We start from the raw sequence: 52122 nt of genomic DNA, 5'->3' as shown, positions 1-52122 counted from the left end.
TGGACAGAACCAAGGTATTGCATGGTCCTCGGACTCAAACCTATGGGGAAACCAACTACTTATAGAAATCGAGTTTTAGACAGAACCAAGGTATTGCATGGTCCTCGGACTCAAACCTATGGGGAAACCAACTACTTATCAAAATCGAGTTTTGGACAGAACCAAGGTATTGCATGGTCCTCAGACTCAAACTTTTGGGGAAACCAACTACTTATCAAAATCGAGTTTTGAACAGAACCAATGTATTGTATGGTCCTCAGACTCAAACTTATGGGGAAACCAACTACTTATCAAAATTAAGTTTTGGACAGAACCAAGGTATTGCATGGTCCTCGGACTCAAACCTATGGGGAAACCAACTACTTATCAAAATCGAGTTTTGGACAGAACCAAGGTATTGCATGGTCCTCGGACTCAAACCTATGGAAAGGCCAGCTACTTAATAAGAGTTCTAAGTTGCTCAATCCTTGGATCAAATACCAGAAGATGTTAAAGTTATGAAAGTTATTAGGAAGATGGTGAAACGCCTTATTACTCAGTGACCTGTTGGGGCAGTTCATTTTTTGGGTCATATGTCCTCGGATGATTACCTCCTACACTGCACCGAGCATTCAGCTGTCATCTCGGCTATGTTGGGGTAAGTGTTGTTTTCTTAGGTTGGCATTATTGTGCCAAACAACTCTATTAAGTTCATAGTAATATCTTTTCCTTAGCAAGGGTTTCGACCCTAAGTGTCATTTGTTCAAGTTGGCATTATTGTGCCGAACAGCTCTCGTAAGTTCATGATAACGTCTTTCTTCTTAATTAGGGTTTCAGCCCTAAGTATCATTTGTTCGATTCAGTATTATTAAGTCGGGTAGTTTCAATAAGCACAAAGCAAGATCTTTTTATTAACTGGGATTTTAGCCCTAAACATCGTTCAGAGTATAGAAATAAAAAAGAAGTCGTAGAGTAGTGCGTCTATTTACGACATAACCATTTTAAAAAGAAGAGATAGAATATACGAAATAAAGCAATGATTACTTTTATTAATATAAAGGAGTATTACAATGTACAAAGAAGGGCTTAAACAAGCCTATATAGAAAATGAGTTACAAAAATAATATAAAACAAAAAAAAAAACAACAAACGAACAGTCAGAAATCTTTTTAAGTTTTGCTCCCAAGTCCTTCCAAATTCTGTCCCATTAGCATCCATATTGAGAGGAGGACCTTCCTTGGTGGGAGAGGAGAAGAAGAGGAAGAAGGAAAAACACTAGGATGGATCTGGTGGTGGAATGAAGAAGAAAGAGAGGCAAAAGGAGGCGCTAGTGAAGGAAGAGAGGAAGAAGCAGGGATACTTTGTCCCTGCGTCAGTCCTGACTCCTAACACGCTGGTGCCATGTTAACTTTGCTCATAAGAGAGCGGCTGGTACTGATAATGGGTGACCCCAGCTCAGTGGCGCCAAAAGTTTGACGCGACGAGTCCCTGCTTTGGATTTTGGCTGAAAGGAGGGTAAGAAGGATTTTGAGTCTCTGCCATCCCTGCCCTGACCGAGCCATTTTGAGTTTCATAAGAACATGGTATTTCTGGGAAGGGTGTGGTTCCTTCATTACTTACTCCTATCTCGAACGTAACACAATTTAAGGTGTAACTAACGGATAAAGTAAACTTTGGAGGATGCTAAGTGTTTCAGATTTCAGAAGGATTAAAAGGGTCTCTGTACAAGAGAAATAACCTCTTGCTTTTCTTCTTATATGAAGGGCAAAACGGAAGGTATTTAATCTATCCAGATTTCTAAGAAAATCTGAAAACAAGAATATACCCGTTCCACTTCCCCACATCGTCAATAACCGTCGAATTCAAATGGTCTCGTAAAGGGAAATCATTAAAGGCGCGTTTTGGATAAGCAAATGGCAGGAACGCATTGTGAATGCATTTAGAGGAATGTCTCGTAGCCCGATATGTTTCCTAGGTAGATAAAGAGATACCAACATTAATGAAGGACCGAGTTAAACGAGTCGTAATAAAGGCTTGGCATTACCAAAACCCTCATCTCCAACCAAGAGGTCGGACAGCAGGATTTTAAGGGGCTATTGTGGAGCCCAATAATTTATGGCCCTGACCCATTTATTCATTGGGGCTCAAGACCCGAGCCGAGGAAGGTTATGGCCCAGGATCGGTAATACAAGTACAAAATAGTCTTGGGACACAGCCGATGACGATTCAGTCCTCGGCATGTCTGAGGTCTCACTGGAAGGAAGGGCAAAAACGGTATAGGAACGGTTTGAAAAAAATCTAAAATATCTAGGTCAATAAAGAAGGATACGTTGGAAAATATAACGATCAGGGAAAGCTGCCCTTACTGCCATTCAATACTCTGCACCTGACAGAGCCATACTTTCCAACTTTTACAACCACCCCCAACCACTCCAGATATGGATTGATGGGACAAGTATCAGTCTTGGAAAAGTCGATTCTACACGTGGACGAAGGATAAGGAACACATGCGAGTATAAAAGGAAAAGTAAGCAATTTAGAGCAGGGGCTGGGAAAAATGGCCAAAAACCAGAGCCTCCCAGCCCGCCTCCAGGAGAAAGACTCTCAGGGCGAACACGATTTAAATCATGTATGAACACCACGAAAAACCCACCGTCTGGTGACTAAGGCCTAACCTTTCAAACCCACGCTCTATAAATGATATTATTTGGGCTTTTTTACGTACGAACCCAACACTATTATGGGTCGTTACAAACTGAGTCCTTACAATTATATATATATATATATATATATATATAAATCCAGGTTAGGGTGGTCCTGTTCACCATTAAAAACACAAAAGACATAACAAAAACATAAAAATCAAGATTTAAAAGCATATATTTTTTTTAAATTATGAACATTCTTCCTCTTCATAAGAACATCTAAAGCCTATCGATCCAAACAAAACTGTCAAGGGGATAGAAAACATTGAGAAAGAAACGTGGGTGTATTTGATTTGGTTTTAATTTTTGGTTGTAGTGGCTGTGAGTTTATGTTCAAAATTTATGGGTTTAATTTTTGGTTTATGTTCAAGATTTCTGAGTTTAGTTTTTGTTTTGTGTTTATGTTCAAAAATTCTGGAAACATAAATAGTAAATACAATCTTATGCAATAGTAGCAATATTGCATAAATAAAAGTCCCAACTATTTCAAGGTCAAAAAATGGAAGATTTTTGGATAAGAATTAGAGAAGAAGTACGTGGCTTGGGGACATATGACCATTTGATACAATAAGGGGCATTTTTCCTTCTCTTTTTTATTTTTTATTTTTTTATTAATATTTTAAATTTTAAATAAACTAGCCACAGACCCACGCGATGCATGAGAATATAAATATTATGTAATGAGGTATAAAATATAAAAAGTAACCATTACTTCAAGTATTGTCTATTTAAAAAAAAAAAAGATTTCTACAATTATTATTTTTTTTTTATCTTTTTATCTCTACAAATATATCTTTTTATTATTTTATTTTATTTTTTTTATGTTTGATTAATATTTTTTTAAGGTGAACCATATTCTTCAAACTTCTATTGTATTGTATTATATTTGCTTAATATATAACTAAACTTTATAAGTTTCAAATTTATTATTCAAATTTCTCACATCTTAAGGAATAAAGAAATTATCATAATAATCAAAATTCATTACAAAATTATATTGATATCTTAACCAAAATTAAAATGAAACTAAAGGAATAAATAATAGGTTTTATAATAATTTATTACTCAAACAATTGGTAGGCATATTCAAATTTATGTTTCCAAAAAAACTAAGTATTAACCCAAACTAAAATTTAACCAAAGCTATAAAAAGGAAAGAGAAGACTTTCTGATGGGATATTAAAAAAAAAAAAAAAAAAACACAATACCAAAACACATATTAAAAAAAAAAACCATCAACCTTAATTAGAGTTATAAGAAAGAATAAAAATTCACCGAGAGAGAGAGTTTTGTATAGGAAAAATATGGATTGAATGAGAAAACGATATCAAATTTATACAAAATAAAATGAGTAGAAAAAGAATCAAAATATAAAAAAGATGAAAAAAGTATAATGGTAAAGTAGTGGGAAGATAAAGAGGCAAAAAGAAAAGAGAAATGTTGGAAAAAGTGTAATAGTAGGTATATGAACTAATAGGGAAAAAAAGAGTTTTTTTTTTTTTTTTTAAAGGGGAAGAAAAGTTTAAATAGAGAAAAGAAAATATAAAAAATAAATGAATGATGTCGCTGCTGAAAAATATAAAGAAAAGTTTAACAGCAGTAAGTCTTTACTCTAGCCAAAACATTCCCCGGCTCCTCAACAACCCACCCCTCCCCCCTCTACGCGCGCTTTCTCTCTTAGCTGCACTCAAACTTGGAACAAAGCAAGTTTGAGGATGAAACACATAACTAACAAATAAAAAATGCAAACAAATTAGGTCACTGTGTGATCATTATGCAATTGCTGCACCATGCACTTCCCTCTTAACCAGCTCCCACTTTTGTAACATCCAAGCTTTATTTGTATATATTCTGCAGACGGGAGGACCTTCTATATGACAGTTCACGAACTTGAACAAGAACGAGTACCAAAGCCCTTAAAATGAGTCTCTTCTCTGAGCTGTGGAATCTCAACCACAACCAAAGACTCCAATACTCATTCATTTCATACAATTTCAGGTAGGTTGGAGTGTTTGAGTTGCATTATGCAGGTTCATTTTCAACTAAAACACAAAGTTTGGTTCCAAAGATCTCAATTGTGCACAATTTTTCAGTTATAATAAAATTTACTTGTATATAAAAGATAGGGTTGAAATAAAGGGCAAATGGCAAGAGAGTTAAAAATAACAATTGTCCAATCAAAAGTCAAAGTAAGGTGTAATGGTAAAAAATGGTCCAGCTAGGCCTCATGATAGATTTAGTGACTTGCAAACACGAATTCAAAATACTCTCCTAACTTACTTTCACCACAAGAAAGCTGATTGCTGGATCTGTCCACTTGGCTGACCTGAATTTGACTCGAGCCATTAAGATAAACAACTTATAAAGCAAGTACTTTTGCATTTTCTTTTTTATTCTGTAGAACAAAAGAAATCCATATACTTTCTGCTGCTCTTTCTTGTAGCCATCTGAACATGCAGTGCATTCCAGATAGGCGCCATATGAGAGCTCTGCAAATCAAAATAACATAAAAATTCTGCAAGTACTGAGAGAATTTGCTCACAAACATGTTAAACAGAAAATTGTTAGGTATCTTGGAATGCACACAAATTATGAGACTTCACCATAGTTTCAATATATACTCAGTGTAACCAACTTGAACTAGCAATATCAGTCTCAAAATTGCATGCACCAACATTACAACACCATCCAATAATACAATTGCATACAAAGAGCATGTATCAGGGAGCTAGATGTCTTTTTTATAGCAACAAAATGAAAGGAATTAAATTTCTGTGACAAAAGTTCCACAGATAAATTATATTTTAGTTACAAAATTTCAGCCGTGGAACTATTTGCAGAATTATGCCCATTTATTAAGCAAGAACAGATCACAATAGCCTAGCAGATGATTATGCATTTTTGAACTCGAGCTACAATGTTCAAACAAATAAAAGATAACTCACATTACCAATAAAAAAGTTATATGGGTTAATTGCAATCTTGGAGCCCAACTAAAGCAAGTAATTTAACAAGGTTATTCTCTTCTCATTTTGAAGAATCCAATGATCCCTTGTATAACTTCAACAGCTCAGAAGCCTCGTCCTCATGAATCATAACAAACTTCTGCAAAAATGTCTTTTCAGGGCACTCAAAATACACATGCATTTTAAAATTCTTCTTCACCAAGCCTTTTGATAGTAAAACTTGCAGAACCAAACCCCTAGGAATCAATCTCTTCTCCAAGCTCAAAGAAAAAAGCATTGAGTGTTTCTTAATGAGGGAAGACTCCATACCCATCTTGTTGACAAGAAAATCCATTACCCTCGTAAGCTTTTCCTCAGACACCGTCATACACCATGGATGGTTTCTAAATGCCATAGAAACCTCATCCTCAGTCCAACCCCATTTCTTGTAAACATTGAGCTTCCTTTCCCATGTCGATTTGCTCATTGACCGCACAGCATGTACTGCCTTGGCAAACTTCATCGTCGAAGGATTAAATCCCATTTCTTTTACTTTCTCCACAGCCACTCTAAACTGAACAGGATTAACCCTGAATGCTCTTGGCTGTTTTTGAAGTATAGAAATGATAAACGACTCGGGCATTCCGCTCTCTCTCAATGTATTAATATTGGGCACCACATAAATTTCAAGATAATTTGTAAACATACCCGAATATCGTTGTAAAGCTTGAAGAGTCTTATCCTCAGACTGAAGCAAGCTTTTAAACAAATCAAAGGAAGGGATAATTTGTTTCTCTAAGCTTCTTCTAAAAAGCTCAGGGAACCCACTAAACATTTTTGCAAGGTCAGGACTTGGAATCCCTTTAGAGGAAAAGAATTCCATTTTGGGCAAAAGGGTTTTCTCAGGATTACATTTGAGCAGTCCTGGGCGTCTTCTAACAAGGTTCGAGATCTGGGTTTGAGAGAACCCATGGTTCTTCAAAAACTTAACCACAGCATCTGCTTTTTCTGGGGTTTCGAAATCAACATATTTGGAAGCTGATAAAGCAGCTTCTGGTGTGAACCCAAATGAGTTTATGAGGTAAGAGACAGCAAATGGTAGCTGACTTGAAATGCTGGAGACATAGTATTTCCAGTATAAAGATGGGTTTTGAAGAAAACCCAGTTTGTGAATTGGTGTTGGAGATCTACTAGTAATGTGTTTCTCACCATTTAGAATGGTTTTGTAGAGACAATTAAACATGGGGATTGAAAAACGCACCTGTTTAGTTGTGTAGAAGCAATGACTTCTGTGCCTGACTGAATTTTTGAACTCCACAGGTGGTAGAAAAACTGACAAAAAAAAAAAAATGGTGCTGGGAAGTGATTTTAACTAAAACCCTCCTGTGGAATTGAAAAGAGGTCAATGTTTTTTTTACTAAGAACACGCAGAACCGACGTCGTTTGTGACCTATGCTATGTAAAGAATTGTTTTCCTATTTATATAATTTGTTATGTTATTTATAATTAATTGATTTTTTAGACTTTTAAAAGTCGGGGAAAAAAAACTATATAGATTTGGCAGTACAATTGAGTCAAGAGCCATGTAGTCCAACAAACGGGATTAAAATTGTGACGTCTAAGGGTGTAAATTTCTTCTCCCTCAAATCTTAAAATATTAAAAAAAAACTAAAGAATGGAATTGAAAAAAAAAAGAAAAAAAAAAAGTAAAACTTTAAAGGACAAAATTGAAGACATACTTAGAGGGTGTAATTAAGTCCCTTTTTTTTTTTTTTAACTTTCAAAGAAATACTCAAATTTTTAGTTTTATATATTAAATTAACACAAAATTTATTTTAAAAAAAACATATGCAATTCGATTTATTCAATGTACACAATTATTCAAAAAAATGTGTATAATTATATACACATTTTTTCAAAAAATATATACAATATAGTACATTAAACTTACTCAAATTTTCAAATAATGTGTATAATGTTATATATTCAATTTACAAAATTTTTTAAAGAATGTGCACAATTCAATATATTCAATATATATAATTTTTCAATTCTATAAGTACTATGTACACAGTATTTAATATAATGTACACAATTACAATTAACAGACACAATTTTTCAAAAATATATACAATTATATAAATTCAATGTACACAATTTTATATATTTAATTCACATTATTTTTCAAAGAATTTACAAAATACTATACATTTTAAGTACTTAAATTTTCAAATAATTTACATCATTTTGTTTTTTCAACGTATAAAATATTTCAAAATATTTCAATATTATAAATTCAATATACATATTTTCTCAAAGAATTGACAAAATTTTGTACATTCAACATACTCAAGTTTCAAAAAATATATATAATGTTGTAAATTCAACGTATACATTTTTTTCAAAAAATGTACACAAGTTTTACTTATCTTACATTCAGTGCATATAACTTTTCAATGAACATTCACAATTTGGTACTTTTATTATACATAATTTTTCAAAAAAAATTACATGAGTTTGTATATTCAATTTATAAAATTTTTTCAATTATATACATTCAAGGTATACAATTTTTCAATGAATGTTACATTCAATGTACATAAGCTTTCAAATAATGTATACAATTTTTTACAATCAATGTACACAATTTTTAAATAATATAAACAATTCTATATATTCAATGTAAACAAATTTGCGAAAAAAATGTACACAATAGAGATATCAATAATTAGTTGGTCATTACATTGTTAAAAATTAAAGTTCAATCATGAGAAGAAATTGAGTATCCAAAATGTCAGCATTTACGATAGCTAAGATCATGCAATACAATCAGAACAATTAGACCAAGTAAACAATCACATAAATTATAATGGGATACCTCTAGCAAGCCAAAAAAAGAAACGAAAAAATAATAGGATTCAAACATTAGCCTAAATTAGTTGCACCCTTGGACATGATTGAGCAATTAAAGGAACAATGGGATTAATTAACACAACAATGGAAACATAAAGCACTTGGATCCATGATTTAAACAATTCTTAACAGCTGTATCCAAGGATCTCTCTCTCAAAACAAATGTCTGAATAGAAGTAAGCACTTCATTAGTTCAGAAAAATCACAGCACTATTTTTGTATATGCTAACTTATTTAGCACAAATTTCTCTCTATTAGCTGCAGTTAGACTTGGGCTAAAGCAAGTTGAGGATGAAGAATTCAGAGCGATTTTTAAGTAACAATAAGGTAATGCAAACAGATTTGGGTTCACTGTGATCATTATGAAATTGTTGCAATATGCACTTCGCTCTTAACCAGCTCCCAATTTTGTAATATCCATGTTTTACATTCTGCAGATAGGGAACTTCCTATTTAACAATTCACAAACTTGAAGAAGTTTTCATTACCCTCAAACATAGCAGTCCTACTGAAATCTTCTGTTAAAACTGAAGCCCTTAGAATGACTCTTCTTCGAGCTCTAGGTTTTCAGCCACAACCAAAGACTCCCATGCTCTTTCATTACTATTTCAAGCAGATTGGCATGCTTGAGTTGCATTATGCTTGTGTTCCAACAAGGGTTTGTACTGTGCGGAGTTTTCCACTCGAAATAAAATTTAGCTGTATAGAAAAGATGGGGTTAATATCTTATAAAAGGGCCAACTGACGACTTGCCTAGCAGCATTGTCCCCGTAAGAGCGTAAGACAGTGTAATTAAAAACTGTCCAATTGAAAGCCAAAGTATGTGATGGCAAAACATGGTCCAGCTAGAACTCTTGAAAGATTGAGTAAAATGCAAATATGAATTTAAAACCCTCTCCTAACTTACTTTCACCTCGAGAAAGCTGGTTGTTGGATTTGTCCACTTGATTGAGATGGTTTTGAATCTAGGCATTAAGATAAACAGTTTACAAAGCAAGTACTTTTGCAAAACTTGTTTTTTTTCTTCTGTATAACTAAAGAAATCCATGCACTTGGTGCTGCTCTTTCTTGTAGCCATCTGAACAAGCAGTGCATTCTAGATAGGCACCTCGTAAGTGCTCTAAAATCAAAAAAATGTAACAGGCCTATAAATCCTGAGAGAATTTGCTCATAAACATTTAATACAGAATGCAGCTAGGTAATTTGGAATGCACACAATATATAAGACTTGAGAATTCACCATAGTTTTATTATAAACTCGGTATAACCAAATTGAACAAACAAAATCTGTCTTGTAGTTGCATGCACCAACATTACAACACCATAAAGTAATACGATTGCATAAAAGGATCATGTTCAAGGAGATAGATACCTTTTTATGGGGAAAAAAAATAAAAGAAACAAAAATTCACTGACAAAAGCTCCACAGATAATTCATATTTTTAGTTACAAAAGTTCAGCAAAAGAATTAGTTGTAGAGTTATTTGTAAAATGACAGAGAGTTGAGGAATGCTAAATTCTCATTAATTGAAATGAATATTACACTAAATGAATCAAGTAAATCATAATTAACAACTAGGCTACTTATATACAATCAGAGAACAGAGCATAGCTCAAGGCACGAAGCAAGCAAAACTAAATTTTAAAACTAATGCCAAATTGACAGCTGTTTGCTACAACTGATTTCTGCTTTCCCGTAACATGTGTGACTCGTGTGAGCTCATTAACCAAAACTCCCCGTTTTAATCTTTTTCTCTCCTTTGTCGTTTTACCTTTGAATCTGCCTTTACCTCTGTCGTTTTCAACTTGTAAACTACAAGCTCTATTGTCTTCAACACTCCCCCTCAAGTCCAGAGTTTTAGGCTCTGAGACTTGAACTAAGGAAGCTACCTTCAATTGCTTAGGAATTTCCTTCAATTGCTTAGGCTGAAAGATGTCTTTTAATCCCAATTTGTCTAACAATCTCACAAAAGATGAAAACCCCAATGTTTTAGTAAAGATGTCTGCAACTTGAGAATTTGTAGCTACATGAATGGTCTTAATCATACCCTCCAAAATTTTATTTCTCACTAAATGGTAGTCAACTTCAATGTGTTTGGTTCTTTCATGAAAGGCAATTTGCTGCACTATATAATTCAGCCTGATTGTCACAAAATAGCATAGTTGGTCTTGAATGTTCAATGCTCAAGTCCTTCAACAACCGCAAAACCCAAGTGATCTCACAAGATATACTTGCCATGGCTCGATATTCAGCCTCAATTGAAGACCTTGAAACAACACCTTGCTTTTTTGATCTCCAAGAAATTAGAGAATCCCCTAAATATATTGCATAACCTATGAGAGATCTCCTTGTGTTTGGGCATCCAGCCCAGTCTACATCACAAAATGATTTGATATGCAACTTTGTGTTACTTAGAAAGAAAATACCTGTACCTGGTGACCCTTTAATGAATTGGAGCACCCTATGAGCTACTTGCAAATGTGGTTCCCTTGGTTGCGATACAAACTGACTTAACCTATGCACTGCATAAGTCAAGTCAGGTCTTGCCAAGGTGAGATATAAAAGTCTCCCAATTAGTCTTCTATATTGACTTGGTTCCTCAAATAACTTGCCTTCATATTTAGATAACCTCAAGTTTTGTTCCATGGGAAACTTCACTGGTTTGCTGCCAAGAAAACTAGTGTCCTTGAGTATTTCTAAGGCATACTTCCTTTCGTTAGGACTGATTCCTTCTTCAGTCCTAGCCAACTCCAAACCCAGAAAATATCTCAATGAACCTAGATCCTTTAAGCCAAACTTATCATCAAGCACTTGCTTCAAATGGTTGACACAAGCAACATTATTCTCTGTTAAGAGTATATCATCTACATAAACCAATAAAACTGTGAATGAAGCTCCTTGTGTATGAGTAAACAAAGAGTAGTCATATTTTTCACAAAATGATTATTATTGTAGACTTGTTTTATTTAAAATTTGAAACCTTAATTCTACCATAGTTGGTTGACTAATTTTTACATCTCTAAGTCAATTAAACACGTTTTGCATGCTACATGTAAACCTTCTTTTCCATAAGGGTTGAAATAATGTGGGTAATATTTTTTTCTATGGAATTTAAAAAGAATAAAATTCACCTTGTCTTGATGTTTTCTAAAAATTAAATTTGGAGATTTTCTTTCAATAATTGTGAAAATTCTAAGCAATAATTCAGAAGGTAATACATGTTACATGTTCATGCTTTGATTGTGTAATTGTATGATTGATTTGGGTTGTAATTTATTAGTTGAATATGGTGGTGTATATCCAAAATGGCCTAACTTTGTTGTTTAGGATATTGAATATAGTGTTGTGTGTGATTTATAGAGTAGTGACGGTTGTAGTAATTAAAAATTGGTTTTTTATTGTCTTTTAAGTTAATAAAAACCTTACATATACTTTTTTTTTTCAAAAAACCTTTACATATTTTTTTAACATGAATCTTTACATATACCTTAATAACTAAACCCTATACATTTCATTTTCTTAGATGCATAAAAAAAGACATTTATTCCATAATAATAGTGGCTAATTAGGTTTTTCATGTACTCATTTATAATTTTTTTTACTATTATAATATTTTACTAGCTGTTGATTTTCTTAATGAAGGCATTAAATGAGAGTTAAATTCTTAGAATCTTTCATTAGATTTTAAAAGTCATGGTGTGTGAAGAATATAAGCATTTATGAACTTTTTTTTTATATTTTATTATTTATAAATAATGTTAAATGAAATAATGTAAAAAAAAAGATTTTGAAAATTTTCATCTTTATTTCTTATATATTTCTATTATTACTGAAGAACATCTTCCTTTTAGTTTTGATAATAAATATGAATTTCTAGATTAGAGTTTGATTAGTTTCAAGTTTAAATTTTGTATGATTTTATTTAATTGTTGGTTATATGATTTAATTAAGTGAATTTAACGATTTATTTATTTGCATTGTAAAGTTTATAATAACATTCGTAAGGTCATCTTTAATTAATTTTTTACTCCTTTAACCGTCAGTCTCTTAGTTTTCCAATTAACGGTTACTAATTAATTTATTTAATTGACATTTGATTTCTTTTATTAATCTCTTTCTCTCCCTCTTTGTTAACATCCTATTGTTTTCCCAAATTTGATGATAATTCTAATGTAAGAAATATGCATATTGTAACGTTTATTTTTATTTTTATTTTATTCCATTTTATTGCCATGAAGTTAGTACATCCATAGCTATTAGTTTATTTTATGATATGTTTGGTTTGATATTATTATTATTATTATAAATTTAGTGTATCTAAAATAGGATGTGTTTTGTATTCTCTTTTTTTATTAATGCATTGTAACGTTTTATGGGAATACTTTATAAGAAAATTGTTTATTCTTTTTTTTTTTTAATTGAGTGTTTCTAAATTGATATTTGTTTTGGTATTTCATTTTTCCATTGATGCATTGTAACATTTCATGGGAAGACTTTATAAGAACAATGTTTATTTATTGAATAAAATATTATATGTTTAGTTATTTTTTTAAATGAGACAAAATATAAATAATTATGATATGGAGGATGTTGCTAAATTTAAATGTTGAATAAAATAAGATGAGAAGAAAATAATAAAAATGCAATGTATAGCAATAAACACCATATTATTTTAGTTATGCTATGTAATAAAATAATATTATATTTTTATATACTATATTTGTAATGTAATAATATAACTGTAAGGACACGATTTGTGACGACCCATAATAATGTTGGATTCGCGCGTAAAAAGGCCCAAACAATATCACTTATAGAGTGTGGGTTTGAAAGGCTAGGTCTTGGTCACAAGACGGTGGCTTTCCGTGGTGTTCATACATAATTTAAATCGTGTTCGCCCTAGGAGTCTTTCTTCTGGAGGCAGGCTGGGAGGCTCTGGTTTTTGGCAATTTTTCCCAACCCCTTTCCCCGGATTGCTTACTTTTCCTTTTATACTGGCCTGTATCCCTTATCCAACGTCCACGTGTGGGGTTCGATTTTTCAGGACTGATACTTGTCCCATCAGCCCATATCCAGAGTGGTTGGGGGTGGTTGTAAAAGCTAGAGAGTATGGCTCTGTCAGGTGCAGAGTATTGAATGGCAGTAAGGGCAGCTTTCCTGGTCGTTATACTTTCCAACGTACCCTTTTCTATTGACTTAGATATTTTAGATTTTTTCCAAGCTGTTCCTATACTGTTTTTGCCCTTCCCTCTAGTGAGACCTCGGATATGCCGAGGACAGAATCATCATCGGCTGTGTCTCAAGACTATTTGGATTTTTATTATCTATTCTCGGCCATAACCTTCCTCAGCTCGAGTCTCGGGCCCCAATGTAAAAATGGGCCAGGGCCACAAATTATTGGACCCCACAATAACATTTAACAACCAATGAGAATAAAAAAGATAACAACATAAAACATAAAACTAAATTGTATCAAGCTGGATTACCTGTCAATTCCAATTTTAGCAAACTGACTGACTTCTAGTAGTCTAAAACTAATTTCTGCGATGCATTTGGTGGAGTTTTCAATACTGCATCAGTATGTTTTGATTGTCAACTTATTACACTAAAATTAAAAATATATATACCAAAAATTGAAAGAAAAAAAAAAATATATATATATATAGAGAGAGAGAGAGAGAGAGAGAGAGGCTTTTGTGTGTGAAAAAATAGAAATTATGCATGGAATAAGAGGGAGAATGACAATTTTATTGTATGAAGATAAGAATAAGAAGAGTAAAAAATAAAGGAAGCTAAAAAGATAGAATAATATTAATATTGAGAGTAGTGGGGATATGAAAAGTTGAAATGGAATGAAAAAGGTTGAAGAAAGTTAAGGTAGAGAGTAGTGAGGATATGAAAAGTTGAAATAGAGTGAGAAAGGTTGAAAAAAGTTAAGGTAGAGAGTAGTAGGGATATGAAAAGTTAAAATGGAATTGAAAATTTAATAATAAATAAGAACAATTAAAAATAAGATAAATTAAATATGATATTTTGATTGTAATATAATAGAGTTTTTAATTCACTTTAAATGTTAAAAAATTGTTTCAAAAAATTGGACAAAAATTGATAATGACATGACTGCTGACGTGGCTCAACGGGAGCATAGTAACATTAAATGCTACGCTTTAGTTTTTAGTAATATATATATATATATATATATACTAGTATTATGCCCGTGCGATGCACGGCTTAATAAAAAATATTTTGATAATATAATTAAATTTAAAAAAAAATAAAATGAAAAAAGAATTAATTCAAAATTTAAGATAAAAAAATAAATTGTACTTGTACACTTAAAAGAAATTTAATTTTTATTTCTTATTTTGATATTTAAATCATTTGTTTTAGTGTTAATTTTATTCAAATGATTATAAGTTATATTAACCCTAAGCCAGCATATGTATCTATATGTAACATTCTAAATTAATAATAAATAAAAATATAATACTCTAACTTAATGTAACATTCTAACTTACTAATAAATAAATATAACACCCTAACTTAAAGTAATGTTAATTGTATTGTGTTTTAGCCTTGAGGAACACATATATATTTTTTTTATCATAAAAAAAAAAACACATATATCAATATTACACATGAAAAAAAAATGAATTCAATAATTGAAACGGTTGAAAACAAAATTAACCCAAAACCTCAATTCATTAATGAAAAAATATCCAGATTTTTGAACTTAAAAAAAAAAAAAAGGAGTTAAGTAAAGATATACTTACATAGAAATTTGCACGAATGTATTCTCTCGTATCCAATTTCATGTTTGATAGAAAATTTTGCTTTTAATTAAAGAATATAGATTGCATGGAACACAGCACCAAACAAAAGCCATAACAAATTAAATCTATTATAAAATATTGATGTCAACAACAAATGATCAAGTAATAAGAAATTAAAAAAATACAAATATATTGCTTGCATATTGACTTCTGAAAAAAAACACTAAAAGTTGTGATCAAATATAAAATTTCAGCCTATTTCTAAAACTTATTGATAAAAATCATATTATATATAATAAAAGGCAACAAATACACAAAATCTATTCAATTTGATGAAAGAAAAAAAAAATTACCTGCAAGGTTGTAGGTAGGGTAGAGAGGAGAAATGAAGAATATAACAAATAATTGTAAAGTATGTAGTGAAACTCAAATAATGAAACACCAAAAACCTGTGTATATAGAGTGAGAATTTTAGGTTGTGAAGAAAATGATATGAACAAAAAGAAATAGTTTAGTGAAACTGAAATACTTTTTTTTTTTACTTTATTATTAGGAAAAAGATGATATAAGATGCAAATTTATCCACCCAAAAAAAAAAATGCAGGAAAAAAAAAAGCATGTTCTGTCTTTCTTTATTTATTTATTTATTTATTTATATTTTTACCTTTTTAAAAGAAACGTAGGAAAAGGGGATTGATTATACTAACTGAAAAGTGAAAACCAAAATAGAAAATATGGGATGGAATGGATTAAAATATTAAGTGCTTACCAAGTTTGGCCTTCTTGATGAAATGCTTCGGATATAGAATCCAGCCCCATGGATGATGCCATGTGATTGTGTTGTGATTCTTCCAAAATGGGCAAAGCTTAGAACCACCAAAAAAGCATCAAGATGAAAGAATCTCCTTTTTTTTTATTTATTTAAATTCTATCCTTAAGTAATTCTATTCTATCGATTTTAGGGTTTGTTGATAACATTTTAGATAGACACAACTCTTATAGTTGTAAATCAAATACTACTTTCTTTCATTACTTAATTTGTCATATTTATCCAAAAAAATATGTATATATCTATTTTTAAAATCTAAAAATTTATTAAAATTTTTGCAATTTGGTGAAATCACATGGCGTAATCACGGCGTTTAAGCCCAACTTTTATTATATATAATATGATATATATATATATATATATAGATATCTTATAGAGGCATTGTCGTAATGCAAAAATTCAAAAGCTTAGGAACGAATTCCATTTACATAGTACAATATGATAATATCTATCTGAAAAAACAAACAACTGATAGATGATAGATCACAAAAAATTCAAAGGTCCTTCCTATATTAAAAAAAAAAATATGAGAAACGTGGAGAACAGCCTCATTGTCCATTTCGACAAAGACATATTTCCTAAAGTTTTGTTTGATAACCATCCCATGTTCCCCCACATGGCTTTCTACATTTATGAAGAAATTGACACTCGATTATTTTTGGTTTATGTTCAAGATTTCTGGGTTTAGTTTTTGGTTTGGGTTTATGGGTTTAAACCAAAAATTAAACCCATAAATTTTGAACATAAACCCACAGTCATTGCAACCAAAAATTAAAACTAAATCAAACACACCATAAATTTCTTTCACAGTCTTTTCTATCTCCTTGACAGTTTTGTTTGGATTGATAGGCTTGAAATTTGAAAATATTCTTATGAAGAGGAAGAATGTTCTTAAGTGAAAGTTTCACCTTTTTAAGAAATATGCATAATGCTTTTAGATCTTGATTTTTATGTTTTTTGTGGTTTTAACGGTGAAAATACAGAAGTGGGTTATAGAAGCCTAATAGAATGAATTCTAGGTGGGCAAAGGGCTAACTTTTAAATCATAGGTAGTCAACTTAAATTTCAATCAAATTACAGGTGGTAAGTGGTAATTTGCCATAAAAGTTAACAACAGCAAACATTATCCTTAAAAGATAGGCGAACTTAGATTGCAGAGAGCCCATGTTTCTTAGAACACACTCTGAAATGATGTATGTTTTTTTTTTTTTTTTTTTTTTTTTTTTGAATTAATAAAATCTTAGTCTTCCTATAAAAAAAAATGTGAGATTTAGTGTGCGTTTGGAATGAATTATTTTTGTTAACTTATTTTACTATTTCAACTAACTTTTACCTTTATATACAGTACTTTCAGCAAAATAAGCGGATCCCAAACGGATACTTATGTAGTAAAACTTGTAGTATCTCTAACATCACTCTTGATAAAAAGTTAGAAAATAAGATAAATATTAACTGTTTTATATTCTCTCTCACTTAAAATATATATATATATATATATATATATATATTTCTCTCAAATATCAATAAAGTTAAGATTTTGTTTTTTTTATGTAGGGCAAGACTTGCATTGGATGCAAGCCACACTCTTTTAGGTAAGCAAATAAAGACAGAATTTAGTAGTGACTATTAGCCTTTGAAGACAGAAAATTGAACTGCTTAGGTGTCTTCTGATGTGAAAAGGATTTTCTTCATTTACTTTTAAAATGGAGAGTATATGATGACACAACATTTAAGTTACAATAGAGTCAGGAAATGGGTGTTGATATATCTTTAAAATTTTAAAATCAGTTACCATTATTTATTTGCCACATCATTTATTATTGAAAACTAAATCTTAACAATAAAATGAAGTCTTGCTACACTACCAGTGACAGTTATTATGCAGTCGTGTTATGACTCATGTTCCAGGCATTTTCACCATGATTCATTGGATTAAGATCCTTCAGAGTTTTAGGGTAACTCTATCTCATAAAGTTCTTAAAATTCCAACCATTTTTACTAAATGAGTGATTTAATAAATCCATAGAAACCTAGTCTTGTTCCATTCTATATATGGTAGAGTTACTATATGAACTTTAGACAATCTTGATCCATTATTCAACCAGTGACAGTTATTATGCAATCGTGTTATGACTCATGTTCTAGGCATTTTCACCATGATTCATTGGATTAAGATCCTTTAGAGTTTTAGGGTAACTCTATCTCATAAAGTTCTTAAAATTCCAACCATTTTTACTAAATGAGTGATTTAATAAATCCATAGAAACCTAGTCTTGTTCCATTCTATATATGGTAGAGTTACTATATGAACTTTAGACAATCTTGATCCATTATTCAACCAGTGACAGTTATTATGCAGTCGTGTTATGACTCATGTTCCAGGCATTTTCACCATGATTCATTGGATTAAGATCCTTCAGAGTTTTAGGGTAACTCTATCTCATAAAGTTCTTAAAATTCCAACCATTTTTACTAAATGAGTGATTTAATAAATCCATAGAAACCTAGTCTTGTTCCATTCTATATATGGTAGAGTTACTATATGAACTTTAGACAATCTTGATCCATTATTCAACCAGTGACAGTTATTATGCAGTCGTGTTATGACTCATGTTCCAGGCATTTTCACCATGATTCATTGGATTAAGATCCTTCAGAGTTTTAGGGTAACTCTATCTCATAAAGTTCTTAAAATTCCAACCATTTTTACTAAATGAGTGATTTAATAAATCCATAGAAACCTAGTCTTGTTCCATTCTATATATGGTAGAGTTACTATATGAACTTTAGACAATCTTGATCCATTATTCAACCAGTGACAGTTATTATGCAGTCGTGTTATGACTCATGTTCTAGGCATTTTCACCATGATTCATTGGATTAAGATCCTTCAGAGTTTTAGGGTAACTCTATCTCATAAAGTTCTTAAAATTCCAACCATTTTTACTAAATGAGTGATTTAATAAATCCATAGAAACCTAGTCTTGTTCCATTCTATATATGGTAGAGTTACTATATGAACTTTAGACAATCTTGATCCATTATTCAACCTAGTCCTTCTTGTGCTAACTTCTCATGCTGTGATATATGAACACCTCTAATGTACAGCTTGTGTTGGATATTATTTGTTGTATGTTTTTGTTATACTTTGCTTTTAATGTTTGATGCTGATATTTTTGTCGCTTGCAGGGAAGAGAATTCAGGGGTTTGATTTGAAAGCATGAGAATGTTGCTGCAAGGGAAATTCTGGGTTGTAGTGCTAATAATTATAGGAGTTGTTGGAGCAAATCTCTATTACTTTTTATTTTATTCTTCTGCTGGAGCTAATCTGTACAGTATTGAGGGTCTCCCGTATCGAATTCTTTTGGATACAGATGTTGATACTGATGATTTGCTTGGTCTCTTGTACCTCTTGAAGCTAAATAGATCAGAGTTTAACGTGGAAGTAAGTTCAGATGAAACTCATAAACTATTTCAACGTTAAATTTCTTGCCTTTTAAGCTAGTTTGTTTAGGCGAAGTTTGTTTTTTGGAAAAATGTTTCCCACTTCCCCCATATATATCTGGTGCAATGGAAAATGTTTTCCGCTTTTGAAATATCTTCTTCTGTTCCCTTGTGTCCTCATCCTCTTTCATTCATTTTTGCTTCCAAAACCACCACCATTACTGCCATAAACGTTGTCACAGCTTGAAGTTCATGCCAGCTTGATCGAATTGCAAACGAAGGCGGAAACTCAAGGTTTGAGTTTCTGATCCTAAGTGCCTATTGACACCTATGGTTCAGCCTTGATATATGATAATTAAGAGCTCAGTTGGTTGACAATTAAGAGCTCAGTTAGTTAGTTACAAATTAGTTATTTCAAGATAGACTAGCTTGAGTTAGTTAGGATATAAACACATATGTAAATCCTTATGATCACTTGTACTAGGTTAATCATCCTTAAATATAACTCTTATTTCAATAATCTTGAATGAAATTTAGTCAAGTTGTTGCGCTTTTTGTGTGTTCCTCTCTTGTCTTTTCTTTCTCTTGAAGGTAGATAGATATTCCTTGGAAGTAATATCATAATAGAGAACGTGACGCTCTCCGAGAAGTCACAAGCATTTCCATCATCCATCAATATTCCTAGTGATATTTCCTCTTCAGTAACCATTTTAAACCTTACAAATTGAAATTCCAGACCTTTAAACACATAAATACAACAAAAAAATCATCAAGAACAGAGTTTCCTCATCAAAGAACACTAACCCTAAATGTGTTCCTTATAATCATGACCACTATCTCTATTCTCTGCTGACAATCACCTCTAGTGTCACCACCATCACTATATTGCACCAATGTCAAACCATCTGCACTATTGCTGTTACCACACCACTGTTTCTGCCACCATCACCACCTTTACCATTACCGCACATACTTTATATCTTAAACACTTTTCGTGAGTCAAAAACAGTGGAAAATGTTTTTGTTTTTTGTGAGAAAAGAAGCAATAATAAAAACAAAGCACAACATATATATTTTCCTTTTATTCTCTTTTCAAAAATTCAATAAGTACTTCAAATAAATTAACCAAACACAATAATCTACATTAACGGAAAAATCAACTACAATTTGAAAAATATTGTGTGTTGGCCCCTATGTGTTCTATTTTATCTGATGCAAATTGAAAAGATTCTATTTAGACCCCAATCAATTTATGTATTGAAATAAAACAAATTAATTCAACAAGTTTATTTTTAGTTCCACATGATAGCAAATTTATCAACCATAGTAAAGTTACAAATCTAAACAATAATAATAAAATAGAAAAAGACACAAATTTGGTAACAAAGTGGAAAACCAATGAAGAAACTCTTTAATGGTAAAATGATAAAACCATTGGGGACCCAGTCCCATACAAAATTCTATCCAAGAAAAACAATTACAAATAATCTTCTTACAAAACCTTTGTATGACTAGCCACATTATTGCAACATCTGCAAATGCCCCACTTACCTTCTTTATTGTAACAGAGCTAGAACCCTAAGCGAATTTCTTCCATGAGCTCTTCGTCTGCATGAACCAAAACGTCTAGCACTCCAAGGAAAATCCTTGAAGATTTTCTGTAGATTTGATATGTTATGGCACTAGGATTTGCCAACACTCTCAATGATCTAAAACCTAACACAATATCACAAACAAAATTTTGAAGTTTTTAATGGAAAAACCTCCAATAAGCAAGAAAAAACCACGGGACTTAGTCCAATCAAAACTTCCACTATGAAATAATAGGTATAGAACAATCATTTCCAAAACGAATACTAAATATTTTTAACAAATCTCACCCTCTGATTGTGTTAGGTGCTCTGCCATGCCTATTTTCTTCTACAGAGTCTGAAGCTTCCTCATAGGCAATGATTTTGTTATCTTATCTAAATTAGGCTTTCTAGAATCAACATCATCAGCCATATTTGTGATTGTAAAGTGTAAACACATTAAGTATGAGTTTACCACTACCAAAAAATCAAGCACACTCTAAAAGTTTGGGATCAATATCACCAGCCATATTTGCTCTGATGTCAGCTACAGTATATCCATTTCACATCCTAAACGCACCTACTATTTTTGTGATTAAAGAAGATAGTGACATTTTCTTTTCCCCTCAATGGGAAGATAGTGACTCTGGTATTAACTTGGTGCAGGCAGTCACTATCAGTGCAAATGGATGGTCTGATGCTGGTCATGCTGTGAATCAAATCTATGACATTCTTTACATGATGGACCGTGATGATATTGCGGTTGGAGTTGGAGGCAATGGTGGGATACTTGAAGATGGTACAATACTGCCAAATGTTGGAGGCTATCTTCCTCTTATTGAACAGGTGTGAACAAGTGTTCTGTAATAATTTTATATGTATAATTTACTAGAAAGGTCGTATGCATGTACATTGACATACTAAACTAAATCTTTTTTATAATTTTCAAAGCCTCAACTGTGAATGTTTGGCTTAAAAAATCATAATGAATTCATAAATTAATGTGTTATTATGTGTATGGTTCTAACTGTGAGTTTAATGTATCAGGGATATACAACTGCAGGATACTGTAGATATAGACAAGCTAATCCTGTTGGTCGAGGAGGGCGTTTAGATCTTGATGCCAACTTTGGAATCCGAAAAGCTTTCCTGCCACAGGTATGAATTTGTACAGTAATTTCTATTTTGGATGAAATCTTTATTGCTTGTGCCTGTTGTGGATCTGCATTCCATAAATTACGGCATGCTGATGAAATAACAATATAAAAGCTTAAGCCAATAGTTTAGTCCCAATTATTTTATATTAACCACTCATTCATGTCATTAGTATTCAAAGTGGGATTTCACCACTTAGCAAAACACACCACGCATGAATATTCCAACAGTGAAATTTTAGTCTTTGACCTTATGTTGTGCTTCTTGAAAAATGAAAATGCTGACTTTTTGTCTTATGTCAATACGGTTTTGTGTGAGTTTTCAATTTTGACATGATTAATTTGTTCAAATAGAAACTTACCAAAGGATCACTCCCATAATTTGAAGTTCTCAATTGAAATCATGGTGAACTGGTATAAGACAGACACCTAAAGATGCCTTTCCCATTGAGTTTGTCTTGTGTTTATTAGTAAATTGCAGTGCACAAAGCTTTCATTTTTGCAATTTCAGGGAGAGGTGACTGCTAGACAGTCCTCAATTTTTTTTAGAGACTAATTCTCAAACTCAAACTTGTAACCTGTTGCTTTTGGTGGAAGGCAATTGGCATTGCACCAAGGCCCAACCTCTTATTGGTAAATTTTGCTAGGGTTAGTAAATTCATTCTTACCAGGAAATAAAAATAATTTTAGCCATACTGTTCTGTTTATTGCTAGGAAAAATCTTTGCTTTTCTGAAATTGATGCTGGTTCATGGTTTGTTCATATGTCAAATGTACTTTCACTAAATGTATATTTACTATTTTGTCCAAAACAGAGAATTCAGCAAAAAAATTATATTAATAAGTAGAGAGATTGTTTCTTGTATTTTACATAAGGTAAAAGTTAATGGTCTTTTGAGCCCCCATCATTGTTATTTACAAACCATATTCAACTGTCCTGTTCCTTGATATTGAAACCCAAACCAGATCTTTATACAATGGGTTTGCAAATATCATATCTGAACTTCAATAACGGTTCTATTAGTTCACATGAGAATAAAGGTTTGTTCATTTCTTGATTCTATATGGTCATATCATTTATTACATGTCTCACATTATTTGTCATGTAATTAGGGGAGAAGGAATTATAATCCCCTTTGGCAACCAACTGCTCAGCAAGTGATGATTGACAGAATATCAGCAGGTCCCATAACTGTACTTCTTATTGGAACATGTACAAATTTTGCCATTTTCCTTATGAGTAATCCACATCTAAAGAAAAACATCAAGCATATTTATATCATGGGTGGTGGTGTGAGGACAAAGAACCCGACTGGTAATTTGTTCACAGATTATACTAGTAATCCTTATGCAGAGTCCAATATGTTTGGTGATCCCTTTGCTGCATACCAGGTAAGGCAGTTCTTAGGACTAGCTAATAACCAACCATTATTTCTATATGTAATCAATGATATTGTTGATAGATTAACATATAGTTTTATTTTTTTGACAAAAGAAAATTCACTACATCAATATAGTATATGCTTTTTTTATTATTAAAGTATCTCTTGAAGCTAAAAGTGACTGCCTTTGATAATGATTACTTTCCTCTCAGGTTTTTCATTCTGGTATTCCCATCACCCTTATTCCTCTGGATGCAACAAACTCCATCCCAATAAGTAAGAATTTCTTTAACACATTTGAGCAGAGTCAGAATACATATGAGGCACAATACTGCTTCCAGTCATTGAAAACAGCTCGTGATGCATCGCAGCTTGGCGACAAATTTTATACGGTAATTTCTTAAAGGTGCTTGATGTTGACTTCTAGTCAATTTATGTTAACATGATCTTACTCTATTCAAGACTTTTCCTTTGACTGTGAATTATGAGTATGATATATAAATACATACTTGCAAAGTTATTAAACATATTATTTTCATCAATTTCAAGGATTATGTAAGTTAAGGTTATACAACTTAACCTGTTGCAGAAATTTTTTATGTGGGATTCCTTTGCATCTGGTGTGGCAACTTCAATCATGAGTAAATCAAACAAGCCAAATGGGGAAAATGAATTTGCTGAAATGGAGTATATGAATATAACTGTAGTTACTTCAAACAAACCTTATGGGGTGAATGATGGCTCCAATCTATTCTTCGAGGGCCGTGACATTCCAAGATTCAATTTAACAAAGGGTGGAGTGCATAGTGGTCATGTTCAGACTGGACTTAGAGATCCATTCTGCATTGTGAAGAATGGGAAGGGAAAATGTCAGGTAGTAGCTTTAGTCTTGTAACATTCCACAGACAAACTCTTAATAGTTACCACTTACCCCAAATTGTACTCATTTTTTATCTCTCACCCACCAAAGCTCTTCTTCTTTTCCTCCATAATTCTGCTTTGGTAGGTGCATACACATATGTATATATAGTACTTATGCTCAAGCTGAATTGTAGTTTTCTTCATTTGTAGAGAAGTAATAATATTACTTGGACTTATAATTTGTCTTGTTCAAAATTCATGCACTATGCAATAATCCAATAGGATGGTTATACGGTAGAGGTAACTGGTCCAGAAGCAGTTCACATGCTAGTCGCCACTTATGCAAAACCTAATCAGAACAATGACAGCACACTAAACAGACAATTTTATCGAAGTTTCTTGGATGTAAGTTTTCCTGTGTTTCTTTTTGTTCATAAATTCTTGAATTTCATTCAAGGGAGATTTGTTATTTTATGCTTGAAACAAATTAACACACTCACACAATTTCCATGCAGTGATATTTACCCGTATCATGAAGTACTGTCATACTTTCATAACTCAATGAAATTGTCTTACATCCTACGTTGAGGTATATGTTGATGAAATTATAATACACTTTTGTGCAGGTTATAAACTGCCCGCAACATACGGGGAGATTTAATTTTACAACAGAATTTCCTTATTACAAAGAAGTTCTTTACAAACCAGATTTTGGATCAAACAAACTTGGGAAACCTGTTCTTTTTGACATGGACATGAGTGCTGGAGATTTTCTAACTCTGTTTTATCTCCTTAAAGTACCTGTGGAAGTGGTCAACCTCAAGGTATAGTCTTCTTTATTTCATGTTTCACCTGGCTTCCTATTTTAGGTTCTTTTATGATGTTTACCGTTTAGTTGTCACACCTTTCTAACAATATATAATTTGAGCACTTTGTACAATTTTTTTTTCAGCTTAAATACTACAGCTCATGCTTAAAATATTGCACAACATAGGTTTGATCCTAATTAAGATGGCAACTATTTTGGTTATGAGATTTCAATTCATATCAAAAGCAGCAGTTTTTATGTGCATTATATTTCTTCTTTCATCTAGGCAATAATAGTAAGTCCAACCGGTTGGGCAAATGCTGCAACAATAGACATCATTTATGATTTACTTCATATGATGGGTCGTGATGACATTCCAGTTGGTCTTGGAGATATATTTGCAACGAACCAATCTGATGCAATCTTCTCAAGTGTTGGAGACTGCAAATACATTAAGGCTATCCCACATGGGAGTGGTGGACTTATTGACTCTGACACTCTCTATGGTCTGGCGCGAGATTTGCCACGAAGCCCTAGAAGGTACTTAAAATTTTGTTCCTATAAGAAGTACACATAAAGGCTATTGTTTTATACATGGTGCATTAATTTGTTACATTTCTACTTCTTAGTCTCTCTCTTTTTTCTTTTTTTCTTTTTTAAAGATTTTTAAATGGAATATGCAATGTGAATTGTATTGTCTGCTTTATTTCAAAAGGCATGACAACCAGTAGGAATTATGATCTCTTGGGTTGCCACTCTTATGAGATTTTTTCCCCATTAAGGAAACACTCCCTCCTAAATACTTAACAGGAAAATATCCATCTCTTTTTATGTGTCTTTAAGGAGAAATATCAATATATTATATGCCAGTATATAAGCAGATGATAAGTCAACATGGTCATGCAACAGAGCATTAGGAGCTTAATATAAGATTGATTATTCAGTGATTAATATAAAGTAATTCACATAAGTTCTATACCTTAATACATTGGCGTGATATTATACTTGTTCAGTATTTCCCTCACCCATCAGAATAATTTCTGGCTCTCGCATCATGTGCATGTGTATATCTAACTTGGTCATGGTCAGGTTAGTAATGATGTAGTGTTTTGATGTTGTCTGACCTATTTGAGGGTTGAATAGTCTGAGCATGAAACCAAAATCTGGACTTCTGTACCAGGTACACACAAGAGAACTCTTCAAAGGATGGAGCACCTCAGAAGCAGCCTCTAGCATTGGAAGTTTGGAAGTCAGTAGTGAAAACACTTGATCCAGGATCTAAGATTACCATACTGACCAATGGACCCCTTACTAATCTAGCAAAGATTATTCTATCAGAGAAAAATACCACCTCTATTTATCAAGTATGTGAATTTCATGTACTTCTTAATCTCTTAAGTAAATTAAATTTGAATAGTACATAAGCAAGCTAAAGATTTTGAATGTCATTCTCCTAAATTCTTTATGCATGAGTTTTAGCTCAACATTTTCCTTGACATTATGTTAAAATAAATCAAGTATCAGAGGATAGGCTAGTTGATGATATTAACATTATCCAATGATTTCAAATCTCATTGCAGGATGTATATATAGTAGGAGGACACATCAGCCGTGGTGACTGGGACAAAGGAAATGTCTTTACTATTCACTCCAATGAATTTGCAGAATTCAATATGTTTCTTGACCCTTTGGCTGCAAAGACAGTCTTTGATTCGAACCTTAACATCACCCTCATCCCACTTGGAATCCAGCGTAGAGTCAGTTCATTACCAAGGATCTTAGAAAAGTTGCAGGAGACAAAAAGGACACCTGAAGCTAAGTTCGCCAGCCGATTACTGTCAATGCTATATGGCTTGCAGCAAAGTCACGTTTTATATCATCATGTGGTAAATATTTTAATCTGTGAATTGAAGTACTTACTGCTACTCCTACACTTTCCATGATTTTCTTGCTAAGAGTAGCATTCTCATCCACACACAATACAATTATAGTGCTGCTGGCATCCCTGCAGAGAGATCCAACCCAATTTCAACATTTTTTTTTCTCACAGAAATTTTATTAACAAGTTAAAGTTTAGCAGATGGTTACAAATTCGATACATGGGTATTTTGGATCTCCCTGAATTGAAATATCTTGGTTGTGCCCCACTTCTTGTTTCCACTGCTTAGCTGCTTGACTGAATGATATTCTGCAGGATATATTCTCCCAGGAAATCCTTGGTGCACTTGTACTTGCTGGTGATCTGAAGCCAACCATGCAAGTAAAACCTGTCAAAATCTTAGCTGAAGGTGTTGAGTCCACAGATGGACAAACTATGATTGATGAAAAAGATGGAAAACTAGTCAAAATATTGGAAGATGTGAATTATACAGCTTATTACGATCTATTTGCAAACAGGCTCAACGACCTGAAGCAGTCAGCTGTGATAGGAAGTGTTGATGAACAGAGAAGGCTGTGGAGTATACAGCCCAAATAACTTTCACAGAATCAAGGCAATTGTCTGACAGTATGAATTAACTTTTTCTTATTGACATGCAGCATTTTCAGTTGTATTGCTGCTGATATTCTTCACAGAGAAATTTTAGTAAGACCATGTTTCATGAAGGAAGTGGTCACTCTGCTTTGTATTTTCTCAATAAAAGCATAAACAAACTATAAAAAAATAATAATAATAAAAAATAAAAAATAAAAACAATAAAGAATTCAACTCAACTCAAGATGGCATATAAAAGATGAGCTTGACTTGAGAGATGTGTGAATGCAATTGGGTGTGATTCGGCAAAAATATTTGCAAGTTGGCCATCGAAAAAGATTGATTGAACGTTGAAGATTTCCATATAGAAGATGATAACATCTGTAACGGCAGTCAATCTCAATATGAGTAACGACAGTCGAGCACGCAGCTTCTAAATATAAAATAAATTATATTTTTGCTGTTATATTTAAATTTTGAGTTCTCTCCATTTTTTTTTTTTTTTTTTTGAGAATTTAATGGAGTGGGTTTTAAATTTTTAATGGTTAAAATTTACAAAAGTAGTACCTAAACCCTACCCCCGTTAAGATTTGCTCCATTTGCTTTAAGATGGAGAGTTGTCATTTGTAGAAAGTCTTGGGCACAATTAAATCTCTATATTTTTACGACAACCTTTTTTTTAAGTTGTGGTTGATCCGGGTTGATAAGGATAATTCTGAAAGTGTGGTAAATGCGAGGCAAAGCTGACAAACTTAATGAACCTGATGACCTCGCTTGTTGCTGTTGGGTGCGCTGTACCATGTTCCAGCCCACACTTTGTCTTAGCTTATTAAATGAGCTTGTAGAAAAATTGGCAAGAAGTCAGCAAAGCAAATTGAACTTGCTGGAGGAGCTTGTCCGAAAGAGAAGAAATTGGGTTCATCTTTTCCTCTATAATTATGTACAAAAGTCCATCAACATTTATGAAGGGATGTACAAAAGTCAAGCCACATAAATGATTATGTGATGTTAAACTTATGAGACACGTTGGAAGGAAGAAAGAAAAGAAAGAAGCAAAAGGCAAGGGTGATTCAGCTAAGGAAGAGCTGAAGAAAAGAAAATGGTTGAAGCAAAGTCAAGATAAGTGGCTTGTATTTAATGTGACTTGATGTGAAGAGTGTGAAAGGGAGAAAAGAAGAAAAGATGAAGAAATAAAGGTAGAGGCCATTCGGCCATTTGGGCAGAGGAAGAAAAGAAGTGAAGTCCCATAGTGTGGTGAGGACTAGGTGTAGTCTTGAAGAGCTGCGTGACTAAGAGCAAGCAAAAGAGAAGAGAAAAATAGAGAGAGTAAGAGAAAATACACAGTGAAGAAGAGAGTAGTGAGTGAAAAGAAAAAGAGAGTTTTTTTTACTCAAGTTGAATCTCTAAGTCTTGTAATCTCTATTTTTATATAGTGAAATTATTCGGAGTTTGTCCCGTGGTTTTTTCCTTCAAGGAAAAAGGGTTTCCACGTAAATCTTTGTGTTTTTGTGTGGTTGTGCTTCCGCTGTGCTTGCTAAAATTTATTCACAGTAATATAGAATTTTTCCCAACAGTTGCACTCATGGACGACACCATAAGGCTGACGGTTCCACCCCAAGGCTAACGGGTGCGCCTCAAGATCAATGACGTTGGGATGAGACAACCAAGATGCATAGACGGGCTAAAAAGCTGATGGAAGGAAGCTGAAGGGGATAGGTAAACCTTTGAAGGATCAAACGTGGCCTTACTTGGCCCCACGCATGAATATATAAGGAAACATCTTGTGCTTCACAATTAACCCAAATTAGAGGGATTCCTACAAGGAAAGGATCCCGCAAGATGCGCTTTAATGAAGATCTTTCCTACAAGAAAAAGCCATCTATGCCAAGGAACGAATGTCAACCCTACCTACTATAAAAACCCCAAAACCCTTACAAACCAAGGTACACATAATTTCTCCCAGCTTTAGCATTTTAGAGTTGTGAAAGTTCTCTAACTTAACCTTCAGAAAGTATTTGGTTGATACCACACCGGTACTCTCTACAAGGTCTTCTTTGTTTTTGTTTCACTGGCGTTGTCTCGGGCACGTGAGGACTGTGTGACTTACTGACGATTTTCGGCATCATCACAGGTATAATCTTTTTTTAGTTTGACTTTTGTGATGAGTTGACACCTTAGATTATTATAAAATTGTTGTGAGATTTTCTTATGGCCGTAGAAGAACTCATTTTTGAAAAAGAATTACTAGTTTTTTATGGAATTAATGTGCTCCCCAAGTGCATTGTAGCATAGTCATTGGCACTTTCTAGTGTTTCTAACGAAGACATCAAGGGTTCAAATATCTTCTCCTCTAATTATTAAATTTTTTAATTTAAAAAACTAAAAAAGTACTAATTAAAATAACTTATATATTTGATGTTATATTTAAATTTTGAGTTCTTTCCATTTTTTTTTTTTTTTTTGAGAATTTAATGGAGTGGGTTTTAATGGTTAAAATTTACAAAAATAGTACCTAAACCCTACCCCCATTCAGATTTGCTCCATTTGGTTTAAGATGGAGAGTTGTCATTACTTGAAAGTCTTGGACACAATTAAATCTCTATATTTTTACGACAACCTTTTTTTTAAGTTGTGGTTGATCCAAGTGTAATCTTTTTTTAGTTTGACTTTTGTGATGAGTTGACACCTTAGATTATTGTAAAATTGTTGTGAGATTTTCTTATGGCCATATAAGAACTCTTTCTTGAAAAAGAATTACTAGTTTTTATGGAATTAACGTGCTCCCCCAAGAGCATTGTAGCATACTCGTTGGCACTTTTTAGTGTTTCTAACGGAGATATCAAGGGTTCAAATCTCTTCTACTCTAATTATTAAATTTTTTAATTTAAAAAACTAAAAAAGTATTAATTAAAATAACTTATATTTTTTGCTGTTATATTTAAATTTTGAGTTCTCTCAAAAAAAATTTTTTTTTTTTTTGAGAATTTAATGGAGTGGGTTTTAATGGTTAAAATTTACAAAAATAGTACCTAAACCCTAACCCCATTAAGATTTGCTCCATTAGCTTTAAGATGGAGAGTTGTCATTTCTTGAAAGTCTTGGGCACAATTAAATCTCTATATTTTTACGACAACCTTTTTTTTAAGTTGCGGTTGATCTGGGTATAATCTTTTTTTAGTTTGACTTTTGTGATGAGTTGACACCTTAGATTATTGTAAAATTGTTTTGAGATTTTCTTATGGCCGTAGAAGAACTCTTTCTTGAAAAAGAATTACTAGTTTTTATGGAATTAACGTGCTCTCCAAGAGCATTGTAGCATACACATTGACACTTTCTAGTGTTTCTAACGGAGATATCAAGGGTTCAAATCTTTTCTACTCTAATTATTAGATTTTTTAATTTAAAAAACTAAAAAAGTACTAATTAAAATAAACTTATATTTTTGCTGTTATATTTAAATTTTGAGTACTCTCAATATTTTTTTATTTTTATTTTTTGTGAATTTAATGGAGTGGGTTTTAATGGTTAAAATTTACAAAAATAGTACCTAAACCCTACCCCCATTAAGATTTGCTCCATTTGGTTTAAGATGGAGAGTTGTCATTTCTTGAAAGTCTTGGGCACAATTAAATCTCTATATTTTTACGACAACCTTTTTTTTAAGTTGCAGTTGATTCGGGTATAATCTTTTTTTAGTTTGACTTTTGTGATGAGTTGACACCTTAGATTATTGTAAAATTGTTCCGAGATTTTCTTATGGCCGTAGAAGAACTCTTTCTTGAAAAGGAATTACTAGTTTTTATGGAATTAACGTGCTCCCCAAGAGCATTGTAGCATACTATATTAATACTTTGGCTTTCTAACTACTTCATCTCTTCCTCTCCTTATACTATATTAATACTGAAAAGCTGGATGATTCAGATTAGGTATCTCTAAATCCCAGTTGCTCTTGACCTCTATTCTTGTATCTACCCTGCATAATAGTTCAATGTAAGGATTAGATTAATAGTATTGTTCTTTTTTATTGCTTTTTTTTTTTTTTTTTTTAATTTTGTTTCTACCTCTTTTGTGTTATGGGTCATAAATGGGTTTTTATGTATTTAGGTCAGGTACTTATACTGATATATAATTGTTTGTTTATATGTTTAAAATTGATTTGGATTTTTATTATTATTATTATTATTATTATTATTTTTTATAATGTTTGAGATGGTAACATTAGTGGTTTATATTGTGTAATCTGTGTAATAGAGTTTTAGTAGTATCTGAAGCGTAGCATTTAACGTTGCTACACTCAGATTGTGCCACATTAACAGCCATGTCATTACCATTTTTTTTCCTGAATTTGTCTTACAATTTAAAAATAGTTTTCCTAAATTTAAAAATACTAAAAATAAAAAATAAAAAAAATTCACAACCCTATCTCTTCCACGATTACAATTTTAGACGGCAACCCTTCATGTTCCACGGTTACAATTTCAAATGGCAACCATTTGTGTTCCACAGCCCTTCAACTTCCTAATGCCAGACTTTGGCTTTCTAACTCTTTCATTTCTTCCTCTCCTCATGCGATATTAATACCGAAAAGTTGGATAATTCAATTCAGGTATCTCTAAATCTCAGTTGCTCTTAACCTCCATTCTTGTGACTGCCCTACATAATAGTTCAATTTAAGGATTAGATTAATAGTATTGTTCTTTTTTATTGCTGTTTTATTTTATTTTTTAATTTTATTAATAACTCTTTTGTATTGTGGGTCATGTATGGGTTTTTATGTATTTAGGTTGGGTATTTGTACTGGAATATAATTGTTTGTTTCTATGTTTAAAGTTGATTTGGGTTTTTTTTTTTTTTTAATAAATATTTGAGATGGTAACATTATTGGTTTATATTGTGTAATCCATGTGATAGAGTTTTAATAGTATCTGAAGCATAGCATTTAATATTGCTACGCTCAGGTTAAGCTACATCAGCAGTCATGTCATTACCATTCTTTTTCCTAAATTTGTCTTACTATTTAAAAATAGTTTTCCTAAATTTAAAAATACTAATAAAAAGAATATAATTCCCAACCCCATCTCTTTCACAGTTACAATTTTATATGGCAACCCTTTGTGTTCCACGGTTATAATTTCAAACAGTAACCCTTTGTGTTCCATGGTTACAATCTCAAACAGCAACCCTTTAGCTTCCTAATGCCAAACTTTGGATTTCTAACTCCTTCACCTCTTCCTCTCCTCACACTATATTAATACTGAAAAGCTAGATGATTCAATTTAGGTATCTCTATATACCAGTTGCTCTTGACCTTTATTCTTGTGACTGCCCTGCATAATAGTTCAATGTAAGGATTAGATTAATAGTATTGTTCTTTTTTATTGCAGTTTTCTTTTTCTTTTTTAATTTTGTTGCTACCTCTTTTGTGTTGTGGGTCATAAATGGGTTTTTATGTATTTAGGTTGGGTTTTTGTACTGATATATGATTGTTTGTTTCTATGTTTAAAATTAATTTATGTTTTTTTTTTTTTAAATGTTTGAGATGGTAACATTATTGGTTTATATTGTGAAATCTGTGTGATAGAGTTTTAGCAATATCCGTGTGATAAATTTTTATTAGTTAGAAAATTGAATGATAGAGTTGTAGTAGTATTGTTAGGTTTTTAGATCCCTGTAAACTAAATTGTTTAACCTAATTAATTAACCAAGTGAATACTTAGGTTTATTATTTAGATCTAGATTAAAACAAAACAATCATATCATGCAAAGCAACAGAAAAGTAAATAACACAATGATATGATGACCTAGAAAAATCAAATCGGTAAAAAACCTGAGGAGGATTTAACCTAACTATCCTCAAGGTAAAAAGTAAATCCACTAGAAAGAATTGAAGTTTACAATAAGATTTAGACCACTAACATCCTATTACTACCACATGTAGAACTTACTACCATGACTCCATGATTGCTCCAAGTCCATGGGCTACTTCTTTCATTGGACTTTGCAACACAAGCACCCACAATTGTGACTATCAACACAAACTCTTCTATTTGTGACTCTAGATCACCCTTGAAGGTTTAGATCATCAGCATCTTTGATGACTAGAGAAGGTAGCAACTTCTACAAACCCTGATCTTGAGATTCTTCAAGGAATAACACCAGTAGAAGATATGAGACAGCTTTTTGGGTACAAAACTCTAGATACAAAAGAGACATACTCTTCTCTCTCTGAAAAGCCTTATAAAAACGTGCTTAGGGTTTCCTTTATATACTAGGAGAAGTAGATCTAAAACCCTAATTATTTTTGGGCTTGAACTGCTGTTGGGCCAAACTTAAAATTCTACAAACCCATATTTCAATTGGTCAAACCAGGCAAATTCTGAAATATTCTTTCTGCAGCTTACTTGTTCTTGAATCTTCACTTGAATCACCTTGAGCATTGTCTAATAATACCTATAGACTCTAAGATCTATATCTAGATAAGTTTATGTTCACAATTTGCCAATTGTTCTAAACTTTTAGAACCTAACAAGTATCCGTGCCTACAAAAATTCAGTTGAATGGTGTAATCCATGCCTGCAGAAACTCAATTTGATAAGGTGTTTTAGTAGTTAGCAAATTGAATTATAGAGTTTAAAATTCAATATTATACTTAAAACATGATACTTCTTCATTTTTCTTAGTCTCCTCATTTAAGTGAATCCCTCCTTCATCATTGGAATTGATTTAAAATTTCTTCTATTAGCTTTGATTGTATTTGATTGTACTCTTAGCCATCACATGGATATAAATGAAGTGATTACACGCCTATTGCTTTGGAAGGAGATTCCATTGTTGGACAAATAGTTTAGGTAACCAAAAGAATATTTGGCTCCAAAGTGGATGATATGTAGAGTATCCTTGAAATTGAAAAAGAATTGTCTATTGAAGTAGAAACTACAAGTTAGAGAGGCTAAACAGTTTATGTAGATATTGTTTAATGAGAGAGGCTGAATAGTTCATGTAGAGTATCGTTGACATTGGGAATTTGTATTGTTGTTGCATTAGTATAACTCAAGTGTGGCATGAATTACCAGAATTTTGTATTGCAACTCACTGCTGTTGGTGACTAGAATTTGTATTGCAACTCAAGCTGTTGGTGAGAATTTTATTGCTATTTTTATTTGTTTGGGTTGGTTGAAATGATTAAAATTTACTAGTGATATGTTATTAAGTTCTTTAGCGTGGTGAATCCCACAAAAATTGGTAGTTACATATCAGAAGTTCTTCATGTTGGCCTTCTTGGGCCTCTGTTTAAGGTGGATTTGCTCAGTTTTTATGAACTTAATATATGATTCAACATGAATATATAGTCTGATGGAAATTAAATTTTACTAATTTCTAATAGAAATTGAATTTGAAGAACTGTTGGTATTCTCAAATACTAATAATAATTGGGGTTGATGATATTCTCATGAACTAGCTAGTATGAATATCCTTAACTACAAGTGTCTATGTAGAACAGAAACTTATGTACTTTGTAGCAAAAGAGAAATATCAGGTTTTGTGTAGAGCATCAGATATACAACAAAGAAATAGAAAACAAAATTTTAGCACTTCATTGTCCTTATTTATTTTGGTGATCTTGAAGTTGTTTAATTTGGTTTAGTATGCAATATTATGTATTAATCCAACTCAAGTGAAACAAAGTAAATAGGATATATTCTTGATGATATGATGTAGAGCATTCAATCAATTATATTTTGGTATTGATCAATTTTAAACTCATCCACATATTTATATCTTAATTAAAAAATGCATATTAATTTTAAAATTTAAGTACTATTTCAAATTTGCATAAGCATATGCCAAAAGAAGTTCATGGTGTTTCACGTCTCTATTAGGGTAAGTTTATCATTTTATCATTAAAAGAATAACAAAAGAAGTCACAAGACACAAATTTTTCTGTTTCTTTATGTGTTTAGTGTTTTTTTTTTTTTTTTTTTTTTTGAGGAAAAAGACTATGCTTGAAATTTGATTGAGAAGCTAGAAAATCAGGAAAAAGAAATGCATCAACATCTGATGGAATAGTCTCCATCCAATGTCTTTTTTATCTTCATAATTTTTCATTTCGGGGCTTACTGTGACTTGAGCCACATTGTCTAAGGAAATGAAACACTTTAGTGGGCGTTCTACTTCCGTTTATATGTGTCTGCAATTTGTTTAGTTCATAGGTTTGTTTATTATTTATTCTCCTTGATGTGCTATATCATAAATGATTGTTTTTTTAATATAATTTTTTAATGGTAATTATCATCATTTTTGTTGTAGTTAAATCAAAATAAGATTATGCTAGATCTGCATAATTAGTAGTTGTTGCATCTTCATCACTATCACAAGTTTAAGATAGAGATTACCCTCATCAATTGCTGTTGTGTCTTCTTCATTACCAGATCTGATCATCTTAACAAACCTTTTATTTATCTGATTGTACCACATATATTTATTTACTTTTAAGATGGATTCTATTTGATTGTAAGATTTTTATGTTTTTTTATATAAATTTACTAGCTAGTATGCTAGCCAAACAACTTGCTTCTTTAGTTTTTTTTTTTTTAATCTTTTACTTTTCCTCCAACACTATCATAATTGGTTGTCTCTTTGATAGCATGTTCTATTTCCATCGCTATATATATATATATATATATATATATTGTTTTGTAGGATCCAAGCAAGAAAGAGTTTAAGATGCTTGCTGTGTTATTCTCTCAAATTTTTTACAGCATGAACAACTTGCGGTATTGAAGAAATTACTGAATATTTTACATCAATAGCTATTTGTTAATAGGTGTTTGACAACTTTAGAATATGAAAAGTTTTAGGTTAAATGGGTAACAACTTTAATTTTGTTAATTTTTGCTTTCTAAATTACTAATAGTGATTTTTCACGTTAAATTAGTAGTTTATTTGTATATTAATCAGCTACAATGTTGTAATGTTATTTATTTTTTCTTTCTAATTTGTGAGGTTTAATTCAAATAATTTTGAACAAGTCCTCTGAAATCAAAATTCAATACAAAAGAAATTTAGTTAGGGACTTTGTAAGACTAAGGGGAGTTTGAAGATAATATAAGTTTTGGCCTCATGTAATATACTTATATTATGAGCTTCAGTTGCTACAAATAGTATTGTAGTAACTTAGATATGAAACTATAGATGTGACACAAACAGTAAAGGATAACAATATTCACTAATATTTGTCTTTTAATTTAAATGGTACTAGCTGCGAACCCGCGCGTTGCGCGTGATAATTATTTTTATGGTGGTTTTATTAAAAAAAAATTACAATTTAAACTAATCTAATAATGAGTAATGTATTTCATAATTATAATTTTATTTATTATAGGAACAATCATAAATGTAATATGGGAACAATCCAAAACACTAAAAGAACGTAAACTAAAAAAAAATTAATAAAAATTAACAATGATTAATTGAACCAATATTAGGATAAAATTTTGTTTTTGATAATCTATTAAGGTTATTTTCTTTGTAGAAATTATAATTTCGGCCGCCTAAAACATATTATCAAATAAAAAATTATTAGCAAAATCTAAGAATTAAATTTCTATACATGCATTGTTATAAAATAATAATAATAAAAATAAAATTGCAAAAGTTAAAATTTGTCACCTATCCAATTATTTTCGTTTGGCTAACCTTTGCTATTTTTTAAATAAATGGCATTATGGAGTACTTCTAATACAACTATTAAGAGTACTTTGTCCACCACAAAGGATTAGAAAATAAACAAAAATTAGTAAAGTCTCATAGTTTAACATCTAAATTGAGCACTATAAAAAATCATGCTATGTAACAGAATAAATACCAAATTATCCAAATCATGCTATGTAAAAGAATAATATTATATTTTTATATGCTATATTTAATTCTTTAGAACGCAATAGGATAACATTTAACAATCAAAGAGAATAAAAAATAAATAAATAAACAACAACAACAATTTAAAAAACAAAACTAAATCACAATTTTAAAAACAAAACTAAATCTGATTAACCCAAAATAGAGTTTTAAAAAATATAAAAAATTATCAACCTAAAGTAGAGATACAAGAAAAATAAAAAATAAAAATCCACCAAAAAATTTAGAGAGAGAGAGAGAGAGAGAGAGGGAGGGAGAGGAGACCTTTTTTTGTGAGGGAAAACTATGCATAGAATAGAAGAGATAGTGACAAATTTATAGTAGGAGGGTGTGAATAAGAAGAGACAAAAATAAAGGAAGATGAAGAGAAGGAGGAAGAATGATATTAATGTAGAGGCTAATGGGGAGATGAAAAGGTAAGGGAAAGAGAAAGATTGAAGTCGTGGGGAGATGAAATGATAAGGAAAAGAGAAAGGTTAGAGAAGTGTAAATATTAAAAAAATAAATGTTAAAAACCATTATAAGAAAAAAATAATAATAAAAAAACCCTAACTTTTTTTTTTTTTTTTTTAAAGCTGAAAAGGCTCACACAAAACACAAAACTCTAAAACTGAACTAAAAAGGCTTTGAGTTAGGCTTGATTGTGGAACTAATTAAATAAGAGATGGGCTGGATTAATTACACAGATTTATTATAGGGTGATAGTGGAAGTAAATAAATAAGTAGTGGGCTACATTTATAGAGCTGAAAATTGTAAAAACCATTTTAAAATTGTAGGACAAATTATATTTAAAAAAAAAAAAATGACGTGGCAGTTGATGTGGCGCAACGTAAGAGCAGTAGCATTAAACGCTACACTTCAGCTTTTAGTAATATATAGATTTGGCATAATTGCTTAGCATTCATTAGATTTCATTTTCAGTAATTTTTTCATGCATCACACGGATTAGTGACCAGTTATATTAATTAACATCAGTAATTTTTCCGTACATCACACGAATTAGTGACCAGTTATATTAATTTGCAAATACTAATATGCGGCTGCCTCTCTTTCTCTCTATATTAATACTATTGCCGCACTAACTTCATATATAATGGCATAGGTCGGCTATGGCTTAAAGCCCAATCAATTGTTGTACAAGACAAAGTCAAGCCACACACAACAAACAAAGTCCTTCTTGTACAAATATCTTCACACTCTGTTATTCTCTGGTTTGTGTAGGACATTATTTTTTGTGTGTTTTGTTATTCTTTGGTTTTTTGTTCAGGAACGAGGAGCATTTTCTCGATTTCTTTTTTTGCAGGGAAGAGAATTCTGGGCTTAAATTTGAAACCATGAGATTAATGGTGGTGCATGGGAATTTCTGGGTTGTAGTATTATTAATTATAGGAGTTGTTGGAGTTTAATTTGTACAACGTGGAGTGTCTCCCACTCCCACATCGAATTCTTTTGGATGCAGATGTTGCTACTGATGATTTCTTAGCTCTGTTGTACCTCTTGAAGCAAAACAGATCAGAGTTTAAGGTGGAAGTAAGTTCATATATATGAATCTTTTGAATGTATAACACATGCAGCTAAGTATTCCCATTTTCGATTGGTGTCACTTTCTTTCATTACTTACCGAGTTTTGCATGTCAGCTAGGCCACTATTCTTCTACAATCCTCAAGTTTCTCAAGTTATAATTTCTCACAATATTTGGATCTCTCGAATGGAAAGTTGGATTCTTTTATTGAGATAAAGGGCACTTTTAGTATCACAATAAACAACACATACCTCTCGTGCTTTAGCCTACTTCTTGAAGTGATTTTTTTTACTAAAAGTTACAAATCATTCTCTTTAAATTTGGTAATGTGCCATTTTCGTCTTCTAAGTTTTAAATTTTATATATATATATATATATATATATATAATTTTAGTCTTTAAAATTTATATTTTGTTGTTAACGTTAATCCTTTCATGCATAAACTCCGTTAATTTTTTTTTTTTTTTTTAAATGCTAGAACATTAGTAATAAAATTTCATTTTATTTTTGGCAAAAATACCATTTACACTCTTTAAATTTATTGTATTTTTTTATTGAAAAATACTTTGAAATTTTATTAATTTTTAAGTATTAAGAACTATTTTTTTAATAGTTAACAGATTTTATAGACAGAATGACTAACGTTGATAACAAACATAAACTTTAACAACTAAAATGACAAAAATGAAGCTTAAAGGCCAAAAGTGACAATCTGCCAAACTTAAAGGTTGTGATTAGCCGGCTGTATACTCAATTTCTATGACAAATAAAGCAAACATATTTTGTTTGAATTGCCTTGACTCTGCTTCTCTAAATAAGTGATCAAGTGCCTTGAAGTAGACTTTCTAAAATCAACTTGTCTTCCACTGTGAAAGCACTAACACAATCTAGAAGTTTGAAATCAACATCATCCATATTTCATATATTTGCTCTGATGTCAGCTATCACTTTATCCACTTCATCAAGATTCAAAAGCACCTACTATTATATGATTATTACAGAGAAGATTGTGACTCTTTTTTCTTTTTTTCTTGAATTATTATAACATAGAGACACTGGTATTATGTTGGTGCAGGCAGTCACTATCAGTGCAAATTCATGGTCTGATGCTGGACATGCTGTGAATCACATCTATGACATTCTTTACATGATGGACCGTGATGACGTTGCTGTTGGAGTTGGTGGCGATGGTGGGATACTAGAAGATGGTACTATATTGCCAAATGTTGGAGGCTATCTTCCTATTATTGAACAGGTGTGAACAAGTACTTTCTGTAATAAATTTGTAAGAACAATTTGCTAGAAAGATCTTATGCATGGATGCACCTTAAAATCCTAAACTACATTTGCTATATAAGTCATCTGAAAGCATAGGTACGATGTAATATTGTGTGAATGGTTCTCACTCTGAGTTTAAAAGCTTAAAAAACCAAAATGAATGTACTTATCCACAAACTAATTAATGATATAAGGGCAGCACAGTTACTTGTATGTTTTACCTTAAGTTCTCCAATTAAATTCAATCATGTGGTTGGATTGTTGGAATGACCAATGAGTTGTGATTTTCATTGTTTTTGGCAGAAAATAGCACATTTTGTGATGTATCGGTCAATACAATCACATGTTTGAGTTTAATTGGAGAACTTAAGTACAAGCCCATGAAATAATTCTTTACCCATGTTATTATGTGCATGGTTCTAACTGTGATTTTATGTATCAGGGGAATACAACTGCAGGATATTGTAGATATAGACAAGCTATTCCTCCTGGTCAAGGAGGAGGGCGATTAGATATTGATGCCAACTTTGGAATCCGAAGAGCTTTCCTCCCACAGGTATAAATTTGCACTGTAATTTCTATAAATCATGGCATGCTGATGTACTGATACTCTTATTGGATTCATTGCCTCTGTAAGTTGTCATTGGACTATGGTCTAAAGAAAATAAGGTATAACATGATCAATTAAAATACTAAAATCATTGTTTGATTTTCATGGTGACTAGAATTGACAGTCTTACTCAAGTATTGTCTCATCAATATCTAATAACTTACTTTTCTTATTTACTTGAAACGTGTTGACTGATCCTTCAAATTTATATTCACTATTTTGTCCAAAACAGAGAATTCAGCACTAATTTTACATTAATAAGTAGAGAAACGTTTCTTGTATTATAAATAAAGTTTTAAGGTAAATTTTTTAAGGTCTTTTGAGTCCCCATCATTATTAAGTACAAACCATGTTCAACTGCTATGTTCCATTGTTCCATGATTTTGGAATGGTGTTTTAAGATTAGCTACAGACCTTTAACCAGATCTGTATACTTGGTGTTTGCAAATATCATATGTGAACCTCAATAACAATTCTATTAGTTCACATGAGAAAACTAAAGGTTTGTTCTATCTTGATTCTTTATGGTCATGTCATTTTATGCATGGCTCACATAATTTGTCATGTAATTAGGGGATAAGAAAGTATACTCCACTTCAACAATCAACATCTCAGCAAGTGATGATTGACAAGATATCATGGGGTCCTATAACTGTAATTATTACAGGATCACATACAAATCTTGCAATTTTTCTTATGAAAAATCCACATCTAAAGAGAAATATCGAGCATATTTATATCATGGGAGGCAGTGTGTGGTCAAAGAACGGAGACCCTGGCAATTTGTTCTCAGATTCTACTAGTAATCCTTACGCAGAATTCAATATATTTGCAGACCCTTTTGCTTCATACCAGGTAATGCAGTTCTTAAGACATGCTAGTAATCAATCATTGTGTCTTAGTATAATTTATGATTACCTTGACAGACTTACATAACATATTGGTGCATCTCTAGAAGCTAAAAGTGACTGAATTTGATAATGATTCTGTTTTTTTCAGGTTTTCCATTCTGGTATTCCCATCACCCTTATTCCTCTGGATGCAACAAACACCATCCCAGTTAGTAAGAATTTCTTTGACACATTTGAGAAGAGTCAGAATACATATGAGGCACAATACTGCTTCCAGTCATTGAAAACAGATCGTGATACAACACTTGGCGACCTGTTTTATACGGTAATTTCTTAAAGGTGCTTGAGGTTGACTTGTAGTCAATGTATGTTAACATTATCTTACTCTTTTCAAGACTTTTCTTCTGACTGCCAATTATGAGTATGATGTATAAATACATACTTACAAAGCAATGAAACATATGATTTGCATCAATTACAAGGATCAAGTAAGTTAATGTAATACAATTTAACATGTTGCAGAACTTTTATATGTGGGACGCCTTTGCAGCTGGTGTGGCAATTTCAATCATGCATAAATCAAACAACACCAATGGGGAAAATGAATTTGCTGAAATGGAGTATATGAATATAACTGTAGTTACTTCAAACAAACCTTATGGGGTTAATGATGGCTCCAATCCATTCTTTGATGGCCGTTACGTTCCAAGATTCAATTTGACAATGGGTGGAGTACATAGTGGTCATGTTCAAACTGGACTAAGAGATCCATTCTGCATTGTGAAGAATGGGACAGGAAAATGCCAGGTAGTAGCTTTTGTAGCTTGCTTTAGTCTTGTAACACTCAATAGACTGATAGACAACCTTTTAGTAGTTACCATCAATTGGACTCATTTTTTATCTGTCTCACCCACCAAAGCTCTAGCTTATTTTCCTCCAAAATTCAGCATTGGTAGGGGGATACATACATATATAATACTTGAGCTCAGGCTGAGCTGTAGTTTTCTTCATTTGTAGAGAATTAATAATATTACTTGGACTTATATTTTGTCTTTTTCAAATGTTCATGCCCTTTCTATTGCAATAATCCAACAGGATGGTTATACAGCAGAAGTAACTGGTCCAGAAGCAGTTCGTGTGCTAGTTGCCACGGAAGCAAAGCCAAATCAGAACAATGACAACACACTAGAAAAACAATTTTATATAAGTTTCTTGGATGTGAGTTCATCTGCGTATCTTTCCTTTCATAAATTCTTGAATATTATTCATTTAACACCAATTTGTTATTTTATACTTGATACACATGAACATAAATACACACACAAAATTGCCATGCACAATTCATGTCTAACTGTGTCCTGAAGTACACCAATGCACTCATTATGGTTGTCTTTCATCCTAACAATGACATATATATTGATGAAATTATATCACACTTTCTTGCAGGCTCTAAACCGCCCTCAAGATACTGGCAGATTTAATTTTACAACACAATTTCCTTATTATTACAAAGAAGTTCTTTACAAACCAGATTTTGGATCTAAAAAACTTGGGAAAACTGTTGTTTTTGACATGGATATGAGTGCCGGAGATTTTCTAGCTCTGTTTTACCTCCTTAAAGTACCTGTGGAAGTGATCAACCTCAAGGTATAGTAGTCTTTATTTTTCATGTTTCACCCAGCATCCTTTTTTAGGTTCTTTTATGATGTTACCTTCTAGTTGTCACACCTTTCTAGCAATGCATAATTTGAGCACTTTGTACAAGTTGCTTTCTGCTTAATTACTACTACTCATTCTTAACATATTGCACAATATAGGTTTTATCCTAGTAAACATGGCTACTATTTTGGTTGTAAAATCTCAATTGATACCAAAAGCAAGTAGTTTTGACATGCATTTTATTTCTTCTTTCATCAAGGCAATAATAGTAAGTCCAACCGGTTGGGCGAATGCTGCAACAATAGACATCATTTATGATTTACTTCATATGATGGGCCGTGATGACATTCCAGTTGGTCTTGGAGATATATTTGCAATGAACCAATCTGATTCAATCCTCTCAAGTGTTGGAGACTGCAAATACATTAAGGCTATCCCACATGGGAGTGGTGGACTTATTGACTCTGACACTCTCTATTCTCTAGCGCGAGATTTGCCACGAAGCCCTAGAAGGTACTTAAAATTATGTTCCTTTAAGAAGTACACATAAAGGCTAATGTTTTATACATAGCGCATCAATTTCTTAAATATCTACTTAGTTTTTTTTTTTTTTTTTTTTTTTTTATAAATAAAATATACAATGTGAATTAAATTGTCTGCTTTATTTTAAAAAGTATGACAACCAGTAGGAATTATTTTATGATCTCTTGGGTTTCCACTCTCATACAGTTAGTTCCTTCTTCATCATATATCAATAATATTTAGTTAATCCAATCCATTAGCATTAATTGTCCATCATTATATATATAACCATTTCATCAAAACCATGAGTCAACATTAAGATATACCATACTTAGTTCATAAAAAAATAAATAAATAAATAAATAAATAAATGGTTATGCTAACGAGTGCCTTTAGGACACTCATTAATAATCCATTTTAAGAAAGTTTTGATACCACTTTTATGGGAAATGAAAAAAGTTGTTAAAATATTAATTACTTTTTTTTTTCATTTCCCATAAAACTTTCTTTAAATGGATTATTAATCAGTACTCTAAGAGCACTCGTTAGCATTTTCCATAAATAAAAACCATACTTAGAGATGACAAGATGCAATTACTTAGATGCACTTTTTTTAATGAAAGAAGACACAATTTTAGTATTTGAGTAAATGATGCTTGGGAGAAAGCAACAAACTTGAATGTCTCCCATAGAAAATACCCTGAACTAGAGGAAGTCATTTGATCAACCAAAGCTAAAATATACCCTTGATTGACTTAGAACTTAACATTAATGGTATAAAGTTGGATGAGACATGCATGAGTTTGGTAACTATTGTACTGTTGACTGATGCCTAGGTCTTCTTTTTTTGCTTTTCAAGACTCTTCTTATAATGATATTTTTTTTTTCTCAGAACAGATCTCTGTTAAGGAAACAATCCCTCCTATATAAACAGGAAAAATCCATCTCTTTTTAGGTTTATGGAGACAAATCGCCATGTTAGTATAAATTAAATAAGCAGATGATAAGTCAATGGCTGGTTAATATAAAGTAAATCACATTTGTTTTATACATTAATAATACATTGGCATGATATTATACTTGTTTCAATATTTCCCTCACGCATCAGAACAATTGGCTCGTGTCATGACTCATGAGCATGTGTATATCTGAGTCTGACCTGGTCATAGTTAGGTTGGTAATGACAGTGTTTTGATGTTGTCTAGCCTATATGTGGCTGACTAGTCTGAGGGTGAGACTGAAATCTAGACTTCTGTACCAGGTACACACAAGATGACTCTCCAAACGATGGAGCTACTCAGAAGCAGCCTCTAGCATTTGAAGTTTGGAAGTCTGTAGTGAAAACACTTGATCCAGGATCTAAGATTACCATACTGACCAATGGACCCCTTACTAATTTAGCAAAGATTATTCAGTCAGAGGAAAATACAACCTCTTTTATCCAGGTAAGTGGATTTCATGCACTAGTTAATTTCTTATGTAAATTTGAAGAGGAATTGAAAAGTGCTTGAGCAAGCTAAAGATTTTGAAATTGATGCATATCTTACCAGAAATATATTTAGAGATTTCTAGGTGAAGCATGATTTTCTTTTCACATTAGACTAGTGTTGTAATGATGAACTGGACAACATGAGCTCAACATTTGTCTTGACATTATGTTAAAATAAATCAGGTATCAGATGGTAGGCTAGTTAATGGTATTAACATTATGATTTCAAATCTCATTGCAGGATGTATATATAGTTGGAGGACACATCAGCCGTGGTGACTGGGACAAAGGAAATGTCTTTACTATTCACTCTAATGACTTTGCAGAATTCAATATGTTTCTTGACCCTTTGGCTGCAAAGACAGTCTTTGATTCGAACCTTAACATCACCCTCATCCCACTTGGAATCCAGCGTAGAGTCGGTTCATTACCAAGGATCATACAAAGGTTGCAGGAGACAAAAAGGACACCTGAAGCTAAGTTCGCCAGCCGATTACTGTCAATGCTATATGGCTTGCAACAAAGTCACTTTTTATATCATCATGTGGTAAATGTTTTAATCTGTGAATAGAAGTACTTACTGCTACTCCTACACTTTCCATGATTTTCATTCTAAGAATAGCATTCTCATCCACACACAATACAGAATGATCCAACCCAATTTCAACTTTTTTTTTGCTTTAGATAAAAGGCTTTTGGCTTCTTCCATTGATTGACCTATTTGTCACTTTTTGACTTTCTGCAAAAGATTTGAAAGATTGTAACATTAAAGACGATTTTTGTAGATTGTTGCCCGCATAAAATGCTAAAAGTTTAGCAGATGGTTACAAATTAGATACATGTATATGTTGGATCTCCATGAATTGAAGAATCTTGGATGTCCCACATGTTATTTCCACTGCTTAGCTACTAGACTGAATGTTATTCTTCTACAGGATATATTCTCTGGGGAAATCCTTGGTGCAGTTGCACTCGCTGATGATCTGAAGCCAAACGTGCAAGTAAAGCCTATCAAAATCTTTGCCGAAGGTGTTGAATCCACAGATGGACAAACTGTGATTGATGAAAAAGAAGGAAAATTTGTCAAAATTTTGGAAAATGTGAATTCTACAGTGTTTTATGACCTTTTTGCCGACAGGCTAAACGATACCAAGCAGTCTGCTGTGATAGGAAGTTTTGATGGTCAAAGGCGGCAGTGGAGTAGACCACCCATATGAATTTGATTTTGCTTGAAGGGTTAAGGCAATTCTATGACAAAGGCATGGCAGCATTTTTCAGTTGTATTGCTGATTTTCTTCAAAGATATTTTTTAACAAGACCATTTTTGATACAGGAAGCGGTCACTCTGCTTTGTACTTAGCTCAATGAAACCAAAAACAGATAAGATAGAAGACTAGAATAATACCATTCAAAGTTTTTCTTTTTCCTATATCTTTATTGAAGCTAATGTTCATTGTCTATAATAACCCCTCTCTCTCTCTCTCTCTCTCTCTCTCTCTCTCTGTATGGGGTTTCGCTTTTACGATCCCCCATCATACAAGATTGATATCTTTAGCCCCATTTTCCCAAGCAGTAGAATAAGTTCTCTTTAGCAGTGTCACTGTTTTGAAGCATCGTGGAACTGAAATGTTTGAAAAATATGGAGAGAGCCCCAACATCAAGATTGACCTTGAAGAATCATATCTTTGAAAATGGATTCATATTCCCAAGTCCCTTTAATTTTACAAAGTAGTTGGATGTCCATTTCAATGGATTATGCTAGGCCTAGTTCAACATGATCCCCTTTCTTAATACTTTCAAGATTCGATGCCAACTAAAAGCTCCAAATGGCTCATTAACAAACAAACAACAAAACTTCTCTTTAGCAGCGTCACCAAGCACCAGCCGAAAGGCCAGATTTCCATGTTCCTGATGTGATATGGACAAATTGATTCTTTTTTCAACCTTAACTCCTCTTTCATTTTTATAGTGCTTTCAACCAAAAAATTTCAACCAAAATTATGTTTCCCAACTGATAAAAAATGCATGGAAGCCATGCATTGCATTTATAAAGCATTAAAATAACTCAACAGCAAGATTATCTAGTTAATATCATATGAATAACAGAAGAAAATACAAGTTAAATAAAGAAAACCATAATTTGAGTTCCAATCTCATATTGAGAAATGTCTTTAAATAGAAAGCTCTTTTCATTCATACAAGCATAGGAGTTAAAGAGAACCATGAAGTGACAAAAGTGGTTACATAATTCATCTAATAGCTTCTCTACAGCAAACCCCCCCACAATTAGACTTGCTTTCCCAGCAATTAGGTAGCCTTAGAAACTCAATTCCATCATAGGAACTGACCCACCAGCTGCTACAATTTGTTGCTCCAGCTGCAACAATCAATATTATTTTTTTTTTTAAATAATAATAATAACATATATAACAATTGTTAGTCTTGCAATAATCAGCAATCTTTGAGCAAAAGTCTATTCTACTCACCCTGAATAGTGCCTCAAGCTTGTTCTTCACGTGGTAGTACTCTTGTTTTATTTGTTGCAAACATCTCAAGCTCCTGCAATCCAACATAATCATCATCATTAAAAAATGAAATAAAAGAGCTAACACAACTTTTTTTTCACAACTTGTTATAGTGACAAGTTGTAATTGAAGCAACATCACTTTCACACGGAATCACCATTCACAACAGGCCATAACAAGTGTTAAAAAAGTTGCAAAAAATTGTGTCCCTGATTCCCATTGCTTATTAAAAATAAATTCGTCTTCCAAAATTTTAGGTTCAATTACTGATAATTAAAAAGACAATTATGCTTACAATATGTGAGGTAGAGTACAAGAACTCACCCATCAACGTTCTGTTCCTCACAGAAGTTGCGAAAAGCAATGCAGCCATTTTTAACTCTCTGTGCACCCACGCTGTTAACCAAAAACAATCCATTTGTTCTTTAGACAAAAGATGAAGAAAAAAAAATCATCATGACTGATATATTAGTCTTGTTTTTCTTTTCATTCTAAACCATATTTATCAAATACAGTACCAAGTTTCTGGTGAGATTCAATATATAATTCAAGGGTGTAAAAGTGGGGTTCAAATGTTCAATAAACACAACATGGAGAACCATAGGAGGAGCTTAATTACTAGGGTAGGGACCAACAATTTAAACGAAGATCATATTGCAAAGTAGGAGTTTGTAAGAATAACAAAAGGCAAAAAAAAAAAACAAAAACAAAACTAGTGGTTGATAGGAGAAGGAAAATTAATGTGTACCTGGCACTACTACCCTTCAGCTGGTGGACATGAGCATCAACCTTTGGGAAGTCTACACTTTGCTGATCGCTGTACAAAGAGAAGTGGGAAGCCAAGCCCACAAGAAAAAATGGAAAAAGTTAAAAACTTTTTATGCACAACTCAAAGTATCCAAAAGCAAACCATCCCAAGAAAAATGGAAATCCAATATGATTATGTGTGAGTGAGTGAGAGAGAGAAAAGGAGGGAACTTGGATACTCACAGAGCTCTAGTGATATCATTGAGAAGCTTCTCAGCATCTTGAAAGAAAAGAGAGACCACTTCAACAACAAAATCTGGGTTGCTCTCATCTTGAAGTTGTTGAAGCTGCAAAAACTGATCATCCAGGATCCCCTTCTCTCACCAAACAAAAATAAAGCAGAAAAACCAAGACATTCAAAAAATAAATAAAAAAACATTCCCATCAGATTCAGACATAACAGAAACAAAACAAAACCGAAGGAGAATTGCTTATATACTTATAATACATTTTCTTGGTTTTACCTCCATAAACAAGGACTTGGTGTATTCAATCAACCGTCTCTGCATCTGACCAACCTCCATGCTTAGTGCTTGCTCCTCTCTACACAGACAAAAAAACCAAACCACTCTCAACTTCAAAAGGCTGTGACCCAATAAAGCTTAAAGCTTGTGTGTTAAATTTTGCAGATCTTGAGGTACTAATATTATCGCAAAATCAAAGACCCATAAATGCTTAGTTAAAAAACCTTGAATGGGATTTGATGAATTGAATGAGCAGAGCTGAATCCCAAGGTTTCTGGCTTTTGGGTATTGGATTTGGATGTGTCTCTACTGGCCAGGTAGTAGTCAAGTCTTTAACCCCCACTTTTATTATCCTCCTTTGGAATTTCTCTCTCTCTCTCTCTGCTTTTGAGTGTTTTCTGATCACACGGAATCACAGGCCCCTCACCATTCTCTCTTCCTTTGCATCATTTATAAGCATTTATTTATTCAGCTTCAGCCCCCCTTACCAGTTTTTTTTTTTTTTTTTTTTTTTTTTTTTTAATGGGAGTTTTAACCTTTTAAATATTTCTGTTTAGCTCTTTTAACACATTTTTTTAAGGAAAAAAAAAATTTATTTATTCAGCTTTAGCCCCCCTTATCAGTATTTTTTTTTTTTTTAATGAGAGTTTTAACCTTTTAAATATTTCTGTTTAGCTCTTTTAACACATTTTTTTAAGGAAAAAAAATTTCTAGTAACACAAAAAAAATCTCTAATATAATATCTTAAATGCTATTTTTTAAGTTCTCCTCTTAAAATTTTGTCATACTTAATTTAAAAAATACACTTTTATCCTTGAGGAAAAAGTCATATGACAAAATCTGAAGAGACATGTAATTTTTTTTTCATCCACTAATTGATAAAAACTTTTTTTTACACATTTCAAAAGGCTAAAGACTAAGTAAAAATGTTTGAAAGGTTAAAGATCATTTTGAAATATAAGACAAATATTAAATATCAAATCTATAATTAAATTTATTATTATAAAGCGGACGTTATATATTTATAATTAAACCTTTTTTCTTTTATTTTTTTTTTTGCTCTTTTTATTTTTCTAAAATATATTATAAACATGTCTCAATTTCACAAGAAATAATAATTTTAGGGTTGCTAGTAAGATATTTTTTTTGTGTTACTAGAAATTTTTTTTCCTTAAAAAAATGTGTTAAAAGAGCTAAACAGAAATATTTAAAAGGTTAAAACTCCCATTAAAAAAAATTATTATTTATCTAAAAAGAGCTTTCTATTTAGAGTCATTTCTCAATATGAGATTGGAACTCAAATTATGGTTTTCTTTATTTAACTTGTATTTTCTTCTGTTATTCATATGATATTAACTAGATAATCTTGCTGTTGAGTTATTTTAACGCTTTATAAATGCAATGCATGGCTTCCATGCATTTTTTATCAGTTGGGAAACATAATTTTGGTTGAAAATTTTTGGTTGAAAGCACTATAAAAATGAAAGAGGAGTTAAGGTTGAAAAAAGAATCAATTTGTCCATATCACATCAGGAAGAAGGAAATCTGGCCTTTCGGCTGGTGCTTGGTGACGCTGCTAAAGAGAAGTAAAGTTTCGTTGTTTGTTTGTTAATGAGCCACATCAACAAATTGTAAATTGAACGCATCCCTAAAATTATTATTTATCTAAATACCCTACAAATTATGATTTGCCAATTAGTGAATCTTACTAGCAACCGGTTAAGGTTGATGTAGCCAATCTTGAATTGGTCTTATCATCTTATGGCATATCCTAGCTAGGTACTAAAAGTAATATGTCTAACCATTTTTGAAAAAAACAAAAGAAAAGATAAAAGATTGACATAGAGTCAAGATAACACGATAAAAAGAGTTCTTTTTACTATCATAAATAAACTAACAATTTTTACTACAATTCTCTTAAATAGCAAATTGTGGCAAATATTATGTATTTTTTGTGGTACTAGAATTTTTCTTTAAAAGATGTTTTAAAGAACTAAATAGATTTGTTTGAAACTTTGAGGAAGAGAATAAATAAACCAAACAAAACTACATTCTCAAAAAAAAAAAAAAAAAAAAAAAAAAAAAAAAAAAAAAAAAATCAAATCAAGCGCTACTTGTGAACTTGATTTAGAGTTTTCATTTACCACGTAATTTTTTTTTCATCCACTAAATGATAAATTTTTTTAAAAAAAACATTTAAAAGGCTAAGGACTAAGTTAAAATGTTTGAAAAGTTAAAAATCATTTTGAAATATAATACAAATGTTAAATATCGAATCTATAATTACATCTATTATTATGAAGCGGATGTTATATATTTATAATTAAACTTTTTTGCTTTTATTCTTTTTATTTTTCTAAAAACAATATTATAAACATGTCCCAATTTCACAAGAAGATGATATGGTTGATTATGAGTGGTCAATTAAAAGTGATATGTCTATGTAAATAAAAGTGGATAAAAAGAATTTATAATTGACCACTGGAAGTTCAAATAGTGTGAAAACACCCTTGAACGTTTAGACCCCCAAATTACAACTTAACCAATTCAAGCATTATGTCAAACAACTAGTGTGCGGAAAATTAACATAAGCTATAATATGGAATTGGAAAAACTATCTAAGCCAAATTAAAATCAC

General features: G+C 31.9%; 3 protein-coding genes and 1 pseudogene across 4 annotated transcripts; 2 read left to right on the top strand and 2 right to left on the bottom strand.

Moving 5' to 3' along the window:
- Window positions 1-4826: 4826 nt before the first annotated feature.
- On the bottom strand, window positions 4827-7014 carry LOC115994315. Its single transcript, XM_031118404.1, has one exon. The coding sequence runs from the start codon at window positions 6870-6872 to the stop codon at window positions 5712-5714; it is 1161 nt and encodes a 386-aa protein (XP_030974264.1). The 5' UTR covers window positions 6873-7014; the 3' UTR covers window positions 4827-5711.
- A 12357-nt stretch (window positions 7015-19371) lies between these two features.
- Window positions 19372-27949, top strand: LOC115994313. Its single transcript, XM_031118403.1, has 12 exons — window positions 19372-19590; window positions 21827-22006; window positions 22208-22318; window positions 23427-23705; window positions 23908-24087; window positions 24285-24569; window positions 24839-24961; window positions 25183-25380; window positions 25651-25904; window positions 26545-26728; window positions 26945-27250; window positions 27559-27949. Exons 1-12 carry the CDS (start codon window positions 19372-19374, stop codon window positions 27838-27840), a joined length of 2601 nt encoding a protein of 866 aa, XP_030974263.1. The 3' UTR covers window positions 27841-27949.
- A 1994-nt stretch (window positions 27950-29943) lies between these two features.
- On the top strand, window positions 29944-47004 carry LOC115994314 (annotated as a pseudogene). The gene is made up of 14 exons (XR_004093188.1): window positions 29944-29968; window positions 38859-38967; window positions 39060-39286; window positions 40355-40534; window positions 41000-41113; window positions 41741-42022; window positions 42167-42343; window positions 42541-42825; window positions 43114-43236; window positions 43465-43665; window positions 43937-44190; window positions 45461-45644; window positions 45930-46235; window positions 46624-47004. The product of XR_004093188.1 is annotated as an uncharacterized LOC115994314 (transcript).
- Window positions 47005-47765: 761 nt separating this feature from the next.
- LOC115993838 (histidine-containing phosphotransfer protein 1) lies at window positions 47766-49954 on the bottom strand. Its single transcript, XM_031117812.1, has 7 exons — window positions 49709-49954; window positions 49485-49563; window positions 49204-49334; window positions 48962-49030; window positions 48538-48609; window positions 48175-48247; window positions 47766-48065 (listed from the first exon to the last, which is right to left on the bottom strand). The coding sequence occupies exons 2-7, from the start codon at window positions 49542-49544 to the stop codon at window positions 48006-48008; spliced, it is 465 nt and encodes a 154-aa protein (XP_030973672.1). The 5' UTR covers window positions 49545-49563; window positions 49709-49954; the 3' UTR covers window positions 47766-48005.
- Window positions 49955-52122: the final 2168 nt, after the last annotated feature.

This window comes from Quercus lobata, chromosome 6 (assembly GCF_001633185.2).
Source record: "Quercus lobata isolate SW786 chromosome 6, ValleyOak3.0 Primary Assembly, whole genome shotgun sequence".
In the NCBI taxonomy this organism is placed as follows: domain Eukaryota; kingdom Viridiplantae; phylum Streptophyta; class Magnoliopsida; order Fagales; family Fagaceae; genus Quercus; species Quercus lobata.
The sequence above is the reverse complement of the archived record's forward strand: the minus strand, read 5'-3'. Positions and strand labels throughout refer to the sequence as shown.

What these genes read in the sequence shown, in the direction of transcription:
- LOC115994315 (XM_031118404.1), bottom strand. Translation starts at nt 6,872, where the DNA reads ATGTTTAATTGTCTCTACAAAACCATTCTAAATGGTGAGAAACACATT.
- LOC115994313 (XM_031118403.1), top strand. Translation starts at nt 19,372, where the DNA reads ATGTTGCTGCAAGGGAAATTCTGGGTTGTAGTGCTAATAATTATAGGA. An exon ending in ATCCCTTTGCTGCATACCAG is followed by an intron (nt 23,706 to 23,907) that starts GTAAGGCAGTTC and finishes CTTTCCTCTCAG; the next exon opens with GTTTTTCATTCTGGTATTCC. An exon ending in ATGGGAAGGGAAAATGTCAG is followed by an intron (nt 24,570 to 24,838) that starts GTAGTAGCTTTA and finishes ATAATCCAATAG; the next exon opens with GATGGTTATACGGTAGAGGT.
- LOC115993838 (XM_031117812.1), bottom strand. Translation starts at nt 49,544, where the DNA reads ATGGAGGTTGGTCAGATGCAGAGACGGTTGATTGAATACACCAAGTCC. An exon ending in AATGATATCACTAGAGCTCT is followed by an intron (nt 49,031 to 49,203) that starts GTGAGTATCCAA and finishes CTCTTTGTACAG; the next exon opens with CGATCAGCAAAGTGTAGACT. An exon ending in AGCTTGAGGCACTATTCAGG is followed by an intron (nt 48,066 to 48,174) that starts GTGAGTAGAATA and finishes TGATTGTTGCAG; the next exon opens with CTGGAGCAACAAATTGTAGC.